Below are 72089 nucleotides of genomic sequence, written 5' to 3'. Positions count from 1 at the left end.
ACCAGCCTGATTTTCATTCAAGAGCATCCTTACTGTGGACCCACCTTATGCATAGATAACTGTTACCCACAGATGCCATGTTGGCACAAACACCCACATGTAAAGGTGTGAGTGGACCTACCAAACCCCCCAACAACAGATAGCACATGAATTATCTTCCAAGATCACATGTAACAAATGACAACTACCTACAAGAATGTTTCAAACAAGGGTTTGAACATATGGCAATTACCATGTGTTCAAGGGCTCAACCGTGATGTCTATGTGCAATCCAAACCATGCATTTCGTGTGCCTCCTCATGGGCATCATCCCTTTAAAAAGCTCAAGTGGGACACCAACGAGATCAATGTGCAACCACGCCTAAAAACTATATATTCACTTGTTGTGTCCTGCCTAAGATTTGGAAAGGCTTGAATTTCTGTATACCCCTTCATCCTGGTGAGGTGCACCTGATGAACGGGCTGGATGGCATAAACGCAACATGGTGGGCCCCTCTCCACTGTCCCCCATTGTTCACTTTGGTGTAGTACACCTGAGTTGGGAAGCTTTGGCAGGCCACACGGTGTGAAGTTACTGGTTTTGGGAGCAACATTTTTACTAATGATGTGTTCCATGTGAGTTTTTGCTAGAGCTTATCTTCTGCACGTACCGCTCAGATAATGGTTCTCACCTGATGGACGGAGTGGATTTTACATATACAACATGGTAGACCCCACAGATACTGGGTGTTTTTCGCGCCGAGTAAAACAGGTATTGCAGACGATTCCAGTCATCACACGTGTGACACGTTTGGACCATGAGTTACCGTCCCCCCAGCAGATAACTTCTAACCTTTCATGTTCTTTCTATATCCATCCTTTCAAATAGATTTCCAAATAATGAGGATCATCTATCGCAAAAATCAGCCACATCTACTCATCGAATGGACCACATTTTTATTTTGATCATTTTCAATGGCTAGAAATTTTTTCTATGTTGTGGACAACATGATAAGTGGATGGATCGGATTTTATAGAATTAGATCCTCGTGGTGGGGCCAAAACTACTGGAAGGGTTGGATGTCATATACACATGATATTTCAGAGATTATTTTCTAGGTGGAACGTAAATTATGGTCCATCCGGTTGGACTTGAGACCTTCTCCAATTTATCAATATTTTATATTTTTTCTGTTGCTTGATTTGGCTGATTTTTAAGCCAGACTAGATTAAGAAAAGCACCAAAATTCGAAAGGAAAAAAAAAAAAAAAAAACTTGAAAAAAAATTGGGAGAGTTTGAAACCTGGTAATGTTCATGAATCCGTAGCTTCCGACTAAGCGTCCCACCTCGAAATCATCAGGGTTCGAAATGAGACTCGCTTTGAATGATGGAAATCCACGAACCTCGCATTTCGGCCTCGAAATCTTCCACATGTAGTGATGAAATCTACATCCAGAATCAGTTCTGAAATCAAACGATCTATGGTTTCTATGCATCTTCCATGCATTTCCTGCTCCATATAGATGATCGGAAGCTGCAATTAGCATCTCTTCCTTCTTCTGTTTTCTGTTGTTGTTGTTGTTGTTGTTCTGCCTCTCTTCTTTTCAAGAGGAGAGCAAGGAGCGAGGATAAGGTAACAGAGTTAGTTTTTGCCTCCGTCGCGAGTAGGCATCCAACGTGTGTCGCCTCCTAGTGGGGCCACATGCTGAAATGGTCCGATGATTCGAACCGTCTATATTATCGTTGCCCCTGTAATAAGCTACTATTTATTATTATGCTTCGGGACGATGTTTGTGCACTTCAATCATACACGAGGTCACAAATGCGATTGAGCCCGGCATTGGCTTACGTGTGCGCAAGTAAGAAGAGCAAGCGCCGCCGCCCCGTGCCGCGACGACAAAGAAAGACCCGTACGATTAGCGAAAGGGTAAGGATTAGCCCTCCATGTTGGATTTTAAAAAAAAAAATAATTTTGCCTTAAATTACTTTTTAACCTGAAAACTACCTTTTGCCAATAATAATTAATAATAAATAATAAATAAAAGAGAATGATGATTCAATTGTTAATAAGTATTGACTAAAATTTATAGCGGGATGGTCGTGATGTGTGAGATGATCATATCTTTATTGCTTGATTAAGAATGAGCCTTGTGGAAAAATAGTCGATGGAGGGTAGATTTTCGATAATCTATTCATAATTAAATTAGAACAGAGCTTTGTGACGAGAAGGCCATTAAGATAACAGTATATCCATGGTTTAAGTGAGAACCATTCGACTTTTCACTTATCATATAGTGTGGACCAAACTTTGTGGCGCGATAGATAGCAAAATTACCTAACATGTAGCATTAAAGTCCCACAGCATCCCATTCGAAACTAAACGATCTTCCTTATAATCTAACAAGATGCCGTAGATGAATGGTAGAGAGATAAACTATAACCTCATGTTACGAGCAATGACAAGGTTAAACTAAAATAAAAGATAAATGTTCATGTTGAAGGCCTCATGAGTTAAACTAAAATAAAAGATAAATCTTCATGTTAAAGGCCTCATGAGTTAAACTAAAATAAAAGATAAATGTTCATATTGAAGGCCTCGTGAGTTAAACTAAAATATATATATAAATGTTCATAGTAAATGGGTGGCATAAAATTAAGTTTGGTTATAATGGCATGAGGCCTAAAATTCTTGGACGATTGTTGCTTTTAAAAGGCTTTTGAGAGACAGTGGCCTTGGGCAATCTTAAGCATCATAAAATTCTTTGTGTAGCCTTCAATATCGTAAAAGATTTAGACAATTGTTTACATAAATTTTCTTTACTCTTACACATCAATATAGCATCAATCTAGCTTATAGTGTGTGGTTGGAATCTTCACATTGGCTTTGGCATTCTTTGATGGTTTTTTTTTTTTTTTTTCGGACTCTAACATTTAATGCTAAATACATGTTTGCTTTTATAAGTTCTTGGCATTTAAGGCTTAAAGGGAGACTTCTACTCTTTTAATGCTTAAGAGAGACTTACAAATCTTAACAAGACTTTTGCTTCTAGGTAGAATACTTTTGATATATTTCTAACATTTAATATTCTCTCATATGCATGTCTTTTAACTCATCTTAAAGTGACTTACGCCACAAATAATATGACTATACGAAGTAGCATCTTTTGTATCTTTGATATGGGCACGTCATGCCAAATTTAAACAATATTCTTGACATACGAGTAAGATTTTATCCATCATTTAGCACATGATATCAATACGTGGCAGCATCTTGTTAGTCAACATAAGCGTGCAACAAAAAAAGTGTAAAAAAAATGATCCTAACCTTTTATTTTTAAAGTTGAATGAAAGCTATTAAAGTTATCTTTTCCTTGTTATAAGTTCATCTATAGAGAGTGATGGCTGCAATCATCTGTCCAAAGTTTTTCACAACTGAGATGGCTCAGTTTATCGGATTGCTTGGTATGGGTGGGTACACAATGAGGATCCAAAGTAGGGACAGAGCTAAAATGAAGTCAAGAAAATATTGATGTTTAATCTGAGCGCGTGATCATACGTGTTACAGGCACCCTGAATTTGGTCCAGCATGTGCAATTAGAAATAGTGTCAAGTATGTCAATGTTGCATTTGATTCAAATTGATTGAAAACTTGCGTCCCCAAACACCAAACTAGCCGAATTAAGATCAAATTTATGAAGGTTGATCTAACTATTTAACCACCAATGTCACAGCGATTAGGTGATTTAAGAAAACTATGATTAGTCCTTCAAAATGGAATTTTTTTTGCCTTGCGCTCAGATTTTTTCTTTCAATGATGATAATGTTTTAAGGTTTTTCAATAATATAATAATGAATGAATAAGATTTAAAATTAAAGCTAAATTGCCAATTTTATTGTTTTGTAAATAAGAATAGTACAATCAGTAAAAGAAAATTGAATTGAGCAGCTATAGAAATAATTGCCTACGTGGACATAAACATTGAGGTGTACAATCTACCAAACAAGATTGGTATAATTTGTTAAGTAAGAACCTAGTAATCAATGAGTGATCGTAAATATTTAAACTACTCATAAGGTGTACAGCAGAAATGGCAATAGACGGTAGAAGATTTAACTAAATTAAAGATTTTGGACTTATTGCAACATTACGCGTAAAGATTGATTGGTGGTGTGTGGCGAGATCACATAACTCTGTTTTTATAGACCTGGCGGGGGATATGCTACAGTTTACTTACCTGAGTTCCCTTGCTGCAATGTTGTTCCTTGGACAGTGTGGACTGCGTCACGCAAGATGTAAACCGGAACTCTGTGAGTTCTTTGAACCCATCAAAGCACCCACGTGAAGGCAATTTCGGTTATATATTAGGCCAATTTGAGCAGTTGATCCAGTAGCCATCCAAGGAGGTCATCTTTTGCAATGCCAATTGATGAACCTTTTTTTTTTTAATCTTTTCCTTCTTTCTTTCTTTTCTTTTCTTTTTTATTATTTAAATTTCAGTGTGCATTTATAGGCCATTGGTGGGACAGTTAAAAACCTGTCATGTGATGGTGTGGGACCGGAATCGTTTACAACGCCCACTTCAGCCATCATGCGAGAACGCCGGTTTGACCCGTAGAAACAAAAGACTGTACCAGTATAAAATTCCAATGGGCCTAGCTGAGTTTTGGTCGGGCTTATTTTTGCATCTTCACTACAGACTGGTGAGTTACACGTGACTAAGGGCTTTGTTGAAAGATACACGACATTTTGGTGCCACACAGATACCTATGGTTGACACTCCCTTCACCGTTGTTCCCTGTTGTGTGGCCCACCTGAGTTGTTAATCCGGCTAGTTTACTTTCCCCCGGGCCTAGAATCGAAGATTGAGCCTGATGGACCGAGTAGATTTTACATATACCACATGATGGTGGGCTCTACAAAGCTTAAAGAGTTTTCCTTACTCCATGTGCTGGAGAGGATCCGGCTCCGATGATGTGTCGCGATGCAGGCAACAGATGTAATCCTCACTGCAGAGGCAGGAGAGGAAATCGGGGGGACCTTCCACATTGAAGCGGATTGCGTACTGAGAAACTCAGTACAATTAGCGTACTGAGTAAACTTTGTGAGGTTCATCATGATTTATGTATTTTATCTACTCGGTTCATCCATTTTATTGGAAAATTTTAGAATGTAGATAAAAAATGAAGTATATCCAACGGTCAAATGGGCCACACCACAGGAAATAATGTGAATTAAAGTTCTATCGTTGAAAAATTCTTGGGGGCCACAGAAGTGTTGGATCAAGCTTATTTTTATGTTTTAGATGAAGGGAGAAAACAAAGATCAACTTGATCCAATACTTTTATGGCTCCCAAAAAGTTTTTAACGGTCCAAGTTTATTCAACACAGTTTCCTGTAATGTGTTCCACTTGAGACTGGGATATACCTCATTTTTTGTGTATTAGCATAAATTGATCTAGAAAAATAGATGGACAGAATGGATGAAACACATACATCATGGTGGGCCCACAGAGCACCGACCACCAGCTCCGGGGCTGTTGTCATCCGTTTCCGTCCACATTTACCCGTCGTTTTAGGTCACGGTAGCGGATTAGGTGAGATGCCGAATCCACCGAGGTGGATGGGACCCTGACTGTGGAGACGACTGTGATGTACGTGATTACATCCACGCCGTCCATCCGTATTGAAAGCCCATTTTAGGTTTTAATCCAAAAAAATGAATCAGTTCCAAATCCCAGTTGGACCATAGTACAGGAAACTGTGTGATTCACGATTAAAAGCTTCTTGTGGGCCACAAAAGCTTTGGATCAAGATGATATTTGTGTGGTCTCTTCAGCTATGAGTTTGTGACCTTATCAACAGGTTGGATGGCAAATAAATATTCTGTTAGAATCCATGAAGTTTTTAATGGTGAGGATTCAATCACAATTATTTCCTGTGGTGTGGTCTACCTGAGATTTGATTCACCTTCATTTTTAAGATCGTGCCTAAAATAAGCTTTCAAAATGTTTGAACGGTGTGGATTTAAGGCACATATATCACTGTGAGCCCCACAATCGGGGGTGCCACCCACCTACTGCGTTGCGGACCCATGCGACCTTGTGTCCTGGACGCGAATTGCCTGTGCCCAGGGCACAGGATGTTCCTGTAGCCGAAAGTTGTGTGGGGCCCACAGAGATAACCATCATAAATCAACTCCGTCCACCAGTTTTGCAAAACAGATATATGGCAGGATTCTAAAAATCAGAAATCCAAAACATGTAGGCCACACCTCACGAAAAAAGCAGGGATTGAACGCCCGCCATTGGAAACTTTGTGGGGGATGATATTTATGCCTACAATTTATCTAATCATATAAACAATCTGAATAGCATATAAACGTCGGCTCCAATAAGGTTTCAATTGTGGACTTCTCTGTTCCCAGTGTTTCGTGTGCCCACATGAGTTTTGTATACGTCTGATTTTTAGATTTCTGTTATATCGTGGTCTTTCAGAACTGATGGAGAGAGTGAAGCTGTAACGAGCATCTTTGTTACACCACACAGCTCCCAACTACAGGAACTTGACCTTAAGAATGTTTCAACTGACGGTCATCATCTCATTTTTGGTCTCATGTCGTAAAATGAGTTGGAAAAACGGATGGATGAGGTTGATTTCTCACAAACATCACACTGAGCCCTCACCTAACTTACGAGCACAGAAACTTCATGCAGCACCTTGTCGTAGACAATCTGGGTCCATTGGCCGACAAGATGTCGGCGCAATCGGGAGATTTTCTAGGCTGAGTCCATCATGGATTGAAAAAGGACTAAAAGAAAGTCATTAAACTCTTGACTGTAACAAAATTGGGTAGGGTTTAGGTTGTCCCTTTGGACTTAATAAAATGGGGTCCATTTAAGTTCGGGCCAATCCATCGTCTTGGAGATGTTTAGAGATTGGCAGTGTATTAGGTTTTTTTTTTTTTTTTAAACAAGTAATTCACACAAACTTTAAAGGAATTTTTATAGAATGCTAACTCAACTCATAAGTAATTTCCATCCCTATGGTATTTATCATTGAGGTATCTTTCCTTAAAGTTGGTTGTGCAATTCAATTAAATATAAGGTCACATATGTAATTGAGTGCCTGCATTCAGTTTTTGTGTGCAATTAAGAAGTGCGGCCAAGCCAAAGTTGTACTTGACTCAATATTTAATTGAATGTTGGTGACCCTACGCTGAAATAACTTTGGAAGACCGGATTCAAAAATCTAGTTGTCGAGCTAACCACCAGTTTTGTGACTAGTAAGCAGGTGATTTCCAAAAGGATATGGATTCTTTTTGCCTTGTGTATGAGGACTATTTCTTTCACCAGTTATTACAATTAATATTTCTCAAATGAATAAAAATAAAATAATACTAAAATAATGTTGATTTATTAATATTTGAGTAAATCTCATAACCATTGATAGTGTTAAAATAAACTAGAGAAATAAATAAAATAAGAGATAAATATCTGATTTGTTAGTAAGAACAAAAAATCTAGACGGATGGTTACTAATATGTGACTATAAAGATAATGTTTAATTAATTAGGATCTAGCAACTTAAGATTATGTTTAATTTAATCCTATATTACTATGTTGGTGGCGCTGAACAGTAGTAATTATGCTAAGACTAAGCTAGGTTAAGATAAACATAAACATAAACGTAAAAAAGATAGATTGTGTTTGGGATGGGCCTCGAGCTTTTTATCATGTGCTCATTTTATAAGTTGTCGAGGCAGCAAAATCCTCATTAGGTTTTCATGTCGATCTCGGTAAAATCCTTGTTAAGTTTTCATGTTGATCTTGGATCATTTACATCTATGACATGCATTCCGAATAACAAGATTCTTGTAAATCTAAATTTGTTAGTATTCAAGTCTCCACTGTTATGTAGGTGCTCTCATATCGGAGACTTTTAAGACCTTACTATGTTTATTGGAATCGATCATATTATCTCCATCGTTCATATTGAATCTTAAATCGATCAGGTCATCGTTGCATTTGAATGACCCAATTAATGTTGTCTACATTTCCACAATCTTAGTCCATTTTAATTGTAGAACCGATGGGACCGGACCCACCAAATCAAGCTCTCCTATTCTTTTAATTCAATTGTTGATGGACAAGGACTCGATCTACTGGTGTCCATCCTCCCCTGAGTCGGGTATACGTTACAACCAATCTGGTCAAATATTGGACTAATCTTCATATATTTGGAATCTTCATGATCACTACAAACTTCGGAATATCTCTAGGAAGATCTCCTATTTTAAAATGATTGTAAGAGATAGCCTTTCCAAGTATATCATAGCTAGATTCGTTATATGATTCTTTTTCTTTATTGGATTTTTATAGATGTGTTGGGCATGATGCCTTAATTGGCTTGCTAATCATTGCCACGTGCTACTCAGCGTTTCGCTCTCTTAAAAGCATGTATATAGTTTTGTGCTATCACATTAATAACATAATTTGTATCGTTAAAAGAATATCAATGGAAGATAACTTTGGATGCAAGTATGATTCTATCATCACCAAATCCTTAGCAATGACACGTAGCTACTTCTCATTGTCCCATGTTGGTGTGCCAAAAATGGGTGTAAACAAAGGCACTCTTGTTTCACTATTTATATCAATAAAATAAAGGACATGGGCAATGTTTGCAAATTACTTATCTAAATATAGTAGCCACATTTCACCACAATAATAGTATTACTTACATTATTTGTTTTATTAAAATAGAATTGTAAAGACAATAATCTATTACAAAGTTTTTTACCCATATTCTTATTATATTTGTCACGCCCCAAACTTGGAAAACAGGCTCACAAAATTTTCGATCGCCGAATCCGGCGCCGACAGCCTCCATAATGCCCCATTCTCGGATCCCGACACTCGCATGCCAAATTTCAATCCTGGGATCCCATAAGGAGGATTTTCAGTATGAATTTTTTTTGTAATGGAGCATAACCACAAGCATAACCAAGTCACAAAATAACATCACCACATATCCACTATATCAAAAACTTTAAGTACAATGCGGAAAGGGAAATATAAGGTGATCAAAAACTCCAAAATGATCTGATGTGCGCTCCTCCCTCAGCGCTACTGCGATCCAGGGTCACCTGCACGCAACAGTCTTGTATAAGCTTACAAAAGCTTACAAGGTTGTGTAAGTGTGTGCGTAAGGCAAGCGTCAAGTGTACAATATTAGAGTAATGCAGAAATATACGGTAAGTCCATGAATGCTATCAGGTGTACGAAAGCCATGTGATGCAAGGTATGAATGCTATTGGTCATACCAAGGCCATGCAATGCGAAGCCTATATAGTCAAATGTCATATGCGAGATGCAAAGCAAGCATGCAAGTACTCATCAAGTACACATATCAGTACAGTTTCTTTCTATGATATCACCGGGGTCTAATACACTCTACACTGACTGCCGCCTCCCTAGCCGCATAGTCCAGCGAGTGGAATAGACCTCACTATCCGCCTGACCAGTAGTCTGCCAATACCTACTCGGCTCGTCGATAGTAGACTCATTTGCGAGCTAGTCAAACTCAGCCTAGCTTATATCCTCCTCACTTGGGAGGATAAGGCCACACCCCCTTCCAATCGACCACGACACAGTGGGAGACGCGACCTACTGATATTTGGTACTCCGACGCTCGTGTATCTACTCGGTCTAAACGTTGGAGCAGCTACTGGTACCAAAAAGGTTCTGAGATTTTCACCCAAGGACATCCTAAGTGCCCACAGTGCTAGAACAAAGTATTTTTGATATCCGATACGGTCATCCACTATGTACATATGGAGCTACGACCCTGATGTAGCTATAGCATACAATGATCAAGTCACACATATGCAAGATGCATAAGTCACACCGTCAAATCATGCAGCAATCCCGCGTGTACCGCGCGCTCATGTGGATCACTCCGTCTCATAAGGAGTCCCGTAAATGTCTCAGCCCAACGGCTTATGCTATGACCAAACATTCCTTATATCAAGCATACATATGATGCGTATGGGTATGAATCATGGAGCTATACTAAGCATGTTATAAAGTGATGAACTGTCCTTACAATAAAGATAGGCCTAGATGACCTACACCCAACAAGTACGGGCCTATCAATGGGCCCTAGGGAGAGTTACAATGTGGACATTTAACCAACATTATACTTACAATGTGGGCGTTAAACCATCATTGCTCTCAAGGCATAGCCCGCCATAACATCATTATATAAACCATAGTGGAATCACACATTAAAATGGGCCTATATACATCTCTCTAGGCCTCGACCCATGGGCCTCAGATACATCAAATGGGCCGCATCAATGGGCCTTATGTATATTGCAATGGGCCATAACCCATGAGCCTTTGAATACATCACAATGGACCCTCATATGGCAAATGGGCCACATCACATGGGCCATATGTATATCAAATGGGCCACACCAATTGGGCCACATGCACATCAAATGGGCTATACCCAAGATAAGTGGTGATAATGATTTCCACCATTAAAATTCCCAAGGCCCACGATAACATTTATTTCCCATCCAATCTGATCATAAGGTCACAATGACCTGAAAGGGGTTTTAATGGTGGATGGCCAAACCCACTGATTTCTATAGTGTGGTCCACCTAATCCTAAATCTACCTTATTTTTAGTCTCAAGCCCTAAAATAAGCTTTCAAAATGGTTGGACAGATTGGATGCAACACATGCATCATGGTGGGTCCCACCGTCTACACCATTGGACGGTGGTGTGAATAAAGCACACACATCATTGGGGGTCCCACCGTCCACACCACTGGACGGTGGTGTGAATAAAACACCTACATCATTGGTGGGTCCCACGTGGGGCCCACCATAATGTTTATCTGCAATCCAATCCGTTGGTAAGGTCACACGGACCTGGATGGAAAGGAAAAACAAATTTCATATTGACCCAAAACGTCTGGATGCCCAAAAGGGTTTTAAATGGCAGACGTTCAATTCAACACTGTTTCCTATGACGTGGGCCACCTAAGTCCCCATGCGGCTGATGTTTGGGGTGGCCCATTGCCCTGAGGAGGCCCAAATGCACGGTGTTGATGACGACACACATCACGGTGGGCCCGCACGCCAAAACGCAGCAATGTCCTGCTGCAACATCAGCAGTAGTAGGCGCTGCACACACACACACACACACACACACACACACATATATATATATATATATATATATATATATATATATATATATATATATATATCGAAAACGGAGTTTTTCTGAGGTTTTTCGTAGGTGGGGTGTGACTCCCTAGGTATAGGGTTATGATGTAGTAATAAACTCGGTGAGACCGAGGTCGAATCCCAAGGGACTGAAACCTGTGCGTAATCTGAAACTAAGTAGAACTAGAATTAGTACTAAGATGAAATCTAAATCGAGTGTAAATTGAGGAATAATGATGAAATAATTATCTAAAACTTAAGAAATTTAGAGAAAGGAAACTAGAGATTCAGAGGATCCACTTGTAGAAATCAGGGAGATCTTATGCCTGTTTCAAGTATTCAACTGGACTTAGAGTCCTATCTTCATCCAATTGAAGGGTGTAACCATCAAACTGAACTTCCTTTGATATAGTTTTCAAGAGATGAAAGGTATATGAATTAGAATGGATTCCATCACAAAACCATGCCCATGAGACAAAGCAAACAACAGAATTAAACTAATTACTAACCACTCAAGAATGTGTAAAGGTTAAGAAGGGTACCGTCATCCGATCATGCCCAGGAGACGATGGTGAACAACAGGGCTTCCTGACGTCATAAACATAAAAAGGAAAGGAACATACTCAAAGCTATCGCAGACCCATTGTTATTTTAGTCACAACAGCCCATAAAAAACTAAAAACATTCCCTTAATTAAACCAAAATCCACATCACTTCAATCTAAACAAAAGGCACAAGCAACAAGTCTCCCATCACGCTACAAGCTTCACCTCTTAACCCTAGCTAAGAGGTTTAGCCAGACATGATGAGGCTATAATCTCTGAAAAAATCTATAAAAGAAAAGGCTAAAGAAGAAGAAAGGAAATTAGAACCCGTCTCTGCCCTGTCTCTCTTCTTGCTTCACGTCCCAATTCTTGAATCCAAAAGATGATTTTCATGCACGTCCTAGCCCTCTCCCTTTTATACAGTAAAAAAGGTTGGCGGCTGAAGCTTTACGCAGGTGTTTTCTTTACGCAGTAACAGATACGCATCACCGACTTGCGTTTTAGAATCGAAATCGCGGCCGCACATGCGAGATCCGAGACATTCAGTCGTCTTGGCTATGGTCGGTCCCACGTTGAGAGAAATTTGGACGGTCTAGATGGTCGGAATAATCCTACGACTGTAAAACGGCCCTGATCGGCCGGGTATTCGGACGCGCGTAATGCGTAATCCTTACGCTGTTGAAGTCGGTGGGCCCAGGATTGATGTCAGACGAGAAATCCGACCCATCCATTGAATTCCTCTTGGAATTTCAGTTGAGAAGGAGTGTTTTTGCTTGCATTTAGTGTGGTCCATCGAATCAAATATTTTCATCGTCTGTCCGCTGTTTGAATGGCTGAAATCATATCCTTACTGTTTCTTGGAAACTTGACACCTAGGCCTTCGCCAGTTGACCCGTGGAATTCTAATAAACGGCCCATATCAAAACATCGTATCATGATGGTGGCCCACAAAGAAAAATCGCAAGCTCTGTTGCGAAACAGAGCTTTCGCATTGACGCTGTGAAAGTCGGTGGGGCCCATAATCAGTGTCAACTTGGAAATTCACCCCGTCATTGCAATCTCCTCAAAACACCAATTGGAAATGGCTGGTTTTAACCCGCCGTTGATGAAGCCCACGAGATATTTCACTCCACAGTCCGTCCTGCGTTGCTCGGTTGAAGACGTGTTTGTGTGCACATGGGACGAAAAGGCGACCTTAGCATGGGTTAAAGCCCACATACGGACACCATGGACGGTCCGGATCATCGAAATAAGTGAATAGTGGGGCCCACTAGCAAGAACCGACGGTCAAACGTTCGTCCGCTGGTGGTTTTAGAAAGTTTAAAAAAAATCTTCGATCAGCGTGTTTTGACCGGATTTCTCCAATTCGGTGTATTGAGACCGTGCACACACCATGTGCACACTCGCATTGGTGTAGGGCCCACTATGATGTGTTCGTAAAATCTGCTCCGTCCATTCATTTTGTCACATCATTTAAGATGTTGAGACCAATTTTGAAGCATATCTAAATATCATGCGGGCCCCGAGTCAACGGTTTATGGGATGATTTGTCAGTTTACCCACCTCCACAGGGATTTGGGAGCTAAGATTCGACGTGTATGGTTCATTTATAGTCCTCAGGCCATGTATGAAGTTTTGAGCAGAGCAGATGGTGGGAACCCTGTGATCTTGCATTCTGGACCAATTTTGGGCCACTTGAGCTTCAGTTTCTCGATTTAATTGGATCTCTGGCGTGTAAATCTGTCAATCTTGGTCTCCTGGGGTCCGTCCCTTGCCTTGGTGACTTATGTGCATTAAATCCATGCCTTTAGCATCATTTTTAGACCAGACTTCTTAAATTCACCTTGCACCACAAACACGATTAAATTGAGCTGTTAAACAGTACCATGTTCGTAAATCTAGACAATAACTAGGGTCTAATATGCAATATTTGACCCTCAACATGGGGTCTGCATCAGGTGAATCCGACCCAACCATTGGTCACTATGGCTCAAGACAAGCCAAACAAGCCCAATATTCAAGGTGTTTTGGCATGTAGAAACATTAGGTGAATTTCAACGGCAAAAAACACTGTTTGCTATGCTATGACTTGCCAGAAATTCGGATCAGCTTCATTTTTCGGCTTAATGCTTAAAATGATCTAAGGAATGGAATGCACGGCTTGGATTAAAAACATACATCAAGGTGGGGCCTGCATGAGTGGCCCGCCCAAAAGCTTGTGAATCAAGCTACTATTTTTGTTTTCATTACACGTCCAGCATCCCTGGACGCTGGACGGTTTGGCATAACACATACTTAAGGTGGGCCCTGCTCAGGTGGGCCACCAAATGATGGATGGTATGGATATAACGCATACATAAAGTGGGCTCCACTTATAGATGGCTTGGATAAAGTACATGCCTCATGGTGGGGTCCACTCGAGTGAGCCACACAGCCACATCATCACACACAATATGAAAAATTGAAAGAGAGAGAGAGAGGGAGAGAGAAAGAGGGACATGTGTGATGGAGGGACCCCGACACTATGGGCCCTCCTTTGCATGATTTACAACATTAATCAAGTGGGTCCCATTACATATGGGCCCACCGATCAAAATCAACAGTGGAGATCCATTCTCCACCGAAATGTAAGGTCTAGATGACTAAGAAAAATAAACATCATAATGGGGTCCATGGAAAATGGCCCCATCATGGAATGATCATGAGGATCAAGGTGGGCCATCGGCCACATCTAGGGTCCAAAGTGAGATCCATACCATCAATCGGTAGGCCTCACTTGGCCCATCATAAAAACATGAAAATCTATCCTATAAAGCACCCACCGTTCGATCTTTTTGGTCCATTGGAACGCCGGTCTCCTTGTGCTTCACTTTGATTGAGGGGTGATGAGAAGTGAATGGCTAAGATAAAGGATTTTAGGATGGGAAAGTGGGCCACACAAAACTACTTTTCTCTCTTGAAAATCCTTGGACGTGCACCACTTTCCTTACTTGGAAAATGTGAAGAGAAGGGGAGAGAGAGAGAGGGTTGTAAGGGAGAGAGAGTGGTAGGTGATGGATATGAGGTGAGTAATGGATGTGAGGTGAGTGATGGGTGAGGTGAGACACTTGTTGACTTTTGGGGTTTGTTTGACTTGTGGAGAAAGAAAGCATGGGTTGCTCTTGTACTTGACATTAGATGATTGATTGATTGATTGATGGGACATGATGTAGAGATTTTCTTGAAATTGCAAACGTACGGTGTTTTTTTCGAAATAAACGTCGGCCAACATCTCCCTGCCAAGGTATCAGATTGGTATGCAAGACGCGGCGTTGGAACCGCGGCGACGGTGCGGTCGCAATGGTACAAGTCTCAGATTAAGCCGACTCAAATCTATGGGATATGATTTAGGGTTACACGCAAACGTTGATTATATGTCGTGGATTGCCGGACTTCGACGGGAAGGATCACGGGAGTCGACGAAACAGTACGAACTAGGATACGAGTCTTACAATATTTGTATCTGACTTTCAAAAAATGTATTGTGATATTTATTTAAATGAACACCGTAAAATAGTGATAATAGCTTATTTAAATTATTTCATCGTGAGAATCTTTAAAGCAAATAGGCTCTTAAATTTTTTACATGGGCGTCAGATTGTATAATTTTATTTCCAATTATGAAAATGCTAATTGATATTTCTTTTTGCACACCCACTCACATCGTCACACACACCCACGTACCCACACCGAAGTGGGATTTCGCCACAATTGGTACGGGAACCCATGACCTTTTGTTGAAATTCTTGTGAGTCTACCTCATGTTAAATGCTAATTGATTCATATTGCACGCTGATATGCGATAACACATCCCTCGACCATTTACCCTGCAATACCCTATCTTAGCCCTTGCTTCTCAAGGCAACACACGTGACCTCTTTCTCTACTCTCGCATCACTAAAGTTGAATCCCTTATTTATAGGATGAAAGCTGAAAGAGAATGGATGTTGGATATTGCAAGAGCTTATGGTTGAATTATGCCATGTTCTAGCAAAGAATGACGAGCATACTGATGCACCCAATCGACATGTACACTGTCAAGGATGCGGTTTGGCTGGTGACCCCATCTACGTCTAGTCAAAGCTCTATTGACCCCACCATGATGTATGTGTTTTATCTATATTGTCCATCCATTTTGCCTTTGGAAGGTTTTGATGGTCGACATCATCATCCTCATTGTTTTATTTGATGTGGTCGATTTGAGCTTTAGATGTGAAAAATACAAATATGATCAGCTTGATTCAAAACTTCTTCAGCACCTAAAAGGTTTTCAACGGTAAGCGTTCAATCATCCTTGTTTGGTGTGGTGTAGTCCACTTGAGCTTTGGATCTATCTCATTTTTGAGTCACACCATCACATCATAAATTTAAAGCTTTTAGTTGTGGTTTTATTGAGTTCCATATGGTATGCCCACGTAAGTGTTGGATTGGATTGACTTTTTAAGATATAGGGTGAAAATATGGCAACACACTTGATGAACAAGTTGAATCTAAAGTACATTCCTCCTTCCATGGCGCTGAGTGAATTATAGGCAAGTCCTCATTGAAACTATGCAATGTTATGTGAAAGAGATGAGTAACTACAAGTTTTTTCATTTAGTAGGTTTTAAGTAAAGAACATAAGATTCGTTATTATATATATAAAAAATAAAAAATTGCATTTCCTCCTCATACAGAGAAAAACTTTGATATACTCTGGGAGAGAAAGTTGATATGCATTAACTAAGAAATTATACACAAGAAAATAATGAACTAAAGTTAAATTGTGCAAATCATCAATTGAAATTTAGACAATTTTTTATTAAAATATATAGTTATTTGAATTTTCAACTGGCTAATTAGTAGATATTAAATAGACTACCATGAAAACATTCAAAGTTCAAATTCAACAAATAATGCATTATTAATTAGAGATTATTAAAATTAGATAGACACATAATTTGAAAATAATCTTATTTACTATAATTCCCATGCCTTGGGCTGTTCAATTGAGCTAACATACGGCACGCATATAATTCAAATTGCTCAAGTATAGAATAACTCCGTTTAATAACCATTACCTCTCTCCCAAATGTTGGGGACCACTACCTCCCTCTTTACGTGCGTTGCACCTGTTATAACCAAATAAAATATAACACATGTTTAGTTAGATATATCTATGCAACTAGTTATCCAAAGAGAAATAATCTATTTTTCGGGTGCATGTGGCTCTTAAATCAAGACAATTTTATTTTTTAAGTCTTTCATATGCGTTGGCTTATGCCTTGTGTAGCCCCTGCATAATATGTGTATTTTGCAGGAAGCCAGTGTAGTAAAACCTCTATGGGGTCCACAAAATAAGAAAAAGTGGGGATAAGATGCTCAGTGATACCATTCTCTCTTTGCATGTGGTTTGTACTTGCTTGGAGCTACACCCTCTCCCTTAGTCTCTCTCCTCTTAGATTTCTGGGCTGAAATATGCTACGATAAACAGCTGGTGATTTACCATAAAAAAAAAGCTTATCGGAAGACACAAAGGTTGTGTGAACTTATCAACAGGTTATATGTCAAATAAACATTCTGGTGGTCCATATAGAATTATTAATGGTGGGCGTTCAATCACCACTATTCCTGTGGTGTGACCCACCTGAGATTTGTATCCGCTGCATTTGTGGGCTGTTCCCCTGGGCGAAACGGAGGGATGGCGTGGATATAAGACACAGACATCACGGTGGGCCATACATTCAGGGATCCTCCGAAGCGGCATCCGCCTCGAATCACAACTGCGGTCTATACACACGAGAAGGTCTTTTGCCCGTTTCTCTTTTTTCTTGTTTTTTTAAAAAATACATTTTCCTCTACGGACAACGCGACAGAACACATGACCTCACCAGCCACTGCAACCACTGAGATGTAGTCGGAGATCCTCAACCGCTCAAATATTCTTTGTTTTTGTGGAAATCTGTCAGCTGATGGACGCCGCTCGGGAGCAGATTAGGTGCGGCCCTTATATATATATATATATATATATATATATATATATATATATATATATATATGTTCTATCCGGTCGAGCTCATGGGAACTCCCCCATGAGGTCGAGCTGTGTGGCCCACCATGATGTATGGTTCTATCCGGTCGAGCTCATGGGAACTCCCCGTGAGGTCGAGCTGTGTGGCCCCACCATGATGTATGCCAAACATAAACACCGTGCATTTGATGGGTCCCCATGTGAAGACATGCCTAGAACGTATAAAAGTATGCCTAGAACATATAAAAGCACTTGGTGGGGCCCACCTAAAATTTGGATGCGTCTAAAACTTGGTCTGACCCTTCATCCAAGTGGGACGCATATAATGGATAGTCTGGATTTGTGAACCACATCTAAGTGGGCCCAAAAAATGATTATGAATGTTTTAATGGAGGGTAACCCCTCTCAAATTTTGTATGTGGTGTGGCTTACACAAGTCACGGATTGACTTGATTTTTAAGCCCTATGCCCACTATAGAATGGTGCATCTGACTGATGGGGTAGATGTTCGACATACATCATGGTAGGGCCCACACAGCTGGACCTCAAGGAGCTCGGCGGTATAGAACCTTTTCCCAATATATAGAGAGAGACAAACGCACACTACATCCACGCCGTTCATCCGTTTTTCAGATTATTTCAGTCATTATCCAAAAAATGCGGCAGATCCAAACGTCAGGTGGACTACACCATAGTAAACAGTAGTGATTGACCATTGAAAACTTATTGTCGGCCACGAAAGTTTTGGATGAATGTGATATATGTTTTTTCGCTTCATCTAGTTTTGTGTCACCTTATCAACCGGCTGGATGGTAAATAAACATTAAGTAAACGTTAAGTTGGGCCCTTGGAAGTTTTTAATGGTGGGATGTTCAGTCACCACCTTTTCCTATAGCATGGTTACCTTTGAATTGGATCTGTTTCAGTTTTGTTCTAATGGCCTAAAGTGATCTGAAAAAAACGGACGGACGGCGCGGATATAGTAGACATACGTTAAGGTGGGCCCCACGATAAGGGTCGCACCGTCTTGGGTGAGGCAGGGGGCCGCACCTAATCCGCTCCCCCACGTCATCGGCTCAACTCCTCGTCTCGGAAACGAGAAATGATATTATGTGACATACGCAACACGCATAAGACGTGTTGTATGATATGGACCGTTGATATGTTGGCTACCGCATGGATTATCTATGTGCCAAAATAGTAATGTCTGGACATATGTAATTATCCAACCGTTGCGAGTTATTCATGTAGATCTGGACCGTTGTTTGTTTTAGCGGTAAAGCGTCACTGTTTCAGGCACTGCTCAGATGGGTGCCACAATCTGATCCCTTGAGATTTGTAAAGTGTCCATCAACGCTGTGGCCCACCGGATCCAAGGTTCCAGCCGCTAGCGCCAGATGTACAACTGGCATGCATGGGGCGCGGCGTATCTACAGCATTCATCCGTACGTATGAATTTCATTTCCTGAAAAATGAGAATGACGGGTCCCGAGAAATGGCGGAGTAGCGATCCGTGACTGCTCTCGGCCTTCATTTATTAAGAACCGCACCAGCGCAACTCGTGCTAGATTACTTTCATTGACGGAGAGCCACGTGGGATAACTTTCACAAGATCCATCCCGTCCATCAGTCACAATGTCTCATGTAACCCGTGGAACCATAAAAATTATGATGAAATAAAAGTCAGGTGGCCCAAACACTAGGAAAGAATTGGCTGTTAGTTGAGCGTAGGGCCCACCATTATGTTTAAATGCCATCCACTCCATTCATCTGATGCGCCTCATCGGGATATAAAAGTAACTGAAAAATACAGCATCCCAAAACTAAAGTAGTCCGTACCATTTCAATTTAGAGATTTTACGCATAATTTTATGGGTGGTCTGTTTGAGCTTTGAATCAGACTGATTTTTGGGATCCATGCCAAATGAGGGGTGGTGTACTTAACGGACGGATGAGATTTCATGAACGTCTAGTCGTTCCCCTACCTTATAGGGCAGGTACGCAGGCGTTTTCCATCACTGATATTTTGATTTGCCGTGTGACTGCACGCCCTTGCTATTGGAGTCTAATAAGCCGGATGCAAACACGTACGTATGTGAGACACGTGTGATGGCCACTTCGTGGGTCTCAATCAGACATGCCGTGGACCTAAAATTAGGCCAGTCCACTCGTCACACGTATCTTGAATACAGGCGCTCTAAGCCAATCTCATCAATACACGATGGGTCCCGTGATGAGTGAACTAGCCTCAGGGCCAGGGAAGCGGATTGGCTGATGTACCACACACCAGCTATATAGCTGGTGTATTTAGAAAGTTCTGTGGGTCCATTACGAGGCATGTGTTATATCCAAACCGTTCATCCATTTGGTGAGCTTGTCATAATGCTTGAGTCGAGAAATAAGACATATCTAAGGATCAAGTGGACCACACTGAAAAAAGTGGAGATTAAATGTCTACCATTGAAACCCTTTTGAGGGTTACATAAGTTTTGAATCAGTATGATATTTGTTTTTACTCATCATCCAGGTATTACGAACAGATTGGATGAAAAATAATCGTTATGGTAGGCCCTGCGGATGTTTTAACTGAGAAAATTACTATCCCAGCTGCTATATGTGGTGTGGTCCATTTGAGATTTGGATATGATTCATTTTTGGATCTTGCTCTAAAATGATCTTGCGAAATAGATGAACGGTGTGGATCTAATAAATACATCATTGTGGGACCGTGTAATTTTGATCTCCTTTGAACCGGTCATACACAACCTGGAGCTTGAGGACACCAGCCAATCCGCCAGCTCGTGTTAATGATGCGATGGAGGTGATGAGTGGCCAAGGCCTCTCGCTTGTGTACCGTTGCCACACGTGCCGCTAGCAGCTGTCGCCGGGTTACTGATGTTTTTGTTAATGGTAAAGTGCACGTGGAAGCAATCCAGGTGAACAGTACTTCTGTGACTGCGCCCAGTAATAAATGACCTGGCCCAGAAACGGACTGGTCAGTTCATCATGCTGGCCTCACATACCTAGCACAGACAGCCTGGTACATGGCCCTTCTGCAAGGCAGATCTCAGTAGCTGGAGAACATAAGCGCTCCAGGGCATTTGCTCAACGGTAGTGACTCGTCCACCGTACACGTGGCATTCATGTATTTCCATCCGTTTAGTCCAGATTGTCGACCCCAATGGACGGATCGTCCTGATAAACTACACAATTAGTTAATATTAGCCATTTACCGGTGGATATTGAACGGTGTCTCACCAACCATCAGTAAACTACCTATCTAAAGCTTATGATCATCCGACTAATCCTAACGGACAAGTTTCCCAACACACCTGTCAATATTGCTACCATTGGATTAGATTACACGTGTTGAAATCGTAACAATGGATGACTCTGATCGTTGATAAACTTAGCATGTGGGTCCGAGTGAAGAAACGGTAGACCATGTCAATTTAACAAGGGTATTATTGTCATGCAAAAGTTCTAACACCAACACGGTATGTAATGTCTAGTATAGATTTCTCGAGTCCAAATGAGTCACGTTAGTGTGTGTGTCTATTGGAAATTATACAGATTAATATACTTCTGTATAATATGGAAACCGAAAAGTGTAAAATTAATCAGAAATCAAGACAGGCTAAAGCACGTCTGAAATGCTGTACTTAAAGCGTTATTTGCCCCTACTCAAGTGAATTGAGTATGCTAGTAGGTTACAGGCAAATAGCTTCTAGGATACGACGAGCCTAGTGTGGGTCTGCGTTCAGCAAATACGAAGGCCTACCAAATGGAACTCAATTACACGCTTTCTGACAGTATTACAATATAAAGAAAAAATCCCAAAAGAATAAGAAAGAAGAGAAAAACTTCTGCACTGGTCAGTTCAAATATTCAGCTACTGTTCTTCAAGCTAAGGTTTAAGCCTTGCTATGTTGCTGGAAAACACTAGAATATTTAAGTGGAGAGAGGCTGGCTGTCTCAGTTCGTATGGGTTTGCTGGAGTGAGTTGAGATGGATTGGAAACCCATCTAGGTCCTCCTTTTATAGGTTAGGATGGCTAGGGGGTTATAGTCTAGCCATTTTATGGCCGTTTTTTGACTGTTGTGCATGGACCATCAAGCTGCTGCATGCTGACTGTTGTGAGACAATAGCTAGCCGTTTTCTAGCTGTTGGGCTAGCCATGCAGCAGTTACAGCTGAACCCTGCACTAATGGCTCAGCTGTTACAGTTTCTGCTGCAACAGCTCTTTTCAGTCCCTCTATTTTAGCCACTTAGTCGCACCGCGACTCGCACACGTCTCGCTCAAGGTCGCGAAGAAGCGACCCTCTGCGACACGATGCAGACGTGCAAAGTGCAAAGTGCGCCACTAGCGCCTCTACAGCCACACTGCCTCACATGCCCACGCCCTCGCACCAAGCCCGAGCCCGAGCGTGAGCGCGCGCGCGGGTATTCCAGTGCTACGCACTGGAACACACAAGGTCCATAGTCCACGGATTAGGTAAGTAAATATTATAATACTCCACTTCCTTCATATAAACCACAGGTTTTTCTCTTCTCTTTTCCATGTGAGACTATTCCAAAAACCCGTAGAAAAGTGTTTTTCAAAAAACAACTTTTTATATTATATTATATTTTATTATTAAAATATTTTTATTAAAATCAATATTTTTGCAACAGTGTCAAATTAACAGCATATGCCCTCAGATATCTTGCTTACAGGGGAAGCGGATTGGTTGGTGCACCACACACATCAGCTATATAACTGCTGTAGGTACGTGTCGTGCGAAGACGAGCACTGACGCTACTCGAGCTCCGAGTTTTACCAACGGTTCAAAGGAGATCAAAGTTACATGGCCCCGCAGTGATGTATTTATTATATCTACACCGATCATCTATTTTTAGAGATAATTTTAGAGAATTACCCAAAAAATGAATCATATCCAAAGATCATCTGGACCACACCACAAATAGCAGCGGAGATAATGATTTCACCGTTAAAAAATTTGTACGGCCCACAATAACGTTTACTTTCCATCTAATCTGTTCATAAGGTCACTAAGACATGAATGAAGAGTAAAAAAAAAATTCATATTGATCCAAAACTTCCGCGACCCCAAAAAGGATTTCAATGGCAGATGTTCAATCCCCCACTGCTTTTTGCAGTGTGGTCCAATTGATAGTTAGATCTTTCTTATTTTTCGCCTCAAACCTTAATATGAGCTCACCAAATGGATGGACGGTTTGGATATAACATATACCTCATCATCAGACCCAAACAACTTGCTGACGTCAATACAAGCTATATAGCTGGTGTGAGGTACAGCAGGCAGCAGCTAATCCGCTTCCGCTTACAGGGACCGCACTGGGCAGGGACGCGGTTGTACCGTACGAAAAGGACAACGGTTGTAATTAACCAAAAAGATGTAAGCTCCGCACAAAACCCCAGTGGCACATCCGATATTCTCACAACCTACAACCCCCGTTCCATTATACCACCTCCTGCCTAGGGGCGGGGATTGCGTCCTACCCCCGCCTGGACAGTAATTCGTTCAGGCAGGGCTCTGTGGGGTTCACCGTGATGTAAGTGTTTTATCCATGCCGTTAATCGTTTTTCTAAGATCATTTTAATTGTAATCCAAAAAATTAAGTAGTTCACAGCTCCAATGGACCACACCAAAGGAAGCTGCAGTGATAATGACACTTACCGTTGAAGCCTTTCAAAGGGCCACCGTGATTTTTTTTTTTTTACCATAAAACCTATTAATAAGGTCATTTAGACGTGGATGAAGTGAAAAAACAAATATCAGCTTGATCCGAAACTTCTCTAACTCCCAAGAAGTTTTTAATGGTGGAATTTCAATCCCCAATTTGTGGTCCACTTAAGCCCTTTTCCTGATTATTTTTCTTCCTCTGCCTTAAAAAATATGAGAAAAACGATGAACGGCGTGGATAAAACATTTACGTCACTGCGGGCCCCACAGAGCCCTGCCCGGACGGATTATCGTCCGGACGGGGTAGGACACAATCCGCGTCCACTGCCCAGACCGTGGAATTGTACGGTCCTGAATACTGAATATTGACCGGATAGATCTGAACAAGTGGTGACCGTGGTTTATTGATCCACACCGTCGATCCGATAATAATCACTATGAATTGGTTATGGACCAAAAATATTCTATATTGGATGATCCTGCCCATGCAATCTACTACCTTGGGTTTTTGACGGATTGTGTTTATAGGACGTTTTATCTACGGCACCGGTACAATGTTAAAACCATCAAACATGGAGCATTTTTACTTGTGATTGCATGAATCCCGAACTACAGTACAAAAATCAATGTATAACTGCATCAGGCCCTTCCAAAAATCAATGGTGTGGATCCTGTTTGTAAACCTTTCCATGCACCTTTTTCCCATATGAGTACAGGAATTTTCTGTTGACCTGAAAACAGAGGATCCGGACTCTTTGCATATATACTTGTTGGCATCCATAGCACCTATCTGGACTGTTCATAAGCTCCAGTCCCCACTTCTTTCACTAACTGTAAAAATAACTGCAATCGGATGGTCTGAAATATTCGTGACTGGACATATCTTCATTGAACGATATTGTCCGTCCATTTTTTTCATGACACTGAATTAAGATCTGGATAACCCAATCATTGTAATTTTTGCCAGTAAGCTGCACCTTATGGACGGTCCAGATGGATGATATAAATGTAAAAAAATTCCAAAAAACAACTAGGTGCATGCGAAAGATTTCCATATACACTTTAGCCCATAAGATCATTTCTCTCTCCAAAAATCTTAAAAAAAAAAAAAAAAAAAACCACAAAGGAAAAAGAAAAGAAATAAAATGCACTCGGAGACCGTACGACCTTCCCCGCAATCTGGGGTTTTTTATTTACTCCTCGCCCTTCCGCCATTAAAGAACTATATTCCCTAAATTGCCCTTTTTTCATCCAATGAATCCCTCTTCTAAACCCTAATTCCAAGATTCCCGTTCCATCTCGAAATTTGGTTTCTCTTTCTTTGATGTTCCTCCCCGCTATCGAATCGATGTCGACCGTCTGATCTCCGTGTGGCCGGATATGGACGGAACTCATGGCAACAGCAGTAACATCCCGAACGCGAACGCCCCCCCGCCGTTCCTTAGCAAGACATATGACATGGTGGACGATCCGTCGACGGACGCGATCGTCTCCTGGAGCGCCGGGAACAATAGCTTCGTCGTGTGGGACCCGCCGGAGTTCCAGAAGGTTCTTCTGCCCAAATACTTCAAGCACAATAACTTCTCCAGCTTCGTCAGGCAATTGAATACATACGTAAGGGGGCAGCGTAATCTCTTTCGACTGTGAATTGTTTCAGTTCTTGTCTGGTTCTCTTGTGTGTATATATCATGGCAACCGTTGATTTATTAGGCCCTGCCGTGAATTGGGTGTCTCAAAATTCCTCCATGTTAACACATCCTAATTCCTACCTCTTCGATCAGTGGCCGATGGATAGAGATCTGAGTAACATTCAACGGAAACAGGATAAATATTTTAGGGTTTCGATAATTGAAAACGGAGAAGTATTTTAGGGCTGCCACCACTTGTGGGGCCTTTCACATTGATGGAATGGCGATTGTGTCCCAATTGGGCATGGAGTCGAGTTTTGAGTCTCTTGATATAAGTAGATCTTCTTTCTCATCTGGCCTGTGATTTGATCATGTGATCTTGTCACCATGAAAAACGACTTTCATCCCATGCCCTCCGCAACTTTTCTTGTTACAATTGGATATGTTTTTCAAAGTGTGTGTGTGTGTGTTTTATTTATTTATTTATTTTTTAAATTGTGGCAATTTATATATATGGAAGGTTTAGCATTTGTACCCTGTGACCCGAGACATCTTCTTCTTGTTAGAGAAACAGCCAGTGGAGCCTTTAAGTAGTGTTTGATGGTGGCCTCTATTCCACGATTCTGTATTCCTACATTTCGATACATTGAACCGTGTCTCTATGAAAAGATTGAATCTAAGCAACATGCAGCTTTCAAGTTAAAATTGATGCCAGAACAGCAAGTATATCACCGCTGACATTTTACTTTTGAAGGATTTTATAATGGGCCCACCAATATAGATGAAGGCAGGCGGCAAAACTTCTGGAAGAAAATAATAGAGGGGATGGATATCTTTCTTAAGCCATGTTATGTTACCCATGCGCTTCAATATAGGTGCATGTATCATGTATTTGTACTTATAGGCCAATGGCCACTGTTTCTGTGTGTACCCAAAATGTTAAAACAGTTTAAGATCTAATGTTATATATACTTATATGTAAATGAGTATTATCTTGTCGATCATAATCCTCACTTTTGACTATCGATTTAGTTTGCTATTAGACAGCTATAACCTTCAATACCCTCCTCATCATCAAGCCTTATCCCAGTTATTTGGGGTCGGCTACACAAATCTTGTTCCTCCATTCCACTCTATCAAGCATCGTATCCCTAGTTAAACCATAGGCCACCATGTATTTTCTTACTACCTCCACCCACGTCCCTTTGGGTCTTCCCCTTGCCCCTTTAGAGTCTTCAACTTGAAGCGACAATTTTTTGTCTCTGTAGAGTGTAGCACATGGCAAAGCCATTTAAGTCTACTTTCCCCCATCCTATTACCTATTGGTGCTACTCCTAAGCGAATGCATTGGTTTCTTATTCCGTCCTCCTCAGCTTGCCACTCATCCATCTCAACATCCTCATGCAGCTATGCTCATCCTATGAACATTTTGTTCCTTAACTACCCAACACTCTGTCTTGTAAGACATGGCTGACCTAGTGACCTTATAGCTATAATGTACTTTACTTTGATTGGTATGCATCATGGCATGCCAAAACAGTTGCACAATGGTCGTCATGTAACAGTAATGATGGTAACTGTTATGTGTTACAGGGCCGAACAACCGTAACAGAAAAAAAAAATGGCCTGTAATGACCTCATAACTGGGCCGAAACAGTTTTTTTTTTTGGCAAGAAAGTAAAAAAGGTCGTAATGGCTGTTGTAGGGACCGTTGCAGCCGTTCTAGCCACGGTCGTAAAGGTAATGGTGGTGGCCGTTACGGGCACTGTTATCATTATGGTACCTTTGTATGCGTTGATCACATGGAACTCTAGAGGGACGTCTCCATTTCGTTCATTGAAGTCTATTCTATGAGGAACATCCTTCTCACTCTTTCCACTCCATGAATTATTGACCCAACATATCATAAATATTCTTGGTCATATTAAATAATTCCTTTATTCCATTCCTATTGTTAAATTTCATTCCATATACTCCACTTTAGTCCGTGCCTGGGTAAAGGAGGGTTGTGTTCGGTTGGTGGCCAGTGTTAAAATTTGGCCACAACTTTTCTCATGAATCCCGACAATCTAACATTACAACAACCTATGAAAACACATTAATCGTAACATTGTAGCCCATTTCATAGTGGTTTTCTAAGCCCAATTGCATGTATAGCCTTACCCATCTAAATGTCAGTGCAGAGTTCCTATATGGCATGCGTGAATGAGACATTAGGTTGTCCACACTTTGTGGATCTTCTGGCCTAAAAGTATGGTCGATATTGCCAATGTTTTCCATCGATCCTGGTATATAGCTTCCGTAGTGTTGGTGATACCAGCGATATTATAGTTGATACCAGGGAGACATCCAGAAATTCACAAGAATTCCTCAAAATTTTCCAGAAATTGAATTTTTCATAATTTTTTCTAGATTTTTTTGGAGAATTTTGTCCTTTAGGTGACATCGACCATTCCCTTTTGTTTATATTTTATTACATGCATTGTATGTGAATGACAAGAACTCATTTTGGTTATAACTGCAATGTTTTATCCTTTTCAGCGGCATATGGTTTATGCTCCTAGTAAATGGAAACTTATTATGTATAGTTGTTTTTTGTAGTATTTTGATTTCTAAATGTGTAAACATGTGCCTTGTGACATCTTCTGAAGTTTCACTGAATTTTTCCACCCTTTCCCCAATGTTTTCCTCAGTTGGCAATATTTTTCCAGGTATTAGCAATTATATTGGCAATATTGAGACACGTTTATATATCCCCAGTCTTCAGTACATGTAACAGCACTGATACCCTGAACACCAGGTCCATCAACTTGGCCTCGGTTAAAAATTGGGTCCGGGTATGTTCCAGCTAGTTTTAATAGTACTATTATATATATTAAATATATTTTAACCATTCCCACAATGAGATGAGGTTTCCTAAGCTACATGCCATGCATGTGTTAAAGTGGCTGTGTGTTCCATCTAATTCATCCATCAGGTGGGCCCATGTAAGTGCTCCTATTTGTCTAGAACCCAACCCGAAACCTAGATCCAAAGGCCTGATCGGATCTGGGTCTTGGTCTTCAAGAATGAGACTGGAACCGGCAAGATCCCAACCCGGATAGGTTGTGCATTGGTACTACTATATGACCCACCCCAAACTTGATCCATTGCCATCCCTACTGCCTTATCCCTAGGTTCCCACAACTTATCCCTCCTTTGTCAGCTACTCTTTGATTCCATTATCTGTAGGTCTCCACCAATATTTTAAAACCCGGCTTGAACCTAGACCCACTTCTATCAACGATTTGGTCCCAACTGGTCCAACTATGACCCGGGGTGTCTGCTTCAGTAAATATATAAGATGGTAATTGATCATACAACCAAAATATTCTGTATAAAGAGGTTGGGATCTTCTTCTACTTCTTCTTCTTTTTTGATACGGTGACTTTTTAATTAAAACAGAGTAGGCTACAGAAATCACGGTGGATGGTGACCTGATCATCACTCCACTTTACAAACAGATATACAAAATAACATCCACTATTCCAAAGTAGGCACAGCTCGAGACATGCATAGCCCTGCCCATTAGCAGTCCTTAACTTTCTATCAGTCATGAAGGACTGTTGCCTCCCAGTTTCTTCATCTCTCCTCCATCGAGAGCCCTGCGAAATCTGGTAGATCCCAGTGCAATAAAGACAATGGAAAATGTAAGAGCAACTTCTGAGGCAGCTTTGTCTTAAAAAATTCTGTTTTTTTTTTTTTTTTTTCCAAACCCCCCAAGCATAAGATTAGCAAAAGGGAATAGCTCCCATATTTTCCCCTTTCAAAAAAAAAAAGCTTCCATGTTTCCTTCCTGTGCCTTAGGAATGGGACAGAAGTAACATCAGGAAGAAACCCTCCTATCACCCAGCTGACTCTAAAAATGAAATTTCCGAAGGAAAGCAGGAGGTCATGATTGCCGAAGCGAGGGATCATCGCTCTGACTCTACCCAGCTTAAATTACTTTGGATTCTCAATTTTATAAGGAAACCAGTGGTTTGACTGGTTGACTGCCCGGTCCAATTCCTAACCAGGCAGTCCGAGTGACATCTTATCTATCTCACTTTGTGCCCATGCTAAGATCAATGTGAGTGAACATACACTTTTGAGCTGCAGTTGACATCAAAACAGCAAGTTTGTCAGCATTGAAATTTTACTTCAAGGGCATATTTGGATTCTTGAAATATAAATTGAGGAAATGCCATTTCCATGGTTTGTTTTTGTAAATTTCTTGGAAACGTTGTTTCAATTTCCCTCTCATGTCTTGAAAAATGCCCCCATTTCATTTCCTTACGTAGACTCAAGAAATATCATTTCCAAGAAATTGAGGAAAATGATAGGACATAACCCCTCTTTTTATAAAGTGCCCCTCATGGTAGTCACATGTGCCACTTCCCATCTTCAAGTGCCCCACATGCATCAATGTATCACATGCATAGCATGCGCTACCATCCATCTTAAAATGCCAGATGCCACATGTGCAACATGTGCCGTCACCCAACTTTTAGCAACCCATGTTTCAATGTGCCACAAATTCTAATGAGCCACTTGCAAAATAGGCCACCCTCATCTTTAAATGCCTTACATGCGCCATGTGTGCTATTGAGCCATATACGCCACATAACCACTGTCCATCTTTAAGTGCTTCACATGTGCCAATGTACAACATATGTAACATGTGCCACCAACTACCTTTTAGTGCCCCACATGCAAATGTGCATTCAAGTGTCGCACACTCGCCACCGTCCATCTTAAAGCACCATACACGTGCCAATGTACTACATATGCGACATTTACAACCACCGATTGTCAAGTTTGTCAATGTGCTAGATGCCCCAGTGTCCCACCCTCATCAAGCACCCCACATGTGCAAGTGTACCACATGTGCCATATGTGATGCCATCCATCTTTAAGTGCTTCACATGTGCTAAAAGTGTCAACATGCCACGTGCAATATGTGTCACCGTCCATCTTCAAGCATCCCACACGTGCCAATGTCCCACATGTGCCAATGTGCTGCATGTGGTCATGTGTGCCATAATCCATCTTCAGTGTACACGTGTCACCTTCCGTCTTTGAGTAAAAATTTCCTATTTTCTAAACAATCTATTTGGAAAAGAAGAAAAATTTTCTTTGGGCTGCCTTCTTGGCACCCATTTTATTTTTGTTGCTATTTCCTTGCTTTTTATAAAATTTCAGTTATCTTTCAAAAAAAAAGAAGAATGGTTTTTTCAAGAAAATCTTGTTGAAAAACAATCAAGGGAACAAATTTTCATTTCTCATTAATTTCTAGAAATAGTGTTTCTCGAAGCAGGCCCGAAGGATGTATTGACGAGGGCAGGTGGCGTATTGCCTAGAAGTTTGGGAAGGAATGGTAGTAGGAGCTGAGCATCTTCCTTAAGCCATGTTAACCCGGCACTTGATGTGTAGCCACATATGACGTTCTGGCACTTGTAGCAGTGTACACCCCATCCATAACTTTTGAAACAGTTTAAAATTTAACGGTTATCATAATACCTGATGACGTGTAGTATGTGCATATTTTGTTTGTCATAATCCTAAACTTTGGACTAAATGTTGTTCACTATTAGATTAGGTAAGTATAACCTTCAAATTCAACAACACGTGAGGACATAGACATTTAATTTTATAGCCTATTTCTGTAAATAGCCCCGGAAAAGTAAAGTGGTAGTAACTGCATCACATACTGTCTTTGTAAGAAGTTGGCATGTCTAAGTAAGCTGTATTTGTTTTGAGTAACATAATACTTGGAACCATTTGATTGAGTTTTGAAGAGTTCCACTCAATCCAAATAATTGATGATAATGGCAACCTACTCACAAGCTTGACTTGCATTTGTAATGTGATGACTTCTGGTTTGGACGCAATGGTGTTGTGGATCATTTATGTATTGTTATAGTGACCAATCAATCACCAATGAGACTTCTGTATTAAGAATGACTGGTGTGACATTGATCTCGACAAATCAGTGCACACCATTGTACAATTTACTCCAAGAGTCCATGCCTTCCATGGTGTTAACAAGATCATGATATGTTTCCAGCAGTTAAGATGTTTTATGTCGACAATAGTTTTCTTTCCTTCATCAGATTTTTATCTCTGGCGGCAAGTTAGAAACTGTGAATGTGATGCAGGACGGTCTAAACTAGAATGCATATGTGAGCACAAAAAGTATCCATCAAAATAAACTAAGCAAATCAATTGAAATATTCACATTCCACATCATAGTAAAGATAATAATAAAGGGTACATGCAATGGTTGTAGACCATCATCACAATCTTGTTGTACCGTATTCAAATCATGCGTGGATTGGATCCGGTGAGGATGGGACCTCCCGATCTTGCATGGTTTCAATCCAACAATCAATGCAGCTTCTCTAGTCTCGGAAATTAAACAATTTCTGGAATATGGACGGTTGGAAAATTTGAGAAAGGGTTGGGATCAATTCTCCTATTTTCAGGGTCAATAGCAACAAAAAAATAATAATTACTGGGCATAGAAAGAGAAGAAGTAGGTTGGAGGGCTAGAAATATAATTTAGAAGAGGAGATTAGGGGAAGAGTAGAACTTACCACAGAGAGAAAGGGAAATAAGGCACCATGCTTTCATTAAAAAAACATTATTAGGTTTAGGGTAGAAAGCACCCTATTTATAAAATTCAGATTTAAAAGAAAATGACTAAATTACTCCTATAACAAAAGGAAAAAAAATGTGCAAAACAAAGCTTTCTAAAAAAATAAATAAATAAATAAAAATCCAGTGTAATATATCAGTCTTCTAACTCATCCTACATGTGTCCTCCTATTATGGGGCCTTCAATTAATCCACGAACATGTGTAAGATCTTCAAATCATCCTTAGTTGTGCCATTAACCAGGTCTTCAAAATCATCCTTGGTTATGCCATGAACCATCATCGAGCCATAAAGATGTATTCGTTGGCCGCCTTCGTCTTTGATAAACTTTGAAGGGTCTGATGTCCTCATCAGAATGCAACATATAACTTTCCTTCTTAAGATTTTGTCCTCGTGTCATTGCTTTGTTCTCAATGACACATACTTGTATTATTGAACTCAATGACAAAACACAAATTGGACGTGTCACTCAGAGTTGATATTTCAGTTTAAGGCTGGGAAAACTGTGTAGCAGATGGTTTGTTTCTCACTCCAATAATATGTAAGATTTTCCTGTATATTCTGTGAGCACCTTTTTTTTGGAGAAAATGTGGCTCCCATGGTGCCTTCCAAGAAAAAGAAAAAAGAAAGAAAGAAAGAAAAAAAGAATAGAAAAGAAGAAGAAGAAGAAGTGGCTCCCGTGGTTTAACTGAGCATATGGTCCTTGATAAAGTGGAATGGCAGAATAGGATTCATGTAGCCAACCTTTAGTAGTTGGGATAAGGCTTAGATGATGATGATGATGATGATGTGGGTCCCATTGATCAATTTCTGACACGTGAGTTTTGTTTGGTTCTCAATTAAGCAAATGGTATTTGGGTCCCAGACTAGTCAGTTTTATTGAACTTGATCACTTGCTTGTTGGCAAATATATTGTAGGCATTAAGATTTCGCTTTGTCCGGGCAGGGTTTCAGGAAGGTTGATCCAGATCGCTGGGAATTTGCAAACGAGGGCTTTCTAAGAGGTCAGAAGCATTTGTTGAAGACTATAAGCAGGCGAAAACCCAGTCATGTACATAGCCAACCGCAACAACCCCAAGGACAAAATGCCTCAGTTGGGGCATGTGTTGAGGTGGGGAAATTTGGGCTTGAGGAAGAAGTTGAAAGGCTTAAAAGAGACAAAAACGTTCTTATGCAAGAACTAGTCCGGTTGAGGCAGCAGCAACAGACTACAGATCACCAGTTGCAGACCTTAGTGCAGCGCCTCCAGGGGATGGAGCAGCGGCAGCAGCAGATGATGTCTTTCTTGGCAAAGGCCATGCAGAGTCCTGGGTTTTTGGCGCAGCTGGTGCAGCAGAATGATAGCAACAGGCGCATTGCTGGAGTGAACAAAAAGCGGAGACTCCCAAAACAGGAAGATGGCTCTGAAGGCGAAGAAAACGCTTCTGCTCCAGACGGGCAGATTATTAAATACCAGCCTCTAATGAACGAAGCAGCAAAAGCCATGCTCATGCAAATACTGAAGACCAGCGCATCTCCAAGGCGCGAAACCTCAAATAATTCCGACAGTTTTTTGATCAATAATGTTCCCTCACAATCCGAGTCCCTGGGCAATGGAGGCTCTTCAAGTCGGATCTCAGGAGTAACACTTGCAGAGGTACCACCACCTTCGGGGATTCCATATTTGCCCAGCACCTCAGGATTTCCCAGCATTCGCCCATCTGCTGCTATATCCGAGATCCAATCTTCCTCCAACGTATCAGAAATGGTGACAACAGCCCCCATGCCAGATATGTGTGTTCTATCTGGAGTGCAAGAATCCATTGCCCCACCATCAACAGATATTGGTATTCCTGACTTCCCTGACATGCAGGGAATTGTAGTGGAAAGCAGCATGGTTGATATGCCGAGTGAGGGATTCATTGTGCCTGATGCAGCGAGCAGTTTCATTGATCCTATGTCTGTGGGAGTGGATGGGACAATGCCCATAGAAGGTGAAATTTTTTCTGGTGATGCCAACATCGATAGCTTATTCGATGAGGTCCCTAGGCTTCCTGGCATAAATGATTCTTTCTGGGAACAATTCCTTTCTGTGAGCCCACTTTCAGGCGACACAGAGGAGCTTGAGTTGGGCACGCAAGAAGCGAATGTGAAAGAAGCAGACATGCAAGAAGGAAAGGAAAAGGGATGGGAAAAAGCTCAGAACATGGATCATCTCACAGAACAGATGGGGCTTCTTACATCAGATAGCAAAGGCTAACAATGTATCAAATGTGTATCTTTTGGTTTCGCTTACTCGAGGCAATCAAAATACTCTGCTATAGTTTTCTTCTCACTAGAGTGCTGTATGACAACTAGCAGTTGGAAGGCAATCTTCCGCACCGTATCTTACACTTGCACATGTGGAGATCCTCACACGAGCCTAAATTTTTTCCAGCTGAAGCACAAGGGAGGCAGCATGAGTATCTGTTAGAACCCTTATATGGCGTAAGGCATTCCCTTTGCATTTCATGCTTTGTTTAGAGCAGCTTTTGTTTCTAGAGGAAGGTTTAAAGATTGGTCGTATCATATCGTCCATGAGTGATGCCTGATATGTATCAGACAATACACCTAAGTTTTGCACAGTAGTAGTTGAAGACCCCACGAAATGCAAGGCAAAATATATTGTTGGTTTCAGGCAATACTTCAAACTGAATCTGATACATATGGGCTCATGAAGTTGTTTGCACCCATGATTACTTTGACTCTGCATTTTTTTTTTCCCTATATCCTGTTTGGGAGCTTGGAAAGTATTTGGGTGGAAATTACTTTCCAAGAAAATGACATTTTCCCCTGATTGACATTTCTCCGTTAGGAACATGTTTTCATAGAAAGTCTTAAAATCTTTCGCATCACTCTCTCATTAATGCTTTCTTGGAAAATAACTTTCAAATAGAATGTCACTCTCTCCTTTTTTATTTTCCAGACTCCCAAAAGGCCCTGGAAGTATTAATGACTTTAACTATATATAAAAACCATAATGGTCGAATGATCCCAGCTGTGTGATAAGATTGATCACTACCATTGAATGAGAGCCATTGTTCATCTTCCATTCAGCATCCTGTGGTCATTTTTTTAGCCTATGGCCCATCTAAGCAGTTGGTTCAATAGATCAATGGTTTTAATCAACCTTAAAATGCAGCATAGTTTGGAAATGCCAAGAAATAATAGTAGATTCCAAAAATGCTATTTTTGCAGAGGGGCTAGCTTTCGAAACAAGGAAAAAAAAAAAAAGAGAGCATTTTTTGCTCAGGGGTTTGCTGGATTACATTCCACGTGTGACAGTAAGATGATAGAACGGGACTCTAGCTGTTGGATTTGGGCCCTTCACAAACCGTTTATTTGATATGGCTTCCCCTGGATGGGAGATTCCCATCCAACCCATTGATTATAGAGAGGTCACTCTGACCGTTCATGTTCAAAGCGAAAAGAGCCAAGCAATCCAATCGAGAGCTATTACTAGGTGTCTTTCCACCGTACCAAGTGAGGTTTGGAAGATTGCCCAGATTCAAAGTTTAAAATACTGACGTATGGTATGGAATACGTGGATATGTATTGGAGCAAACCTCTTTGCTGATACAATAGATTAGTCTCTCCTCTGTTACAATATGATATGATAGGACCACCTGTTTACCAAATAAAGAAACATAGAGCCACGATCCACCATCTATATTGAAAGGGCATATATGGATTAGGACCGTCCACCTGGTGGGTACCGCTTTAGATGTGGATAAGGACCGTCCACTTGGTGAGTACCGCTTTAGATGACCCATAATACAAAAGCTACTCCCAAGGACTCAGGTCCTTGCCTCTAGAGCTGGAGCTGGAGCTGGACATATTTCACCAAATGCCATTTTGGGGTTACATCCAAACGCTACCTATTTGATTTTGGTAATAATGATCACTCTGGCCTCACGGGACCCAAATGCTGATTTGTTTAGACAATCTGAACTGTCCATCCTCTCTGCGCTATAATCCTATAATCACAGTGAAATGATGATCTTGTCCGTTGATTTGTGGAGTTGATTGTGAGCTGTAAAAAATATCCTTTTGCTACGTTTATGCTCAACTGTGAGTAACCATCGTCAAAAGAGTCTCGGATTCATATGTCCACAAGTACTCAGAACATGGGAAAGGTTGGAATCGTCAGATCATCTCTACCTGCGGGCGGTTTGCTCTGCTGAAACTATAGCTCATGGGCTTTGATTATCAGACCCAATTTAGTCTGTTATATGTTTCAAAAAGCCCAGTCGAATCTGGCATGGCCCACCCTTCTTTACCATCTGGCTCATCCCGTTGCTGGTAAGCTGAAGTCCAACTTTCAAATTAATGGATATTGCTTGTTGAGTTTGGACTTGGTTCTTTGATCAGTGTTGCTTTTGACTTTGTACGGTTAGGATGGTACAATCAGTCGGGTTTTTTTTTTTTTTTTTTTTTAAAAATAAATTTTATGAACAGTGGATAATTGGAGCACTGAATATGAGTGGGCCCTTGTGCTTGTTTTAAAAGTGAAGGAGGGAAGCTGTTTGGATTGGTGGAATCCTCTGGAAGACTGTATAAATGAAAACATGACATATGCGGAAATCCATTTCATTTATAGGATGAAAACTGTAAACTTTTTTTTTCACCCGACTTTTTAACATTTTCATGAAAATGGAAATAACGTTTGCTGAAAAAATCGTGTTAATGTCACCTAGCAGATTGTAGATCCTTTGCAGATCCATACAGCTGGCTTATTCTCTTACCATTGATTGGCCGAACCAAATAATAATAATAATAATAATAATAATTCAGGCCTGTTGCAAGATCCTGATGGCTTGGATTGGAGGGAAAAAATTCGCAAAAAGCAAGCCCAATTTTATTTATTTATTTATTTTTTTTAAAAAAAAAAAGGAAAAAGAAAAAGAAAAGAGAGAGAAGGGGAAATTTTGATGCTTTGGAAGTGTGGTGGATGATATGCAAGCATTTAGAAATTATTCAAAATTTTCGTACATGCAACACCCACGTAGGGTTAATTAAACTGTCCAAAATAACGGTTCCAGTTGAGAAAATTTTGCTTCATTTATAAACTTTTTGACCATCTTGGAGGATATCTACTGAAAGTTAAGCTCGGTTTCAAAACCACTCAATAAGTAACTTTTTTAACTTATGTAAGTTAATAAGTTATTTTATTTAGCTCCATGAGCATCGTTGGAAAACTTGCTGATATGATGCAAGTTAACTCCCCAAGATTTTTAGTTTTTCTTTTTTTCCCCGCTTTTTTACTTATATATCTCTCCACGTGATGGATGGTTCATATTAAAGGAGGCCCCACATAATAGCTGGTCCACATCAAAGGTGGGGTCCACATGATTGATAGTCCAAATCAAAGGTGGGCCTCCATCATGGATGACCCACATCAAGGTGAGCCCAGTAATGGCACATTAAAGGTAGGCACCTAATGATAAATGACTCACATTCAAAGTAGGCCCCGCATGACGAAGGACTCACATTGAAAGTGGGGCCCACACGATCGTCCATATAAAAGGTGGGCTTTGCATGAGGCGCGGTAGATATTGAAGGTGGCCCGACATGATCAATAATTCATATCCCCACATAATGGACAGTCCACATCAAAGGTCGGCTCCTAATAATGAATGACCACATCCAAGGCGGGCCTCACTTGATAGACGGCCCACTTTGAAGTTGGGCTCCACATGATGGATGGTCCACATTAAACACAGGCCAACACAATGAACGGTCTACATTCAAGGTGGGCCAGACATGAAGGATAACACGCATCAAAGTCAGGCCTTGCAAACATTGAAGGTAGGTCCCACATAGTGGATGGTTCACATTGAAGACAGGGCCAAGGTGGGCCCAATATATTGAACGGTCCACATCAAAAGGTTGGGCCCATGTGATGGACAATGGACAATAAAAGTGATGTTGGCTAAATTTAATCAAATACGAAGCTACACATGTGATCGAGGGTTTGTATTTAGATTTTGTGTGTGATTAAGAAGTGTGGACGTACTGGAATCATACTCGACTCAATGATTGATTGAACGCTGATGTCCCATGCGTTGAGTTAGACTGATTAACGACTGGTCGTGCAATTCAACTTTCCTTTCAACCATCGGTTGTGATCAACGATCATGTGATTTGTAAAAGGATGAGGGTTAGTCCTTATGGATTTTTTTTTTCTTTGTATTTAAGGACTTGTTTTTTTACTTGTAAAAGCAATAAATTAATAAAAGAATAAAGATGAACACATGAATAAAAGAAAGGTTGAACAATGACAATTTAACTAATTGAATATGTGGTCTACTATAATCGACAAAGTCTTAAAAATAACCTAAAAAGTAAACAAACAAGAGATAAATATCTAATTTATTTATAAGAACAAATAATTAAGGTGAATAGTGCAAAAAATGTGACCAAAAACATGTGATCACCTAAATAAGAACTCATTTGATCATAATCTAGAAATTTAGAGTTCTTGACATTTAATCTAATCCTATGGTATGATAAAGATGAACACTAGACACTAGCAATTTATGTTAGAACTAAGCTAGGGCATGCTAAGATAAAAGTAAAGATGTTTGTGTTTGACGTTGGATCTTGAGTTTCTTTTTTGGTGCTCCTTTTATAGCTTATTGAGGTAGCTAAACTTTTGCTATGTTTCCTTGCTAATCCCAAATCTTTTGCGTTTTAGCATATATTCTGAATAGGAAGATTTGCGAATAGAACCAAAATTGTTGGCGTCTTGGATCGTTTTCTTGTAGTTAACCCCTTTATGTGAGATTTTCGTGGCCTACTAATCGGATTTGAGATCAATCAGGAGAGCGTCTATCACTAATCCCGGACCTTAAAATCGATCATGATCATGCAGTTGGATGGCCTAATCAAACCACCTCCTACATTTAACGCCTCGCTCCGTGATGGTTTGGAGTGCTTGAGGGATTAAATGGCATGGATCCACCTCATACTGATATGTTATCAAATGAGTTGGCTCGGATTTTTAATCGAGCTCCCCTATTCTCTTAGTTTCAATTATTATATGGCTTGGGACCCGATTTGCCTGATGTTCGGTTTTCTAAGTCGAGTCCAAACTAAAATCGAATTTGTTTAGATATTGATCCGATCTTCGAGCATTCAGGATCTTCAAGGCCTTTGAAAATTTTCTAAATCTCTTTAGAAAAATCTCTCATTTGATAAAGACTATAAGAGGTAGCTTTACTAAATATATTATAACTACATTTGTGATATGATTTGTTCTCACTTGGTGGGTCTTTATATGCGCATAGGGCATACTGCCTCATTAATTGGCTTGTTAATTGTGACCATATGACATGTGTTGATTCATTCCCTTTTAACGAAGTGTATAAAGACCTATGCGGTTGTATTAATAATGAAATGTATATTGTCAAAGACAAATCCATTGAACATATCTTCAAGCATAAGTAAAATTTCGGTGAGTACAAATCACGTAATGTCAACACATGTCTGTTTTCTATTGGTACAGGTCAAGGTGTCAAAAATAAATATAAAGAAGTGAACCGCACAAACTTAAGAGATAAGGGATCATAAGACGTCGGAAGCTAAATATACTATACTTTTCATGTTTACCAGTCATACAACCGGTTCAACAAGTAGAGACCAAGATAAGGCACCGGAGGCATGAGTAGAGCCTGTGAAAAGTACAACTCACCATCCCAACACCCCCTATAATCCAAAAATATTCTATAGCCCTGCTTTAACAATCAAGCGTCCAAGATTTTAGGGGTCAGGATTGTTCTAATGAGACAGAGCCACAGTGGCTCCACAATTGTGTCCATTTGATTTGAGGATTTGAGCCAAAATATGACTCGTGTACGATTTTGGGTGCCCGTATATCAATCATACTCCACCAGAGTATGAAATAACTCCCTATATTAGAGGGTGGGGTTGGGAATGTCAGACAGCCTGATCGGAGGGCGATGGTCCATTTGTGATGTTCCCCGCCCGACGAGGGACGCGGATTGAGTACTAACCCCGTGAGGTCTAGATAGGAATGGGCATAGGCTATGATGTGGCCGTGATGGATGGGTTTTATCGCGTCGTCCATTTATTTTGACGTATCATTTTACCATACAACAAGCCTAAAAATGAAGCAGATCCAAAGACTCAAGCAGCTGTCATAATGACACCCACCGTTGAAACCTTGTCAGAACTCACCGTGATGGTTATCATAAGGTCATATACACCTGTATGAAGGGAAAACACATATATCAGCTTGATCCATAACTTCCCTGGCCTTAGAAAATTTTCAATGGTAGGTGTTTAATCCCCCAGTTAGTGGTACCGTTAGAGTCTTGGAACTCTTCATTTTTTGGCTTGTAACCTAAAATGATATGGCAAAATGAATGTACGGTATGGATAAACCCATACATCACGGTGGCCCCTCACAGCCCCTGTCCTGGACGAGCCGTGGGTGTACGCAATCCGTTCCTCGATGAGGCGTCCGGATGTGGTACGGAGAGGTATGTGCACGTGGACAGGGAACGGAGAACTATTAGTACACGTGTAGGGGTTTCAATGGGCCGGGCTCGGGACTGCAAATTCAAAATTTTGAGTACAATGGCCCGAAGGCCCGACCGAAACCATTCAAAACACAGGCCGAGACCAACCCCCGGCACGGCCCGTTACAGCCCTACTCACGAGCTTGCCACGAATGGCCTATAACGGAAAAGGGGAGCTGTTTGGATTCGCGTCGATTTCGGCGATATCATGATACGGTGATCCGAAATATCGGGAGTAGCAAATCCGCTCTTATGGCTATGGCCTACACCCTAGGACCGGAAACCTCTATTACAAACCCAAGTCTGTGGGCCCCACCATGATGTAGATGTAAAATCCACTCCGTGATTTTATGTACTAAAAGACAAAACTAACAGAAAAAAAAAAAAAAAAACTAAGGAAGGCCAGCCCGCGTGAACACTTAGCGGCCTTAGTAACGTTTTATCGTTTGTATATGCGGTTCGAATAATGGTTCTCTCCCCCTTATGGACGGATTTGATTTCACATATACAACATAGAGGAGCGCATAGAAGGATTTTAATGGTGGATATCCAATCACTGTTGTTTTCATGTGGTGTGGTCCACATGAGATTTATATCCCTCTAATTCTTGGTGTAAATCCCTAAAATGATCTTAAAAAATGGATGAACGGAATGGATGAAACACATACATCATGGTGAGGCCCACAGAGCACCGACCATCAGCCACGGGGCTGGTGTTGGGGGGAGTAGACAATCCATTTCCGCGCATAGATAGGGTGTTTTACGCTCTGGGTAGAACTGGCGTGGCAGACGGTTCTAGTCCGACAACCTCGTATTGACGCGTGTCAGTTACTATTTGGCACTCAAGGCGGCTAGTTTCTCTCTCTGTTTTATTTATTTATTTATTTAACAAGTGGATTGCTCTCATCTTCTACATGCACAATATGTTTATGGAAATCCAGACCATTCAGATTGCGGGCCCTATTGTGCATGGAACATAGTACAAGATTCAAGCTTACCAAACGGCCTTGACAATTTGTTCGCCGCTGTTTCAATCATCCACTTGCGTAATTGAGATGGTTTGATCTGTATGTTTTTGGGCACGTGCTCCATCCATGGTGCATGTACGTGGCCACCTGCACTGTCGATGTGGGGCCACCATGTTGTGCATCTTTCATCGGTCTTTTTTGCATGTAAGGCCTAAGGGATTTCATCCGATGGACGGAGTGGAGTGCACCCAGCATATACAACATGGCGCACCCCACAGGACCTGGGTTATTATTTACGCGCGGCGCAAAACAGTTGTTGTATAGTCGTAGATGATTACGGTCCGAGACGGACGCGAGTTTACTACGATGAGCTTATCTAATACATTTGTCTCTCGTAGCGGACGCCCACAGTTGGCTCACCGTTATATTTATGGGTGAGTCCCACGGAGGCGGTTCGGATACTACCCCCTCCAGACCTAGCTAGAGACGTATGGTCCTGTCAGTAGTTCTATGAGGTCATCATGATTGATGTGTATATTTTATCCACGCCATTATTCCCATGGATCATTTCTCCGCGCCATTCATTCTTTCCATGGATCATTTTAGGGCATGAGCCAAAGAGGAGGCAGATTGAAGGCTCAAGTGGTCTACCCTACATGAAGCATTGAAAACTTCTCGGGGCACAAGTTTGGGATCAAGTTGATATTTATGTTTATCTGTTTTCCCTTCTTTCAGGTCGTATATGTGACCATATCAACACGTTGGATGGAAAATAAACATCAGGGTGGGCTTAGGAAGTTTTCAACGGTAGGAGTTCCATCCCCACTGCTTCCTGTGGTCTGTTCTTCTTGACCCTTCTATAAAATGATCTATCAAAATAGATGAACTGCATGGATAAAACATATACATTACGGTGGAAATTTCAATAGCCGCCCCTATCCTCTGTTTTTACTGCGGTGAATGGCCCGATTGCGCTTTGAATTTTCCTAGTTGTTTGGCTGGCAAAACTGATGGATGGAGTGGATGTCACACGACACATAACAGTGGGCTCCACTGATTTTTGTTACATGGACTCCCTGTGTAACAGGTGTTAAAGGAAAGGCGCACACACGTCTAAGACGCTTAAAGGAAAGGGGAGAGAGGAGTTGGGGAGAGACGATAACGGACCCTTCAATGGGCCCACAAACTCCCTGGCCGTGAAAAGCACGTGGCACTCAAAGAACGGTCCTCCAGAACTCGACAATAACGACAAGACCCCTCTCAGCCAATATATGTGCTGACGTCACCTCAAAAAACTCACCCGCCCCCCAATCGCTCGGATCGTTCCTCTAAATCCCGTACTCCTCACACCTATTAATAGTTTCCTACACCACCTGACAGATCGCATTTTGCGTTTGCATTCGCTCTGATAGAGATAAAGAGTCTGAAATGGCATTTCGGAGAGAAAAGAGGAATCATCAACCACTAAAACTCCCATTGCCAACCCAAACGCTCGCTCTGGAAATCCACCACAAATTTCTGCTGCCATCGCCGGACTCGCACCCGTTACCCCCATCGCTGGACTCCCCACCGGGAATTCAGGCCCTGTCCGACCTCAAGAAGCTGGAGGTCATAGGCCACGGCAATGGTGGCACAGTCTATAAGGTCCAGCACCGCTGGACCTCAGAGGTCTTCGCGCTCAAAGTCCTCAGGCTGGGGCCAGACGCAGCTGCTGGCTCGCAGCAGGCTAATCGCGAGGCCGACATCCTCAAGCAGGTCGACTCCCCCTTCGTCGTCAGGTGTCACGGTGTGTTCAACGGTGACGACGGCGACATCTGCTTCTTGATGGAGCTCATGGATAGGGGATCCCTGCACGATGTGCTGCGGGCCCGGCAGAGGCTGCCAGAGAAACTCATCTCATACGTTGCATGGCGGGTCTTAGAGGGGCTCAGGTACCTGCACGGCTTGCTCGTCGTCCACAGGGACATCAAACCATCAAATTTGCTTATCAATGACCGTTGGGAGGTGAAGATAGCAGATTTCGGTTCGAGCCGAGTAGTGGAGAGGAATGCACATTGCTCCTCGTACGTGGGGACATTCGCGTACATGAGCCCAGAGAGGTTCGACCCCGACCGTTGTGAGGGTTCATACAATGGATTCGCTGGGGATGTGTGGGCCCTCGGGGTGGTGCTGCTGGAATGCCATGTGGGCCACTTCCCATTGATCTCGGTGGGGCAGAGGCCAGACTGGGCGACGCTAATGTGCGCCATATGCTTCGGTGACCCTCCGGAGGTGCCTGACACAGCATCACCAGAGTTCGGGAACTTCGTGAGGCGGTGCTTGGAAAAGGACTGGACGAGAAGGGCCACGGTGCAGGATCTTCTCAACCATCCTTTCGTGGAACGTTCTGAAGGATGGACTAATGATTTTGATGAATGATCGTTTATTTCTTTCATTCCTTTTTTTTCTTTTTCTTTTTTGGCATTTTGAATTATTATTTGTGTGGGGGTGTTTTAATAATTTGTTATAAAATCCTCCTCACAGATACTGTTTCATATGGCCATTTCTATTCATTTCAATGGAGAGTCACTGATACTTTTTTTTCTCTTCTTTTTTTTTTTTGGTCTTTTTGGTAGGCGTGGGGCCATTGCTTCTACCCGTTAGGGTGGGCCACACATGCACGGTGGAAATGGAGTACGTGCAGGTTCTTTCAGGCATCGGTCAAGATTGGTTGATGATCATCTGATGATGAAACGCAGGGGTCCTTATATGGATCAGGGACATGGGCAAACGGCAACTTGGAGTGTGTTTATGGGGAGGGGCTGAGGGCCAGACACTGGCAGCCGCAGTTCATCACTTCTCCAGGGACCTCGGCCATGTATTAACTGAGATGAAGGCCGTAAAAGACATTATCCACCTTCCGATTCTCACCTGATTACTTGCTATCAGGGCTTGGGAGGCAACTGGGCTGGGTTGGCCCCCCTTTTTTGGCTACTTTGGGGCTGAGCCTCAACCTTATGGGTTAGGCCCAGGCCTGAATTCTAGGCTCAAAAGATAATTGGGTTGGACATGGGCTTGCATCGTCTCAAAGACCCAGCAACTGGGTCTGCTGTACAAGCTTCGACCCAGTCCATGAAGACATCTATGACCAGTAGGTCAGATGCAATGTTTTAAAACCCAGACTCGACCCAATCGAACCACCAGTCCAAATGGTCCAAACCAGGAGCTCTAATCAATGCATTACTGAATAAAAAGAAATAGAATAAAAGGACTAAGAAAACAAAACAACTCAAACAAGTGGATGGGACATTTGACATCTTAGTGGAGGTTGTAGGTACAAGCTCCATCAGGTAGTGGTACATTTAATCAAGAAAAACGGCTGACCACAAATCAATCCAGGTTACTGACCTGGCCCCTTCTTGCCATATTTCTAAAACTCACTCACTTGACTCGAAACTCAGCTGAGTCAACTCGCCTCAGCGAGATTTTGAGCCAACTCTCTTGGAAATTCAGTTATAGGTCTGACTTGATCTTGACTCATCAAATCAACTTGACCACTCAGTTGACTCAACACAACTCGTGGTGACTCAAACCAGCGAGTCACAGTGAAATTATTAGTAAAATGTAAAATGTAAATGGGAAGTGGGAATTGAACCCACAACCTCATGCACACGTCACCAAACAATTTTAAGATAATTCTTCTATTTTATATTACTCAATACAATTCTAACTAACATATCTATCAATAGAGTAATGATCACACACAACTAGTTGGATATTACGTTTTCGTCCAACTAGCTATGCATTTAATGAAAATTTCTTCTTAATTAATGTAAGTAAATGTTTTCACTGCACCCTAATTTCAATTTAGCATGGAAAAGTGGCCACGGCTTGAGTGAGTCCCATCACGGTGTTATAAAATCAACCCTGACCATCACTTATGCCACTCAACCTTAGATCAAGGTCATAAAATTTATCCCCATTGGTAGTGTCCAAGAGGACCACACGATTGGAATTAGTATACATGGAAAGGTTCACCCTCCAAACAGTTTCCCATAGAGTGGCTCATATGAATCATATATAAACCTGATTTTTGGGACCTATGCTTACTTTTGACGTGACATCTAATGATTGGAATAGATTCCACAGTTTCATCATGATGGGCCCTATAAAAATCAAGGGTGGTTGTCTCTCTCCTAATTATTCTCATTGGTGTGGCCCATCTGAATCACGGGTTAGCCTGATTTATTGGGTGTAGGCTTATTACTTGATTACACATCCAATGGTCAAAGTGGATCTCACACACATATATCAGAGTAGGCCCAAAAAAAAAAATCAGGAGTGGGAGTCCATGTTATACCTGTCTCCAGAACACCCAAAACACTACTATCGAGCGTAATTTAAGGTGGTAGTTGATGCTCGTAATGCTAGCAGCCGCGGATTAGCTACTGAACCCGATGGTAACTCGTTAATGAAGTGATATCACCACGTTCTGTGAGCCCCACCATGATGTATGTATTATATCCATATCATTCATCCATTTGGAGAGGTCCTTTTAGGGCATGAGCCAAAGGTTTAGGCAGATCCAAAGCTCAAGTGAACCACACCACAGAAATCAGTGGGGACAATGATGACCACTGTTGAAACCTTCATGGGCCCACCATGATCTCTATTCGAGATCCAACCTATTTATAAGTTAACAAAAACATGGAATAAGGGAAAACAAAAATATCAACTCGATCGACAGCTTTTGTGGCCTCAAGATGTTTTTAAGGGTAGGCATTCAATCCCCACTTTCTTCTATGGTGGGTCCACTTGAGCTTTGGATTTGAATCATTCTTTGTCCCATGCCATAAAATGATCTCTCCAAATGGATGGACGGTATGGATAAAACACATACATCATCGTTTGGCTCACATACCGTAGTGACATCACTTTAGTAGCTAATCCGCGTCCAATGGTACCGGGGTAGCATAATTTAAGGTCGTAATTAATCCTCGTAACGCTGGCATTATACACATAAAACGTTGTGGACCACACCACTGTAAATAGTGGTGATTGTTAGGACCGGCCAAAAAATAAGGTAGATCCACGGCTAATATGGGTTGTGGAAAGAGTGGTCATGGTTGAAACCTCTTTTAAAAACAAAGATATTAGCCTGATACAAAACTTTTGTGGCCCCACCAATGTTTCAACAACGGACGTTCAATCTGTAGTTTTTCATATTACGTGGCCGCTAGAGTTTTGGATCTGTCTTATTTTTGGGCCCATGTCCTAACATAATCTAAAAACAGATGGACCGAATAGATTTATCACAAGCATTATAGTGAGCTCCACTAACTTCCTATGGCAAGAAGTTGCTGAAGTGTAAGAGGCAATTGCTGAAGGGTAAGCGCAGATACGGAGAGAGCATTAAATGTGGAGAGAGAGAGGAAGGAGGAATATGTTTGTTTAAAAAAAAAAAAAAAGTGTCATACCCGTGGAAGGTGTGCACATGTGATGGGTTTGAATAATGCATCAGATGTGTAAGAAATCCAATCCATTAATCAAATAAAGTTCTTTGTAAGTATATTAAAGGTATAAAATATAACTTTTTTTATATCAATAGTACATAATATTTTTATACAAGAAATGTGGGTTGTCAGAAACCTATTCCAATAATCTAGTTTCAACTTACATATGTGGATTCAAATATAAAATCTATTTACTAATTTTTGCCTGATAAAATTTAACTAGTGAGCCATGTTCTATAAACGAGCTAGATCCTTGACACGTGTTCCCAACATATCCATGTAATACATGATGTCATGTGGCCTTTCATAAGTAGGTATTATAGGCATTATATATAAATAAAGAAAAATACTTCAATAATTTAATGCAAGGATAGTTGGACCAATTTAAATGGTCCAACTAGTTGTGTGTGAGCATTTCTCCCATCAATATAAATAATATTTTTATTATAATTTTGTTAAATATGAAGACTGAAAAAAGAATATGGATGGAAGTAGTTGAGAAGGGTCTTTGACGGCTTGTTGTCTAGCTGAAGGTATGGCCCTTGAGAGAGTGGAATGGTGTGGAACAGGATTCATGTAGCTGACCCCAAGTAATTATGACAAGTCTTAGATGATGATGATGAGGAGGAGGAGGAGGAGGAGGAGGAGGACGATGATTTATTAAATATCGACTCGAGTCAGGTCTACGAATCGACCAGACCCAGCTGAACATTGAGTCAAGTTTTTGGGTTTTCAAACTATGGTTTTTGCAGACCATTCTTGTCCAATCATCTAGTCGGGTCTGGGTTTCAGAACCTGATTTCCACTGACGTTGGCTAACAACAGCATTTTCATTGAACTGCCAATCCCTGATTTAAACCAGCAGAAAGAATGAGGTTCATGGTGTAGGCCAAAACTGATATCCTCCACTCACCATGGGCACACTTGGGTGTCCATATGAAAGCAAACAAGATGGTTTTTCCACCCAACTAAAAATACAAGGTGTCTTGGTTTAATTCAAGATGGCTTGGCTTGGATTGTGATTTTGGGCCAGGAAAAGCAGAAAAGCACTATCCTGGCTCATAGAGTTCCAGTTTCCCAACCCCCCATACCGATTCATGTGGTTCTGACGCCTATCGGATGAATGGTTCAGGTCAATGCATGTGTGCCATATTTGTAATTTTAGATTGACATGGCCTTTTTGGTATCTGTCAAGGACAAATACAACTTTAAATGCATGAAAAGATTTCAGAAGTGCATTAGAACCAGGAGACAGAAGCTCTGATTAACATGAAACTGATGATACATTTCCCATGCCAAGTAATCATTTATAATACTATCATTTTGCATAATCATGAGTTACATGATACATGGAAAGTTGCAAAACTATCCATATTGTGTTCTCACATGTCACAGTCATTCAACTGGCTAATCACTAAAAGTTCAGACAATACAAGGGAATGAATAAGCATCAGACATCAATATCATGAACATAACATGCAAATACAGATAATCACATGCTACCTATGAGAAAGGGACAGTTTGCTCACATGTTTCTCTCCGGCATTATTGTACCGATTAAGCAATGTGTAATCATTTTCCATGAGGTAAAGATCCACAAAGCTCACTTTTTTGCAGTTCCTGAATATGCTTGAATGGATGGCTACCTAACAGTAGTCCATGAAAGGAGAAAAGGTATCAGTCACATGAAAATCCTTACCATCGGCAAAATTGGCATAAATAGCACTTGTTTCTATTATTGAATAGTCAAATAGTCATTGTCTCACCAAGTAAATATCAGATTGCAGCGAATGCAATGCCTTTGGAGGGGCAGTTAAGTGCATTAAATCAGGTTATAAGTTATAACATAAAATTCCCTGTTTTTAGTACACTCCAATCTTTAAAGCATAAAAGACCATCATGATGGTAAAGTTGGTATTTAAAAAGCTAATATAGTAAAATACAATAAGAGTGACCTGAATCCAGTTATGGGTATTGTAATTATGGTAAGCTCTAATTCTCATATTTTCTCAGATATTGTCAGGATTGAAATTGATCACTAGGTCTCACAATTGAGTGATGTTGAAGTCGATGACACATTCCTGAGTTAGAGATCCTTCAAAACTAATAGTATGCTGTGTCCTACAATTGGAGACCAACTGAAATAAATAAACAGTCGTCAAAGAAAAGGATGGTCTACTTGGAAAAACAAGCAAAGCCTTGTTTCGCCTAGAGTTGGCAATATCATTAATACATTGGTTCAAGAAAATTAAGGAGTTGATTAATTTCTTTACTGGTATTAAGGGGTTAACCAAAATGATCGGAACATAAAAGCCAAGCATTCTTGGGCAGATGGATGGTTTTGACTTTTGAAGGAATTACTTTTGCACTAATTAAGTGTACAGTGTATGAAAGAGCTAAGAAACCGATTAATGTATCCTTTGGCGTGATAAAATGCAAAAGAAATTATAATGGATCGAATATGTTGACCAACTGGAATCAACGGTGAAACGGCTTGACAAATCAACTCACCAACTTCAAAGAAGCATACAAGTACCAGTAACAAGATGGCAAAAGTGCAAGCTAGCATGCACCCTAGATAACTAAATCACAGAGAAATCCACAAAATGGGAGATGGAATAAAGTACTTAAAAAAAGGAGTCTATGATGAGTGTGGAGACTAGCTCTAGAAGAATAACACTATGCTTTCATGGCAACATACCCAAACATCTCTATTGTAGATGTGGCACTAGTGTAAGGCTATTGGGCCAGTTGATTTGATGGTACATCATGTATCTCAACAAACCATATGAAAAAAGCTGAGGTAGGATGTGGCACAGATGCATTCTTAGCATGGCTAGACCAAATGAAGGCCAAATGGAAGCGGAAGTAGTCCATCAAATCCAGGCCTAGTCCTATATAGGGCATGATGAAACTGGGCCCCAAGCACGTCCGGTTCGAAGAAATTCATTCTGGATTGGGAGAAATTGTTGTTTAAAGTGTGAACTGTAAATCGGTCATAACTTTTGATCCAGGAATCATCACGGGACGCATGACGTATCGATCTTTATGTGGCGGGCCATCTGGGGTCAACCGACCCACATAGTGGGTCGCGTCTATCCGTTTCACGAGAAAATGCACACTTCCAGTTCAAAATTAGGATTTTAGGAAAAATTTATTATTTTTAGCAATTCTGATTTTTATTGTATTTCCTTATTTTTAAAGTTTTAGATTTCCGTCTTTTTTAGAGATTGATTGTAATTATGTTGGGAACCCTCCAATAAGGCTAATTTAGGACTTTCTATATTTGGCAAAACTTACTATTTCAGGTAGGTTCTATTCTAGTTGAATTATGACTTCTATTAGGGTTAGAATTTGGCTATTTTGGGTAATTTCAATTTGGGGTTTTATTTTATTTTATATATTAATGGTGTAATGGATAAATCATACACATTAGACATTATTCAATAAAATATTCAAGTTTTCTCTTTTTCTTGTGGATTCAAGAAATTACCTTGTGGATTCAAGGTTTTAATCACTTGAGGATGACGGTGATCTTCCTCTTCACCCTTTCACACTCTACCTTGTGTCAAAAGCCAAGAGGATCGAACTGTAGCAACCATCCGATCAATGGTGCAAGGTTTACTGAAAATGGAGTGCCAGTCCACATTAAACCGGAAAAACTCACAACTACTGGTTGGTCAGAGTTGTCCAATTGCATCAGTTTTGGGGCTATAGCCTACCCTCCCAATGACCCACCAGATCAACAGTCTAGATCACCATAGATGTTTGCCATGTGTACACTGAACCAGGAATTGCTTAGAACTTCCATGATGCATGCAATGTAGCAGGATACTAAGGTTTGTCATAGCTCTAATCTTCTACACAAAATGTGCAGGGGATGTTGTAAAACTATGAGTGCACAATACCTACTCCAAAGGTCTTGAAACTGGATGGCAGAGGAAGATGAGGGTATATCGGAGTTCATAGACTTCCTTTCAATCTCTGATTGTCAGTTCTCATGTCCTCTTGGGCTACAAAAAACATGGTACAAAGTGGCGTCTCAGAAAATAAAAATAAAAATCTAGGCCCTTGGGTTATTTAACTTATTGGGTATGTGCATGTATAAGAGAAAAGTCGACAGCATACAAGTCGATGTTTGAGCAAGGCCTGACATTTATGGATCTAATGAGCATAGAGATAATGTTTGCATTGGTAGCTATTGAGTTTGTCCTTATTAATAACTGTGGAATTTTCAATTATGTTGCTAAGACAAATCATTTTTTTTTTCCTTGAAAGGTCTAAGACAAATCTAAGAAACTAAGAAACACGATTCTGACAATTCCTCACAATCAATAATGACCAATGAAGCAAACATTCAGATTAACGATTACCAGGTCTTGAAATAAGATGGATTTTGGAGCGGGGCCCGGCAAACTTCCAGCTGTCTTCATCCAAAGACTTCACCTCCTTCTGAAGCACAGCCATCACATTGGATTTCAGAACTGCAATGTTGAATAAAGCCAACTGTTAAGTGCCAAAGCAATTAAGAGGGAAAGGAAGGCTATCTATGCTCAGAAAAACAAGAGCCCGGAAACTAAGAAATCTCTTTAACTACAGAGAAAGTGACTGATCATTACTGGAAATCACTGGAAATCAGTACAGATCATTACTATCACCGAAAGAATCGATCAGAAACTTCAAAGTCCCAGTCAACACACACACACAGAGGAAACATCAGGAACCTAGAAATTAGAGTAACAAAAACTAAAACCTAATGCACCAAGAACTCCCAGAAAGAAAAAACAAAAAAATTGAGAAAAAACTAGAAATTGCATGAAAAACGAAACCCAGTAAATCTGAAGTCCAAGAAACCAATTTTTTTAAAAAAAAAAATTGCAAAAATGACTATAATAAGCCAATAGGAAACTCAAGAAATGAAAAGAACCATGGAATTTGCGGCAAATAAAAAAGTAGAACCCAAAACTTTGACCCAATACCCTAGAAATCCAAATAAAAACACAGGAATTTCCAGAAAGAAAAACCCGTAAGAAGTAGAAAAGCCAGCAGAAAACCCTAAAGACGAAGAGATCCCAGCAGAAGTTATTGGCCTCTTGGGTCTCTTTCATTCAGTGGGTTTCCATGCAGCCTTATATGATGCAAGATAGGCCCTAGGCTCTAGGGAATTTGTGTCTACACAGCCTTATAATCAAACCACTCGACAGTTGACATAATGTCTACTACTTGAAACACCCCTGACATTGGCGGCACCAGAGAAAATGAGGTTCAAGCACCCAACAGAGTGACACTCCCGGCACAATTAAAAGCACCGTTCGTTCACTGAAAAGTGATACATGACAACCTTGCAATGGGTCCCTTACTGGATGTACAGGCACGAGTACTGCTTTGGAAATTTCAATTAACCACCAATAGAGAATAAAACCACTGTAACTAGCATTCCATTTTCCAATTTTGTGGCTCCAAACGCTGAAGAAAATCATCTTCTATGCCTTCTTAGTGGGGCACGAGATGCTTCAAAAAAACAACATAATTGCAGGAAATGGTAAAAGTATATAGAATATTTGAGAAAATACAATTGATACTGGTTCAGGAATTCCGCCTAACACTTGACGAGCAGCAAATAATATGGTTATCCATAATGACAGATTAAAGTCCGGCTATATTTGGATGCACAAGTGAATTGAATTGCAAACAGTTAATTTAAACAAGAGAAAATGGCATTTCCTAGTATTCATAATGAGGAGGAAGCCTCAATTTGTGGCTGCACTCTTTTCAATTCGAACTTGAAAGTAATGCAATAGCGCTGGTATATGAATAGTCCAGATGCTCCAATTTGTACATGTAAGGCCCGTGGTTGGGGGATCCAGACCATCGATTGGAGTAACCCTCTGGATGAGCGACAATTAAAAAATTACAAGATAATAAAATTACAACCCTTCAATGATGGGGAAAATCAGATCAATGCTCTGGATCACTGAAAGATGGGCTCCGCTTCTGCAAAATGCATGCCTAATCCCTCGAAGTTGAGGATGGTAAATTACAATTTGGCAAAATTTCCACGCCAATTAGATGAGAAATCGCAATTCATTTTCGACGGTGCATCCAAACACAACCTTAAAGAAATATAAGAAGTATGGTTTGAGAGAGAGAGAGAGAGAGAGAGAGAGAGAGAGAGAGAGAGAGTACCAACGAGGGCTTCTTCCTTGCGATCTTGTGCGGAGATGAGATCGGTTGGGAAATGGATTAGGGAGTTGTCGTCTCCCAGAACTGCTGCTGGTCCTGGCCCCACCACCTGCGGCTGCGATGCGGACGATCGAGCAGGGGAGCTCATCTTCTCTCCCAAGCGACGAAGGGAAACGCGATACGAACGCTGTTGGCGCCAAGGTTGCTTTTTTAAGAGTAGATCCGCCACGCACGGGTTAAATGGGAGCACGAGCGTGCGTTGCCAGACGTTAACATGAGGGTCGTTTAGGTGCAGGGACGCCGTGGAAACGGATTGGCAACTCCCCCTGACACCAGCCCCGTGGCTGGTGGTCGGTGCTGTGTGGGCCCCACCATGATGTATGTGTTTCATCCATTCCGTTCATCCATTTTTAAAGATCATTTTATGGCTTTAAAATAAAAATAAGAGGGATATAAATCTTAGTGGACTACACCATAGGAAAAAAATAGTGATTGGATATCCATCATTTAAATCGTCCTAAGGTCCACTGTACTGTTTATCTGACATCCAATCTGTTGATTAGGTCATAAAGACCCAGATGAAGGTAAAAAACAAAGATCAGCTTGATCCAATACTTTTATGGCCCCCAAAAAGTTTTTAATGGTCGACATTCATTCAACACTGTTTCCTGTAATGTGGTCCACTTGAGATTGAGATATATCTATCCTTTTTTTTGTAATATCATAAAATGATCTATAAAAATAGATGGACGGCATGGATGAAACACATACATCATGGTGGGGCCCACAGTGAACCGAACACCAGCCATTGGCTAGTGTCAGCGGGAGTAGCCAATCCGTTTCCGGACGCCAAGGGGCTAGACCACGGGCGCGGATTGGGTACAACCCCCACCGGACCAAGCTAGAGAGCGGACTGTACTGTCAGGGGTTCCGTGAGGCCCACCGTGATGTATATGTTTTATCCATGCCGTACATCCATTTTGACAGATCAAATTAGGGCATGATCTCCAAAAGTAAGCAGATTGAAGGGTGGACCACACCACAGGCAGCTGTGGGGATTGAAAGCTTACAGTTGGACACTTATTGGGGGCACAGAAGTTTTAAATGAAGCTGATATTTATATTTTTTTTCCCTTCGTAGAGGTCTATGTAACCTCATGAACAGGTTGGATGGAAAATAAACATCACGGTGGGCCGTGGGAAATTTCAACGGTAGGAATTGAATCCCCACGGCTTCCTATGGCGTGGTCCATTTAAGCCTTCAATCTGCCTCCTTTTATGGCTCGTGATTTATAATGATCCGTCAAAATGGATGGACAGCGTGGTGCACCCCAAAGATCCTCCCTCTCTAGATGGGTCCTGGTGGGGGTAGTATCCAATCCGCTCCCTAGACCACCCCTCTTGTGTGCTTGGATGACACCTACAAGCTATTGTGTACATTGTGCATGTGTGCATGAAATCCAAGCCGTACATTCGGCATACCACACCTTGGTTGGGCTTGATCTCAAAAATTAGTATAAGTAGGTGAGCCACTTAAAAATTTATACTCAAAACATCTAAATGCATGGGGTGTGGCTTAACTTGAGTTTTGGAATACAGAAATTTTTGGAGTCACATCAAATGATATATAGACATAACGGTATGCATTACACAAAATTAGGGGTCCAAACTATCTTCAATGGTGTGGCCCACCTGACGTATGGATTATCATGATTTTTGGATAACATGGTTTACCCTAGGCAGCATACCAGATGCACCAGGTCGATCTCACAGAAGTTCCCACCACGTGGCTTTGGGTCCAGCGGTCATTGTTTGAATGTGTACCGCTTGATGAAGTGGGTTGCGTCACGGGTACCCGTATTACACGTGCTTTACATGCTGTGTCCAAACTTTGATAATCTGGCATAGCGTGATGGATGATACGGAGGCTCCAATTTGCACGGGATGACATGCGAGTGATTCAAATTAAGGGATTGTTTGGCACCTCTGATTTGAAGGGGTTTGAGGGAATTTTAGGGTATTTTAAATTCATAATCTGTTTGGCAGGGTGGATTAGAGGGTATTCCAGATTCTCCTCACTTCTAATGAGCTTTGGGTGGATTAGTGGGGATTCCAAATCCTCACTTTTGGTGAGGTTTGGATTACTTTATCTTACTTATTTTCAATCCTTGCTTTTCTTCTTGTTCTTCTTTTTTTCTTCTTATTTTTTAAGGTAAGTTTTTTTATTTTTTCTTCTCATTTTTAAAGGTAAAAGAGTTACGTGTGTAATATATGTCCCATTGATGATATCCCAAAATAATTAGATTATCAATTGTATCACTAAAATTACTTTAATAGAATTATTTGAGCAGTCCAAACATTGTCAATATAAATCAACGGTTAAGAATCATTAATTAGTCTCTCATTGTGATCCTATGCTTGTTAGTGAGGCTTAAAATTTTATCATTTTCAGTCAAAGTATATATTTCAATGAACTTATTACAATCATTGTGTCAAACATCACACACATACCCTAATTAGAGATATTAGAGTTGATTTAGTAATTAAATTCAGACTTATATAAATATAATATATAATTTAAGTGTATAACTACTTTTAAATTATAAAGAATTTTGAATATAGGCTGCCAAATACACACAATGTAAATCATACTTAAAGCCCCTAAAATCATGTGGCTCATACATGTGATTTTAAAAAATGAAACATTTCTATAAACTACTTTAATGGAGATCTTAGTGGAACCCCTTTTCTCCTATATCTTCCCAGCCTCAGCCTCTGGTGTATAGGATTTTCCTCAACAGTAGTGTTTTCCTCGACATTTGGTGAACTTGGAGGGGTAGGCTTGTTCTCATTTTCCCTATCAGATGACGTTGCAAGAACCTGTAAATAACATTCACAAAAAATAAAAATAAAAAACAAGTTTGATCTTTCAAGGCCTTATTTTTTTATGTTTTTTTTTGGGTTAGCTTGTTAGTACACACCCATGTTAGTGCACACACTCCATGTTAGCCACCCCCATTAGGGATCGATACCAAGACCTCAAGTGTTGAAACGAGGTAAAGAGCTTATTTGATACACCTAAAAATGAGTTCATCTTATTTTAGTTAATGATAATTATGTTTAGAGATCTTGCTCTCTGATACAAAATTAAAGCATTTTAACAATAATCATGTGTTAGAGATTGAGCTCTAATACATAATTGTTGTAAATCCAAAAATTAACTAGCAATCATATTATGAGCTTGAAAATGTGTTCTCAAGGAAAAGTAGAGAATATATATATATATATATATATATATAAGAGAGAGAGAGAGAGAGAGTCATGCTCACTTGAGCACCTACGCATATGTACACCTTAATTTGCACACGTGCAATAAGCATTTAATTTGAAAGGTCCATGTGATGCAGAATCACATGAAACCACAGGGGATGAATTTTCACCCTGATCTAAAATTCTGTTGGGCCATATCAAAGAGAAATGAAAATCAAGGGAGGAAACTATTTTCATTTTTCATGGCCCACCAAAGTTTGGACCAAAGAAAATATTTGGGCCTGCGAGGTTTCATGAGATTTTTTGGAGTCACATCACATATGATGAGTTCTAAAAAAAAGTTCGCACGAGTGTGAACTGGTGCGCAGTTGAGCCATCAGCATATATAAAAGCAATGCCCAACTTTGTCCCTGTGAAACTCGACCATTGATCAATTTTATGCAGGATAAAAGTAAACACATTTCCTCTATTATATGACAATTGTAAACACCTCTCCTCAGTTTTTGGAATGGTTAGGGGTATTAAAGGAATTTGGACAAAATGACAAAAAGGTGCATGGCTTAAATGTCATCCAACTCATCCAAAATAATCACTCCACTAAAAAAATTGGCCTTAAAATAATAAACTAAATTAAATTTTAAAAAAAAAAAACTATGCTAATACAATCATTAAGTGGGCCACACAATAGAAAACAATGGATAACCACTCCCGAAACTTCAAAATTCATGTGGCCACTTGATGGTTAGATCAACCTAATCTTTATGTAGGGTCTCATTTTCAGTGGAGTGGCCATGCTAAACAACTTGAATGGATTACACACACAACGTGCCCACGTGTCTACAATTAATTGCTTTTAAGATACAGGTAAATTGGTCAATTGCTCAAAGACAATGATGCAAATAGACCCCATTTCTTCACATTGGGGAATCTACAATTAATTTTAATTTGAAAGAGAGGGGAGGTATCCGTAATAATAAAGAACAGCTGAGGATAGGTATACTTATTATATGATTGATTAAACCCATTTTATATTGGGACTAACCTGACCAATGACATAGCTTTTTTGGAACTGAACATGGCCCGGTGCATATCTATAAGTTGAGGAATGATCACCTACAACCTATTGTATCTTATAGGCATAATAAATCATTTTTCAATTTGAGCCTTGAAAATAACATTATATGTGATGTCTGATAATGGTCAGAGATTTATTAGTTATCAAAGGAAAGATTGAGTACAGAAAGGGCACACAACTAAACATCTCCACTAGTTAGATCATCATGGGTGGGAGGCCCTCTCCACATTTCCCATCGAAATTTGAACGTGCAAAGGACTCATGTGGACCTCTCATGCACGCCCCATGGGACGGAGATGTTTCGTGTATGATCTCATGTGTATGAATAGGAATGAATGAAGTCTACTTATCTTAGGAAATAAAAGCTGGTTTTAAGATCAGGGTGTATTTGATTGCACTAAATATTAATAAGAAACATCATGATATTTGGCTGCATAAAGTTAAAAAACACTAACCTTGCATGCAAGGCTGCAGTAAAGGGAGTCCTGCAAGCTTCGTTCACATACGCAGTCCGTCATGGTATTAGATGTGTGAATTTTTGTCTGAGAGGTCGGCTTCTCTTTCAAAAATACTACTTTTCTTCCATTTGAGGTGAATGTCTGCAAAACAAGGAAGAAGGTGGACATAGAAAAACAATGGATTTGTTGAAATTTTAAAGAGGGAAATAAATTTCATTAGAAATAACATTTCTAGGGAAATTGGTGGAAATGAAAAACTATTTTCAGTGTTTATTCTTTCCCCAATATTACTAAGGGTAATCTATTTTTTTTTTTCTTTTTTTTGATAGCGGACTTTATTTCCATGAAAAATTTAGGACTTGGTACCAAATCTTCCACTATCATTAATGGCCCATCTATTATTGTCACATATGTAATAACTTTGAGAGGATCAGCTAAGAATGGGACCCATGTTGAAATGCGTGTACACAGTTGCGATCATATGATGATAAGCCCCACGTGGAAATAGAAATAGTTAAGATGACAATGGACCCCACGTAGTTAAGATCATTTTTCGATAAGCCCATGTGTAAAAACTCAATGGTATGAATGACTAGAAATATTCCCACATGGTTGGGATCATCTAACAATTCCCCACGTAAAATACACATGGTTAGGATCGATTAATGATGAGCCTACGTGGTTAATTAAAATCATTTAATGATGGACCTATGTGGAAACATGAATGGTTAGTATCAACTGACAAGAAGCCCACTACAATAATGTAGACTTTTTGCAACGACTGTTTTAGGGATGAGTCTAAGGATGGCATGACATGATCTCACATGGATATTATCATCTAATGATAGCTTAATGTTGGGGCGCCCCACATTATTAAGATCATTTAAGGATGGCATGACATGGAATCACATGGATATGATCAACTACAATGGCCCGGAAATACACATGGGTACGAGGGATTAGCAATGGGCTCCTTATGGTTAAGATCATCTAATGATAGCTTAATGTGCAAATACATGGTTATGATTGATTAGGAGCCAGACATGGTTAAGATCACCAACTATGACCTTATGTCGAAATACAAGTGTTTCTAATTGACTGATTATAAGTACCACCTTGTTAAGATCATCTCATGGTAGGATTGATGAGGGAATGCCAATGTTTAAGATTGATTAATGATGGCACACTTGGTGAAGATCAGCTAAATGGTGAAGGAGAGAGAGTAGGGATGAGATGGGAAGAAAGAAGAAAATGAATTTTCCTGTTAAGTGAGGGAATTGTATTTCTAAACTTTTGAAATGAGTCATTTTCTTTAAAAATTGAAATTATGGAAATGAATTTTCTATGAAAGTTTTGCAAAAAAATTAAAAAAACAAATAACAAAAAATTTATTTCCTTGAAAAGTCAATTTCCACTATTCAATTTCAATAAATTTAGATCTTATTTTAGTCCATCGTAATTATGCATTAGAGATTATATTTCTTTTTGTCAAGATTATTTTTAATCCTTACTAGAAAAAAGAATGTGATCTCAAATACATAATTATGATTTTAATTAAAATGAGATTGACACATTTTTAAGTGGCACCCAAACAGGGCCTATAAGTTAATGCATGTATTTGGAAATACAAGTACCCATAAACTTTTCAAGTGGCACTCAAACACCTTCAATGCACACATATCTCCCACCATTTAGAAATGGTCGTGGAAATTTAATATCCATTTCAATATACGAATTTCAAACAAAGTTTTAAATGCGCATGGTAAGATTTCCACCAACTATTGTTGGATGGTGGGAGACGTGTGCTCATGTACTTCTAGTATACACATGGTGAAAACAAAGTTTCTATTTTATGTACTCCAAAATTTTGTTGCTATAATTAGAATTTTCTTTATTTTCTTTATTTTGGCATGGACATGCATATCCACTAGTAGCTGGGATGGATAATGTATGTGAAGGTAGAAAGATGTTTATATCTAGCATGCAAAAAACATGAGCCTTGTGGAAGAGCATGTAACAAATGAAACAAGAGAATACCAACCAACCATCACACACAAATTGAAGTTTAGGTGGAATTTTTGTTTAAAACCGACAAAATGAGAAAGTAACGTAATAACAACATTATAAATAAGCATAACATGAACAAGTTAAAATAAAAGGAAGAAAAAACAAAAACAAAAAAAAAAACAAAAAAAAAAAAAAAAAACAAGAGCATTCTTTCAAGGAAAATTTATTTCACCTTATGTCAGTGTACACTATCCATACAGATGTAAATTTTTTCCATGCAAATGGTGGTCTAGCTTAGCAATGAGCATTGAAAATTTGCACCTATCATTACAAGTTTCAAGATAATTTTTTCATTTTCAAGCTCATCTGCTGAGCTTGATATATAGATTCTAGAATTATTATATGATCACTTTAATAAATTCTAAAATCTACGGGATTGCCTTAGGGCTTATTTGGCAGCCACTTAAAAACTAGTTCATCTCATTTTAGTCAATGGTAATTATACCTTACAGATCATATTTCTTTTTTTATAAGGATTCATAAAATCTTGATAACCAACAAACATGATATCTAATACATAATTAGGATCAACTAAAATGAGATGGACTTAATGTTTAAGTGGCACTCAAATAGGTCATTAAATTTTCATTTTTCCATCCATTCCCTTTTCTTTTCTCTTGACTTTATATTATTTTTAAAAGAAAGAAAAATCCTTTACATATTTATAAAATTAAAGTTTCATTCTTTTACTTGAACCCAAAGATTGTTCATAGAACTTAAGCCTACAACTATCTCTTTAAATTTACCAGTGAATATCTTTGAGTTATTTTTCAAACTTTCTAAAATGGAAAAAGAAATATAACATAGACGATCAAGGTAATCGCAGACGTATGATGCACCGTAGCGTAACCTAATTTTATTAAAGAAGCCTAAGCATTGTTTCAAACTAGATGGAAAGCTTAGAATTTGTACACATGTTCCATTGGTATAAGTTTATGCTTGATGGGCAGGGTTCTACATGTGTGTGGAATAAGCAACTTCACGGATCCAATGCAATAATCTTATTACCACAAGAAGGTAAGTTTACAAACCTGTACCCCTGAACAATCAAACAGCTTGCGTATATCTCTCAAATTAACGACATGGCAGTATATATATTTCCGAATCTGAAACATGATTCAAGGAATACATTAAGTTAAAATCAAAATGAAAAAAAAAAAAGAATTATACATTAACAAGATCATGTCTGTTTTTCTCTACAGACTCATTTTATAGAACTAATACAATTATCAATAAACAATACCATAGAAAACAACAAAATATGTTTCTCTAGATGCATATTGACATCCTCCTTATGAAGGCTAGGTCCGATTCTTTTTTGTTTGGACCCGCCCGAATGGTTGTACATCCCATTGTCCAATTAATGAAATGATAGTGGATTGGTTTTTTTAAAAAAAAGAAAAAAAAGAGAGATGCATATTGACATGAATGTGATAGTTAACAATGCATGTTATTTAAAGTGATCTTCTTTTTTAGTTTTGCTATGATACGTCAGCTTAATTGTCATAGGGATTCATCAGGACTTAGTAGTTGGTTATGAGGTCATATTTCAATGATTCAAAATGTAATTTTTTTTTTAATAAATCTTAAAAACTAAAATAACCCACAAGCAAAATTCATTTTCTTCAAATCAAGACGTCCTGAGAATTTATTTGCAGGATTTAAATCAAAACCAAAATATATTCTTAGGCCTTTACTAGATGCCTAAAAACAAGTTCATCTCATTTTAGTAAATAGCGAAGTGTATTGCATTAGATATTAAAATGAGATGAACTCATTTTTAGGTGTATACCCAACAAGGCTAAGGTGGGAAAAAGATCATCTTCATTAAAGATAAAGAATAAAGTGGAATCTTAAATTTCATTCAATCTTGAAATATGAAAGGTTGAAGAAATTAAAGAAGATTGAAAGCAATACCTGAAGATATTTGTGTTCGGAGTGTTCGACCAGACAAAGGCTACAAATAGATGTACTACAGTTGATGCAAAAGTAATTGAACTCATGCCTCCTAGTATGAGAATGCAAGATACAAACATTACTGAAATTTGTGGAGAGCATGACCTTCAGCCACGATGGTATTACTAACTTCTTCTTCTCAATCTGCTACCATGAAACCAAAAATAATTAAATATAACTAGCCATTTCTCAAACGAACATCATACATTTTCTACTATGAAATGATTAGTTTTTCATTAAGTTTACAATGTTAAGATAGAAGGAAATGCACGTCGTTATGTGAGGTTATATGATGATCAAACAATGGGTGGGCCATAACTATTAAATCTTATTGATATTAAGTGAGACCATTAACAAAGTTAAGCATGATGATCAAACAATGAAATTTCATTTCATGATATTTGGTGCAACTAAACATAGTCTCAAAAACCCAATACAGGGGCGGTAAAATGTTAGTGACTTCACTTGAAAAAATATAACTTCTTTTTCCATAAAATCCAACAAAAAAATATGTTAAACCTCTTGATTTACAAGAATACCATTGGATTTCATTTTTCAACATTAAAATTAATATTAAAAAAAAAAAAAAAAACTAAATCAATACCATGTCTCAAATCCAAAAAATAAATCCAACTAAAATAAAAATAAAAATTAGAAGTGCAAGCTAACAAAAGAAGATAAAAGGTTGATTATTAGATAACTAAAAGCCAACTAAAAAAAGTCCATTCTCAAAACTAAAAATAAAAATTAAAACTTGTCGATTCATGAGTGTACCATTTGATTTTAACATAAAATTAATAAATAAACATGCGCAAAACCATTACCAGTTCATTATCATGGCATGTATGTTTCAAACACCAAAAATCCAACATAAAAATAAAAATTAAGAAGTTCAAACTAAAAGATGAAAATAAAAGTTTGATTATTTAAACGAAACAGAAGTTGAAACTCACAAAAAAAATCATTTATTTATAAGAGTACCTTTTTCTTTCAATGTAAACTATGATTACAAGAAAAAAGAAGAAGAAAAGAAAAGAAAAAACATATTCCCATATCGTTATCATGGGATGTATGTTTCAAACCCCCAAGATACCAACTAAAAACAAAAATCATAAATTCAAAAAAAAAAAAAAAAGTTTGATTGTTAAAACAAGAAAAACACAACTTACAAAATAAAAATAAGAAGTTCAAAATCGAAATAAAATAAAATTATAAGGATTTATGAAATCACATACGTTTCCTTCTTCTAATACATCTAGAATTTCTACTTCCATATTTGCGTTTTGCGTTGTGCAAGTTCTCTCCCTACATTCATAAAATGAGTTTTCTTTCTTTCTTCTTTTTTTATAAAATAGAAATTGAAAGTTTCCTTTTTTATTATAAATGCCCAAACAAGAAAGTATGATGGAGAAAATCTCTCCAAGAACCCAAAATATTATATTCCGTACATATAAGAAGAGAGTGATTTGCTTAAAAAGAATTTCGATTTTCCCGGCAATGGGTCGTCCAAGCACGCACCCCGGACCCGGATTAGATACTATCCCGAGCTCGGAACAGTCTGGGGCTGAGGGTCCCACCATGATGTATGGATTTATCAAAACCGTCCATCCTTGTTAACATATCATTTTAGGTTATAAAACCACAAATAAGGTAATCCAACACTCAAGTGGACCACACGGTGGGGATTAAACTCCCATCATTAAAAACTTCTTGAGAGCCCCATAAGTTCTGGATGCAGTCACACGTGGCTACTTTTATAAAGACGGAAGTTAGGTGATATCCACTTCATATATCAACTATCCCGTATCATGTTACGATATTAGCTCAAAGTAGAAGTATATCCAGAGATAAAGTCAGCCACATCACAAGAAATAATAAGGATGAAATACTGACCGTTAAAACCTTCCTAAGCCCACCGTAGCCAGTAGGATGCGGAGAAAACACAAATATTACCGTACGCGGCTTCGGCGGATCCACTGTGGAGCCCACTTTGACGCCTTTGTATTATATCCACGCCGTCCGTCCGTTTCACCAGCTCATTTTAGGGCATGATATCAAAATTTCAGCATTTTCAAATCTCAGGTAGACCACACAAATGGAAACAGAGTTGATTGAACGGCTAGCATTAGAAACTTCCTAAGGCTCATCGTATTGTTTACTTTGCATCCAATCTGTTGATAAGGTCATAAAGATCTGGATGAAGGTAAACAACAACATCAGCTTGATTCAAAACTTGTGTAGCCCACGATAAGTTTTTAATGGTAAATCACCATTGTTTCTTATGGTGTGGTCCACAAGAGATTTGAACGTGATCATTTTTTGGATAATGCCCTAAAATGATCTGGTAAAACAGATGGACGGCGTGGATATAAGACACATACATCATGATGGGCACTACAGTCGGGGATCCATCCAGCGAATCCGCGTCCCACATCACCCGGATAATCCCCGAATCACGTTTCCATGGTAGGCGCTCGATTCCAGCTATTTCTTGCGTTATTGACCGCTTGAGTTTTGGATTCCTGAAATAACACGGTTGAACTGATGGTTGAACGGGATGTTAGTATGTTACTCGGGCTGCTTGTGATACTTCATATGCAGGCGCTGAGAAATTGTACGTAGTGTCATATATTAACTCAGATAAAACCGACCAGACTGTGAATACCATAGTCTGCAAGTCCGAATCGAGTAGTATTGAATTCTGATCCGTGGACACCGGTGGAAACAGGACTGTTGAATATTTTTCATTTTAACCGTCCAATAAGTGACCATCAATCTGATAGTCAGATAATTGGCTAAGCTTAGAGTTTTGGTTCATAATCAATCTAGACTTAAGTAATATAATTTGGATGGTTTAGCTTAACAAATAAGCTAAGGAAACAGCTGGATGAAGCTGATATAACACAATATCAGGGTGGACCGCAGGTAAGTAGTGTACCAACCCTGGCTGCTTAGCGATCATGATTCAAGAGGGCCACTCCGGCTGAAACAACGGATGGTGTGATCTGTTGTTTTCGTGCAGTTGTGTCGTACCTGATGTCGGTTCATCCGTGAGGGCCGAGGGGTCCTACTCCTACCTGACCCACATCTGGGATCAAACACATGAATGTAGCTCAGAGGTTGGGGGTGAGGATATATAGCAATATGAGTCGCTACTTGTGCAATATTCAGGCCATCCATTAGGTGGGCCCAATGGTGCATGTGATCGTCCCTTCATCAAGAGGTCCTGATGCATAAGAAAAGATGCTGCTTAGTATTCAACAATAGTCCACATTCAATGCACACGGTCAGACCCAAGATGAAGCATGGGATGCATATAAATCAACGGCCAGGATCTCAGTAAACCATTCACGTCTGTTATCCCTCTGACATCCATAACAGGGTTCTTTTATTTCGGCATACTAGGCGAATGCCAAGGATATACGGTCATGATTGAATGATTCAGCAACTTGGACCCACGACTCGCCCGAGTTGGGGGTTTACTCAGGTATTGAATTTGAACCGTCAACGGTCCGATCCACTGGTCCTAAGCTCCAATCCAGTCCATTGAATGTTTTAGGTTTCTAAGTCTTTTATTAGGTGGGCCTTATATAATCAATGGTTTAGATTGATCAAACCTATTAACCGTTGGATACTTTGACTAGCGTTTCAGTGGGCCGCCTAGAAGCTGTGATTAGTTTAGATATGCAAAGGGTGGTTCACTTCTCTATTATGTATCCATCCAGATTATTTCAGGTAGTCTTGATCGATTTGAACCATTGATCATGTGAGGCCCACGTAATAAAACTCTTATAAGGTTATGCTATTTTTAAGTTGATCATTTGTCTATTAAACTCTTCCAAACTGAATGGTTGGATCATCTGATTGAGATAATCCACGCTGGGCCAATCAAATGAGTAGTCCAGGTTTCGAGTATGTACGCCACGTGGCATGATACCAGGCAAGTCTTGGGCTCCCTAATGGAGGGTGGGCCCACTGTTTGAACACGATCAGACCATGGAACTACAATGGTTGTTCCAATTTTAATTGATACTGTCCGGTGAAACATCACATGAAAGTCTTCTCCTTTAGAGAGAGGGTGTCCAATGGCCCTGGATTAGGTTCGACCAATCAGCTACACATGGGCCCGATTAACCTGAAATGTGTGGTCCGATCACCCCCATTTGGCTTGGTGCGACTTCATGCATGCATGAGTTATGTTCTAAATATCTTATATCTTAATGCGTGTGCAGCCCACCTGATGAAGGAACGGATTAGGAATATTAACAGGGCAATTACAGATTTGATCAAATTCGGGCCAGTCTGGATTGGGCCCGGCCCAACTACTTTTTTGGGTTTGACTGGGCCCCGGATAGGGACACGGGCCTTTCAAATTAAAATTTTAATTGAAGCTGGCCCGACCTGAAACTAAGCCAGGCCTGGGCTGAGCTCAGGCCCGTTAACAGCCCTAAACCTAACCCATTCCTTGAAATGTGCACCAAAACACTCTCATTGTACAGTAGCAGCCAGCTCTGATCTACGGTTTGTGGTCGCTTCAGCAAAAAGGATAAGGACAGGCATTCACTGTTACAATCGCCAGCAATTGAGAGGATGAGCCAATCCAATAACTATGACTCTAGGCTTTGTTGGAGGACTAGTCATGATCTTGTGTGGTGACCAAAGCAAAATAAAGTCCTGGCAGCATAGCAGGAAGCAAATTGACTGGTGACTGACCTGCTGTAGTGGGGTATTTAACTGAGCAACTTCTTGTTCGTGAAAAAAATGATGTCTAATTGAGTCCATACTTGATCAAACAACTTTCAAATATGTTTTGCATGAGTTTTGAAATCAAGTTGTCAGGTGCCCTAACTTAGGAGGATTTGATTGAGCATGTGTGAAAATAAACACCGAACAACTTTCAAACATACTTTGTGCAAGCATTATTAGGCTAACAGTGACATAAATCTATCTTTTTTGCCAGCTCATTTTAAGGCATGAGACAAAAAAGAACCATGACTCAAAGCTCAAGTGGACCACACCACAACAAAGTACAGCAAATTGTGGGATAATAACACCTACCATTGAAACCTACATAGGGCACTGTGTTATGTTTATTTTCCATCCAAACTATTCATAAGTTCACCTAAACCGAAATGAAGAGAAACACAAATGTCAGCTTGATCAAACTTTTGTGGCCTTTGAGATGTTTTTAATGGTGGGCGTTCAATCACCCTAATTTCCTATGTTGTGGTCTACTTAAGCTCTGGATCTGCTTCATTTTGGGATTCATGCCATAAAATAACTAGTAAAATGAATGAACCACATAAATAAAAACACATATATCACAGTGGCTCCAAAACACTTCTCACAGGCAATCTACTTCCCTAGGCTCCATCAGAGACCCTGCCACCATGGATTTCTTAGGTGATTTAATGTTGTTGGATTTGATTGGGCCATGTGCTACATATCGGAGATGGGCTGATGATCCATGTAACAGGACCGCATGCTCTCAAAAATGGGGCCATGCAAAAGCATGTTTGAAATTTGCAGACGAAGTCCATAGTGACAGCTCATCATGTTAGGTCACCATGAACATCGGTGGTGGCAAGCCCTGTGCCCGTCCTGCTGGTAGGGTCACCCCGCAATACCGCATCCCTGGTCACAAGAAGTTCCTGCAATCGGAACCTAGTTGGGGCCATTGTAGTGCTTGTGAGATATCCTGTCGGTCCGTTTTGCCATTTCATGTTAGGACATGAGCTCACAAACGAGGCAGGTCCAAAACTCAAGTGGGCCACAGGACACAGAAAAGTGGGGAAGGAAATGCTTACCGGTGATGTTTATATGCCATTTAAATCATTCATATGATCATTTTTATTGGGATGAACTGAAAGTACAAAAGATATTAGCCTGATCCAAAAGTTTGGTTGCCCCGTGCATGTTCCATATGTAGGCGTTCAGTTCCCACAATTTTTTGTGGTGGGCTCACTTGGGTTTTGGATCTGCCTCATTGCTGAGCTCAAGTCCTAGCCTCAGCTGCAAAACAGATGGACCGAGTGGATATCGCACAAATATCATGGTTGCCCCACCTAGCTTTCAACTACTCCCATAAATCTGCGATGGGAAAGTTTGGAACCTAGGTGGGGCCATTGTGATGTTTGTGAGATATCTACCATCCATCCATTTTGCCAGCTCATGGCAATCATGATTTTAAAAAATGAGGTTATCACAAACTCAGGTGGACTACACAACATGAAATGGTGGAAAACGTATGGCATGAAATGGTGGGATTGATCACCTACAGTTGAAACATTCTTGGGGTCACAAAATTTATGGATCAATTTAATGTTTTTGTTCATCCAATCGAAATGACCTCATGAACAATTTGAATGGCAGATAAACATCACGGTGGACCCATGTAGGTTTCATGGGTAGGTATTTTTGCTTTTTCCCACCATGTGGTCCACTTGAGTTTTGGCTCTATCTAATGTCTAAGTTCAATTGTAATATTAGATAGTGAAATAGATGAATAAGGTGAATTTCTCACAAACACAACCTTCCCACCATCAGGTCCCAGGCGTCACCCAACATGGTGCAGCCCTGACAATGGGCCCACCTTGATGTATACATCATATATCCACACTATCTTATCCATTTTTATAGCTCATTCTAAGACATGAGCCCAATACTGAAGTAGAACAAAGATGCGGGTGGATCACACCATATGAAAAAGTAGTGATTGACCATTAAAAACTGCTTGTGGGAAAAAGGAAACCCTAAGTGGGTCGCAGAAGTTTCCCACGAGAAGTTTTGGACCAAGCCGATATAATTTTTTTTCTCTCTCTTTCATCAATGTCTTTGTGACCATATCAATAAGTTGGATGGCAAATAAATATTATAGTAGGATGTAGAAAGTTTTAATGGTAGACATTCAATCACCACTGTTTGAACCCCATAGGGTTCACTATAATGTTAACACATTAGCATATCTGGGTTAACACCACACCCCAAACTATACCAGCTAAAACAAGTAGAAAAGTGCAAAGGAAGTGATGACGTGTTGTATCTTCTACACAACACCATTCACGGATCCCAAACACGAGGTAGGTCTAAATCTCAAGTGAACCACACCACAGGAAACAGTAGTGATTGAATATCAACCATTTTAAACCTCATAGGGCCCACTATAATGTTAACTTGACGTACCTATTGATTAGGTCACACATGGCTAGGTGAAGGGAAAAAACAAATATTAGCTTGTACAAAACTTTTGTACCCCAGAGAGTTTTTCGTGGTGGAAGTTCAATGAACAATGTTTCCTCTGATGTTGTCTAGTTGAGATTTGGATCTACCCGATTTTTTTAAATAAAAAAATGGATGGAGGCGTGGATGAACCCCACACATCATGGTAGGGCCCGCGGAGCACTATCCACTAGCCATTGGCTAGTGGCAGAGGGTCGATTTAAATAAAAAAAAATGGATGGAGGCGTGGATGAACCACATACATCATGGTAGGGCACAGAGCACTGACCACTAGCCATTGGCTAGTGGCAGAGGGTCGCTAGCCAAATCGCATCCACCAGGAGCAGATTAGGGGATCTAGTTTGGCTAGTGACCCTGACACTAGCCAGTGGCTAGTGGTTGGTGCTATGTGGGCCCTACCATGATGTATGTGGTTCATCACACCGTCCATCCATTTTTCCATATCATTTGAAGGGGTGTTTGTTTTTTCAGTTACATATGTAAATAGTGGTAACTACTAATTACTTTTAAATTGTATTTGTTTTAGATGAAATTATCAATGTAATTACGCCTCGCAAACAAGCTCCAAGTAGATGAAATCCAACAAGCTTTTGGTACCATCAAAATCTGTGGGTCACTCAATGATATATGTGTGTGATCCATGTTGTCCATATGTTTTACCATCTCATTATGGGGCATGAGCCCAAATATGAGGCAATTGAAAGCTTAGGTGGACCACTTTATAGGAAATAGGGAGTAATGACATCCACCGTTCAAAATTGAAACCTTTCTAGGGCCCACAGGGATGTGTATCTATCATCCAATTTGTTCATAAGATCACACTAGCATGTATGAAGGATATACACAAATATTGGCTTGATCCAAAACTTCAATAGACAACACCCACTTGAGCTTCAAATTTGCATCATTTTTAGGGCTCGCACCCTAAAATGAGGGGGCACAACGGATGAACGACGTGGATAAGATACAAACATCATAGTGAGCCCCCACAAATTTTACATATGTAAATGTACAAATTCAATTATCTAAAATGGAAAGCTTTGCAAATAAGCTCATTGTCGATGTCAGCCTTAAATAACATTATATCTATTGAACATACTCCGTCAAAAACTTCTTAGGGGCCACAAAAGTTTTGAATTAACCTAATATTTGTTTTTTTCCTTCATATAAGTCTGTGTGACCTGACCAACAGGTTGGATGTCAAATAAACATTATAGCAGGCCCTAGTAGGTTTTTAATGGTGTACATTTAATCAATATTGTGCTTCCTATGGTGTGGTCTGAAATTGCGTGGATTGTCTTTCACAACATGAGGAATCTTAGCCAACCTTAAAATTATGGTTAAGTCCAAAATGGGAAGTGATCATGACTACCTAAAATTCTTTACCTAATTAAACTAATATACCAATTAAGAACAATTAATGCATAGGTGTTCAAATCTCACATGATACAATTAATGCAACTAATTGAACAGCTAGTTTATATAATAGATATAGTAATCTTGTGTGTGCATATAACTTAAGTGCCTAGCGTACAATCTGATTCAAGCATTCATGTAATTCAACTAATTGAACACATGAGCATGAATACAATTGTAGCATGAATACAATTGTAAATATTCACAATCACAAACACAAACATGTATAGTGGTTCGGCTACTTGCTTACTCCACTTCATGCGGATACTTTCCTCGATTTTATTGAATTTCATTATCTCAGAGGTTTTAAATGAGGTTTACTAACACACTCATGCCGGTGAACCGCGTACACACCTATATCAGTGACAATCTTAAACATACTCTCCCGTTTGGAGGAACACGTTTCCACCTGTGCCAGTGGCATAAAGATTAAGTTGGTTTTCTATCGGCTAACCAACAACCATTAATGGTCCTAACCCAATGACTTACATTTACCCCAGTCAGAGGCTCCCATGCAAACTAATACGTACACACCTGTATTTGGTGAATTCGATCTTACACAAGAATATAGGTCATACACAAAAATCTATTCAAATTTGGATTACAAACTCTATACTCAATCCTATACAATGAAAAATATAAAATGAACTATACTAAATGACAAACTTACTTGTCAGATTGAGCTTCGTTGTTGCGCCTAGAGGTGGGCATGTTGGACCCGATCCGATGGATCCGACCCGATCCGACCTGACTCGGTACCGTTCCGAACAGAACCGACGGCCTAAATTGGCCCTGATCAAGTTTGCCAATCCAGATCCGATCATTTTCGGGTCAGGTTCGGATAGAGGTGTATTCAAACAGAACCGATCCGAAAACTCGAACCGAAATGGTCCGAACCGACCCGGATGTAAATATATCTTTAAACAAAAATTTCATCGCCTAGGCTTTTCGTTCGGCGCCAAAAAGTCCCGCCTAACTCTATCTCTTATCTATCTATCTCTCTTTATATTTGCTTCTCTATCTCTATTGAAGAAAAAAGTAAGAAGAAGGCTAATCAGATGTTCTTTGATGGATCAAATCTTGTTTTTTTGCTGTTGGGTTTTGTAGCTTCATGGTAATTCTCTGTTGAAGAAGAATATATACAGAGAAATGGTGTATAGTTTAATGAGAGAGAGAGAGAGTCGTACTCGTAGCAGGTTGACGGTCACAGAAGCAGATTGATTGGATCGGCCGGTGTAACGGGTATGATCATGAGGTATGTGTTATATCCAAACCGTCCATCCATTTGGTTAGCTCATTTTAAGGCTTGAGACAAAAAAATAAGACAAATCTAACCATCAACTAGACCACACTTCAAAAATTAGTAGGTGATTGAACATCTGCCATTGAAACCCTTTTTAGGGTCACATAAATTTTGGATCAATATGAAATTTGTTTTTCCTCTTCATTTGGTACTTAAGATCTTATGAAATTTATTTTTCCTATTCATTCAATTACTTGTGACCATATAAACAGATTGAATGTAAAATAAACGTTATAGTGGGCCCTACAAATTTTTTAACGGTGAAAATCATTATCT

General features: G+C 39.9%; 5 protein-coding genes across 9 annotated transcripts in view; 2 read left to right on the top strand and 3 right to left on the bottom strand.

The window, feature by feature from the left end:
• The window catches only part of LOC131233942 (uncharacterized), a 9743-nt gene extending 8133 nt beyond the window's left edge, over positions 1-1610 (bottom strand). For 2 of the 3 annotated variants that reach the window (XR_009165425.1, XM_058230824.1), the window contains exon 1: positions 1283-1610. Coding sequence is in view for 2 of the 3 variants with exons in the window: in XM_058230824.1 (XP_058086807.1) it covers positions 1283-1527 (245 nt within the window). In the remaining variant the exon portion in view is untranslated. The remainder of the gene's footprint in view (positions 1-1282) is intronic. The other variant, XM_058230823.1, reaches the window with a different exon arrangement.
• A 23047-nt stretch (positions 1611-24657) lies between these two features.
• On the top strand, positions 24658-34537 carry LOC131232580 (heat stress transcription factor A-1). Its single transcript, XM_058228902.1, has 2 exons — positions 24658-25137; positions 32773-34537. The coding sequence occupies exons 1-2, from the start codon at positions 24904-24906 to the stop codon at positions 34063-34065; spliced, it is 1527 nt and encodes a 508-aa protein (XP_058084885.1). The 5' UTR covers positions 24658-24903; the 3' UTR covers positions 34066-34537.
• Positions 34538-42374: 7837 nt separating this feature from the next.
• On the top strand, positions 42375-44900 carry LOC131233886 (mitogen-activated protein kinase kinase 10). The gene has a single exon (XM_058230718.1). It carries the CDS (start codon positions 42784-42786, stop codon positions 43771-43773), a length of 990 nt encoding a protein of 329 aa, XP_058086701.1. The 5' UTR covers positions 42375-42783; the 3' UTR covers positions 43774-44900.
• Positions 44901-48140: 3240 nt separating this feature from the next.
• On the bottom strand, positions 48141-53327 carry LOC131233585 (protein SAMBA). 3 transcript variants are annotated; one of them, XM_058230357.1, is made up of 4 exons: positions 53034-53327; positions 51221-51331; positions 50756-50860; positions 48141-48493 (listed from the first exon to the last, which is right to left on the bottom strand). In XM_058230357.1, exons 1-3 carry the CDS (start codon positions 53176-53178, stop codon positions 50811-50813), a joined length of 306 nt encoding a protein of 101 aa, XP_058086340.1. In that variant the 5' UTR covers positions 53179-53327; the 3' UTR covers positions 48141-48493; positions 50756-50810. The 3 variants fall into 3 exon arrangements, with proteins under 3 accessions (XP_058086340.1, XP_058086339.1, XP_058086338.1); XM_058230356.1 differs by having other exon boundaries at positions 50760-50860; XM_058230355.1 differs by lacking the exon at positions 50756-50860 and having other exon boundaries at positions 53034-53321.
• A 2417-nt stretch (positions 53328-55744) lies between these two features.
• Positions 55745-63129, bottom strand: LOC131233707 (protein RGF1 INDUCIBLE TRANSCRIPTION FACTOR 1-like). The gene is made up of 5 exons (XM_058230493.1): positions 63091-63129; positions 61817-61999; positions 60931-61005; positions 57830-57973; positions 55745-55909 (listed from the first exon to the last, which is right to left on the bottom strand). Exons 1-5 carry the CDS (start codon positions 63127-63129, stop codon positions 55745-55747), a joined length of 606 nt encoding a protein of 201 aa, XP_058086476.1.
• Positions 63130-72089: the final 8960 nt, after the last annotated feature.

This window comes from Magnolia sinica, chromosome 18, assembly GCF_029962835.1.
Source record: "Magnolia sinica isolate HGM2019 chromosome 18, MsV1, whole genome shotgun sequence".
In the NCBI taxonomy this organism is placed as follows: Eukaryota; Viridiplantae; Streptophyta; class Magnoliopsida; order Magnoliales; family Magnoliaceae; genus Magnolia; species Magnolia sinica.
The sequence above is the reverse complement of the archived record's forward strand: the minus strand, read 5'-3'. Positions and strand labels throughout refer to the sequence as shown.

Excerpts from the sequence above, each read along its gene's own strand:
- LOC131232580 (XM_058228902.1), top strand. The coding sequence starts at position 24,904 with ATGGACGGAACTCATGGCAACAGCAGTAACATCCCGAACGCGAACGCC. Across the intron at positions 25,138-32,772 it reads TCAGGCAATTGAATACATAC|GGTTTCAGGAAGGTTGATCC; the intron begins GTAAGGGGGCAG and ends TTGTCCGGGCAG.
- LOC131233585 (XM_058230355.1), bottom strand. The coding sequence starts at position 53,178 with ATGAGCTCCCCTGCTCGATCGTCCGCATCGCAGCCGCAGGTGGTGGGG. Across the intron at positions 51,332-53,033 it reads CAAGGAAGAAGCCCTCGTTG|TTCTGAAATCCAATGTGATG; the intron begins GTACTCTCTCTC and ends TCAACATTGCAG. Across the intron at positions 48,494-51,220 it reads CCATCTTATTTCAAGACCTG|GTAGCCATCCATTCAAGCAT; the intron begins GTAATCGTTAAT and ends GACTACTGTTAG.
- LOC131233886 (XM_058230718.1), top strand. The coding sequence starts at position 42,784 with ATGGCATTTCGGAGAGAAAAGAGGAATCATCAACCACTAAAACTCCCA.
- LOC131233707 (XM_058230493.1), bottom strand. The coding sequence starts at position 63,129 with ATGGAAGTAGAAATTCTAGATGTATTAGAAGAAGGAAAC. Across the intron at positions 57,974-60,930 it reads TTGATTGTTCAGGGGTACAG|ACATTCACCTCAAATGGAAG; the intron begins GTTTGTAAACTT and ends CTTGTTTTGCAG. Across the intron at positions 55,910-57,829 it reads ACTGCAGCCTTGCATGCAAG|GTTCTTGCAACGTCATCTGA; the intron begins GTTAGTGTTTTT and ends TGTTATTTACAG.